Raw genomic sequence first — 70889 nt, forward strand, 5'->3', positions numbered from 1 at the left:
AAATCTATCTATTTATTTATTTATTTTTGGCTGCGTTGGGTCATTGTTGCTGCGCGCAGGCTTTCTCTAGTTGCAGTGAGCAGGGGTTACTCTTCATTGTGGTGCGTGGGCTTCTCATTGTGGTAGCTTCTCTTGTTGCCGGGTGTGGACCCTAGGTGTGCAGACTTCAGTAGTTGTGGCACGTGGGCTCAGTAGCTGTGGCTCGCGGGCTCTAGAGCGCAGGCTCAGTAGTTGTGGTGCACGGGCTTAGTTGCTCCTTGGCATGTGGGATCTTCCTGGACCAGGGATCAAACCCATGTCCCCTGCATTGACAGGCAGATTCTTAACTACTGCGCCACCAAGGGAGTCCCTTAAACTAACTTTAATACCAGATAATAATTTAATACTGAATATTTTGCAGGTCACATGAACCTGAAATTAATTTGGGTTAGTTTCTTTTCTATTTCTTTATTTCTTTCTTTCTTTTTTTGATTTTTTTCATATTAGTTTTTAATTGAATCATATTAATGACAAAATAAATATGTGCTTGTTCTTTTTATTAGTTTATTTTATATCTTTTCTATTTCTGAGAATTTAAATAAGTGCTTAATTTCCTTTCAGCCAATTAAACAGAGTTCACTTACAAATTAATTTTGATAATACCATCCAAAGGAAAAGACATATATTTGTAATGCACACATAGACATACAGACAGACACAATCTCATAGCTTCACTTTAAAGCTTAGGCATGAATCAGGTATTATAATATAAAACTCACTAGTTTATAAATAACAGTTGTAATAAGTTAAGTTTAAAACCATCTCTTTTCTCTTTTTTTCCCTCAGTCTGAGGAATTGGAAATGGTCTAGATAAGAGGAAGATAAAATTTCCTGAGAGCCGTGGTAGAATATTTACATCTCAAAGGCACAGGTAGAGAAAAGCAAGTTTTTCCTAGAAGCACTTGTTCCCTTAGGGTCAGAATTCTGAAAAGATGTTTTATCAAGTCGACAACCAGTTTTGGGGAACTATAACTAAAGGTGGTCTAATTTTGTAGTATCCTAAAAGGCTATTTTTAGGAACTGAACTTTTGTTTGTCATGTCTGCCAATTAAAATACTGCATCTTCTTTGACAGAAATATACTCTCTCTCTCTCTCTCTCTCTCTCACACACACACACACACACACACACACACACACACACACGACAGATGTCAAACCAATTCCAAAAGGTTTAAAGCCAAACCAATTCCAAAAGCAACCTTTGGCTCATACTTTTATCAAACCTAATCCCTCCCCCAATACCCAGCAATGGGCCTAGGAGGGCATCAATATACAAACCTAAAAGTTTTTGGCCTACACCATTGTGCTGGTTGTTTACCGGTAGATGTCTTCTAATCCAAAAACCATTCCTTCACCGCAAGCCTGGAATATTGCCTAGGGTTGTTGATGCTTGGTCAAAAAAGGAATTCCCCAGTTGGAGCTCCTGGCCAAAAGAGCCTCAGCTTCTGGATCTGCTAAGGGAAGACTGCACTGGCAGAGGGCCACAGACCACAGGCACTAACTTAAGAGGAATCTGAGAGGTCCCTTCATGGTCGCCAAATTATAACCTAGCAAAAGGGCTCATGAGCCTACCACGTAGAAAGCCAAACTCTGAAAGCAGGTGTTGCAGCAAAATAAGAGTTTATTGCAGGGCACCAAGCAAGGGAGTGGGAGACAAGCCTCAGATCCACTCCCACTTGGTCTTTGAGTTAGGGGTTATTAAAGGGGAAGGAAAAGAAGCTGGGATTAGTCATCTTATGACATTTCTTAATCATAATTTTGGGAGTCAGGATGCCAAAGGTTTATGTGTCTCTGGTCTGGTGGTCCATGACCCAGGGGTCTGTTACCTCATCTTGCCTTGGAGAAACAACCTGAGTCTGTACATTAATGATGTTATCGACAACAGCAATTTTAGTCGTCTGACTCTGGGTGATAAGTGTTTAGTTTGCACAGGATAGAGGCCAGAGGGGATAAGATGGGGAATAGTTTTGGATAGAGAGGTTAATCATAAACTCAGAAGGGGGACTCAGTTTTAGGGGGATTCAGTTTCATTAGCTACTGTTCTAGCGTACAAGACCAGGAGATCAGTTTGAGTTATTGTTGATGATAATAAATATAATAATAATAATATTAACAATAATTTATTGAGAACCTAGTGTACTAGCTCCTGTGTTATACACTCTGTCTACATTTTCTCTCAGTAAGGGAGGAATTATTCTCCCCATTTTATTTATTTATTTATTTAAAATAAATTTATTTATTTATTTATTTATTTATTTTTGGCTGCGTTGGGTCTTAGTTTCTGTGCAAGGGCTTTCTCTAGTTGCGGCGAGCGGGGGCCACTCTTCATCGCGGTGCGCGGGCCTCTCACTATCGCGGCCTCTCTTGTTGCGGAGCACAGGCTCCAGACGCGCAGGCTCAGTAGTTGTGGCTCACGGGCCCAGTTGCTCTGCAGCATGTGGGATCTTCCCAGACCAGGGCTCGAACCTGTGTCCCCTGCATTGGCAGGTGGATTCTCAACCACTGCACCACCAGGGAAGCGCCCTCCCCATTTTAGAGAGGAGAAAACTGAGGTTCAGTTTTTCACAGGTCTTATAGCTTACACTAGATTCTTCTGACTTCAAGCCTGAGCATGCTGAAGCTGTGGCTACCTGCCGAGATGCTGTAAATGGAATTCCGTTTCTGAGTGGGAGGTTGCACTAGATAATTTCAGAGAGTCCTTCTAACTCTCAAATTTAGACTGGCTTCAACTAGCACTTTTAAGCACCAACTAAATGCCAGGTGCTATGCAACATTCTCTCCAGGATGCGTGTGGCCACTGGTCTAACTCTTAAGATGCTTCTGCGCCATTTCACCTGCTCCTATCCCTCTTGGCATCTGCAGCGACCACCCCCCTCACCCTCCATGCAGATGAGAACTCAGTTCATCTGGATATTTGTACACACACCCATCTCCACTGTTTGAGTTCATGTGGGGTAGGGTGGCTGGGTCATCTGGGTGCAGTCCTTGGCACCAAGCTGTCTGCAACCTACTCCATGCCACCCCCAGACAGAGCCTGCCAATTCACTCTCCACAGTCTGGCCAGCCAGGCAATGATACGGAGGAGAACACAAAATCCGGAAGTAGGGGAGGGGCAGCCTCATGCCCTAGAGAGGCCAGAGGAACTGCAGGATATGCTTAATGATCTTGAACTGGAGACTTCACTCTACTGCTCCTGCCTGGCCTCCTGAGAGTCTGGGAAGCAGAGATCAGAGGGCCCTGGGGACGAGGGCAGGTCCATGGTCACTTAGAGGATCCTGCCAAGCATGAAATCAGGCCCTAGTCCAAGTGACTCCCCTGTAAGCTGCTATAATCAGATCTTTTCTCTTTGTACATTTTCTTAACATTTAAGGTTTTCAATCCTAACAGAAACAGTAACAAAAACAAAATGCACATCATGTGCATTTCTACACTAAGGAATCTGGGCCGCCGTGATGAATGTAAAAGAATCACGGTGAGGGTACCTACTTCTTATTTCACTTTGTGTTACATTATCTTGTTTGCTTTCTCCTTGAGTATTTCCAGGATGTCCATCACCTATCCATAGTCCAAGACATGCAGTTGATTTATTGCTTGTAAACTTCCAGGTGTTAGCAGGAGTCAGTGTAGTGCAAACATCTCTCACCAAGGAGTCAATCCCCACACCCAGTGAAGAACAAACCCCATAGCCCCTGCCTTGAAAAAGCAGCAGTAAACAGGTCATTAGCAATGGTTTACGTTGGGAGCCCCAAGGAGGGACTCTAGGAAGGTCAGGGAAAGCTTCCTGGAGGAGATGATGCTTGAAGCAAAAGAACAGATTTCAGGCAAGAGCTTGAGAACACTTCACTCCTTCAGATTCTTTCTGTCAGTCTATTCAGTCTTCCATATTTTGGGGTCTCAAACTGCTTTCCAGAGCTTGTGAGAGGGAAGGGTAATTTCCTTCCAATTTAGAAGGAGGTAAATTAGAGAATGGCTAAGGAACTACCCAAGGTTTTCTTTCAAATTTAAGAATGACCAAAGGGTGCCCAGCTAGGGCTAGACATTTGAATACACAGCACAAAGGCAATATAGGATAGACTCTGCCCTTGGGAAACTTGTTATTACTGGGAGATATGGTATGTAAATGAAAATCAAAAATAATTGTAAAGGTGTTATGCAAATAATTCAGTTCCCAGCTACTTATCCAGGACTTGCTATCTGCAAGGTGTTCTGTGAGGCATTGGGTAAAGGAGAGGAGTTAGAAATATAGGTAAATATAGTCCCAGCCTTTAAGAACCCACAGTTTAATTGGCTGCAGGAGAGACAGGGTGGCAGGAACAGGAAGCTAACACTTGGTTAAATGTAATAGCTGACACTATGAAGACTGCAGGGTGAAAGGAGTGGAGGGGGCTTGCTGGAATTTGGGGGCTGGATAGAACTTTGCTGAGAAAGCTTCCTGGAGGAGGTGGACAATGTGATTCTGGAAAACAGAGGAGATAGAGAAAGAGAAGAAGAAAGAGCACATAAGCAAAACCTTTTCACATACTTGCCTTTCAGATTCATTACAGTAATCACCTCTTCCATGAAGCCTTCCCAGGCATAATTAGACACTGCCCCCGCCCCCCAGACTCTCAAACATGCCTATTACAAAATGTACCTTATTGCTTTTTTCCTTACCTGTTTTTCTCCGATCAAGGGCCCCACACCACCAAAGGAAGGAAGGAAGGAAGGAAGGAAGGAAGGAAGGAAAGAAGGAAGGAATGAAGGAAGGAAGGGAGGGAGGGAGGGAGGAAGGGAAGAAGGGAAGGCCTTTCACTATAAGGTGACTGGGTACTGCATTCACAGTGGGGTGTCTCACTTTGTTTTTGTTTACTTATTTTTACTTTTTACTATTTTATTGAAGTATAACTCACATACGGTGAAAGGCACAAATCATAAGCATACAGCCCAATGAATATTTACATGTTTACAGCTGTGTAACCACCACCCAGATCAAGTTATAGAATGCTTTTAGCATTCCAGACATGGTGGGCTTCCTCACTGACCTGAGTCACTGCTACTGTGGCCCGAGGATCTGAACCAGTAGGGTGATGTAACCGGGAAGCACCATCCAAGAAAATTATGAAAGAATTTCAGGAATTTGGGCTGGAAAAGCCAAGTGTGCAGGGGGGAGTGGTGGGGGGTGAGATCACTATGTGTGTGAAGGGCTAACACGCACAAAGCAATAGTCTTGTCCTGTGGGTGGCAGTGGGGAGCCACAGGGAGAAGCATTTCAGTTCCACATAAAACCTTTCCTACAACCAGAGCTGAACCACATTGGAGGCAGCCCCCCAGGAAATGATAAGTAAGGTCCCCATCAGTAAGAGGTATCAGTCAAGAACAATACTGACAAGCACTTATCAGCAGTGATGGGGTGGGGATACGGGACTCAAGTGGAGATGGCTCCTTCCAGCTCTGAAGCTTCTATGGTTCTGGAATTCTTTGAGAGTGGCAGAGAGGACTCAAACATTTGCAGTTATTATTTAGTTTTGCTTTTTCCCTGCAGAGGATAACTTTTTACTTAATTGCAAGTACTGTGCAGGCCCATCATTATCACCACTGAATAAGTAACTGTCATCACTTATAGGCCAACTGAGCCAGAGGGACCCTGGGGCTCCCCTCCCTGGTGCTCACAGCCTAGGGGAATGGAGCAGATGCTAGGGTGCCACTGTGAGGGGGGAGGGTACCTGCAAGAGAAGCTGGTTGCCCCGCCACATGCCAAGCTGTCATGGGGACACCCACCTACCTATCTCCTCAGCCCTTTCAGCCCTGGTCCCCTTGGTGGGCAAGTGGTCATGATGTCATGGCTCCTGCCACTACTAGGACACTTGGGCAGAGTGACCCTGAAGGACCTTTCTGCTCTGCTTCCAGGTGTCAGCACAGGAAAGGTGTCTGGCAGCCTCATGAGCAGGACCACACGGGACCCAACAGCCCCGTGGCCACTTGGGGGGAGTAACAGCCTGTGTCAGCTGCAGGATCCTGGAAGGACTCCCAGTCTGGAGTCTAACATCCTCCTACTCCACCCTCCATCCAGCTTTTTCCCGCAACAAAAAAAAACAAAAAACAAAAAAAGCAATTTTCCTCAGAACTCTTTTTTTTTTCTTTTCCTAGAGGATTATTTCAGAATTCCTTCAAGTCACTGCCCTGCTCCTCCCGCCCTCTCCTCACCCCTCCCCCAACTAGGAAGAAGGGAGAGAGATGGAGTCTGGAAGAACGTCTACATCTTCCTCCATCCGGCACCTGTACAGGGCGCCAATGTCATGTGGCAGGTGAAGACCGGCTCTCAGGCCCTTCTGTGGAGCTTAGAGTGATTACCTTCCTGGTGAAAGCCATGAATACTCTACCAAGAAAAAAACGTATGTATGAAATTTTGCCTTCTATTCCAGGGTAAGATGGGATGCTATCAGACCCCCGAAGTCCATCAGTGACGCCCCTAGGTTTAAGGGGGGAGGGCTTGGTGTTTCCTTCACCGCCAAAGCACAGGCCAGATGGGTGTCTGGGGAGGGTTTGCAGCTGCCCCGAGGGAGGAGCGCTGGAAGATCCTGCTCCCCAGCCTCTCGGTGTACTTCCAGGACGTCGCAGGTTCTCAGTTTGCCCAGCTCTAAAATGGGCGTCCAGGCCCTCCAACCTTGGGGGGCTGGATAAGAAGCCTGGAGAGACGCGGAGCTGGGTGGGAGCGGGGGTGGCGGTGAAGAGCGGCTCCCGGTTGGTCTCCCGAAGCCGGGGGAGGGTGGAAACGTGAGTTCAGGAAGGAGGGGAGGCCGGCGCCTGGCACCGCACGAGGAAGGCGCTGGCCCGGACGCGGTGCCCACGGGCGGCCCAGGCGCCCCCGGTGCTCCCTGGGCCCGAGGGCGGGGCCCCTCGCCGGGCGGCCCCTCCCCGCCCCTCCCGCCCCTCCCCCGGCCCCGGCCTCCCCAGCCCTGCTGGCCCTCCCGCGGGCGAAGCGGCACTCGGCACCGCGCGCGCCCGGACCAGCAGCCGCGAGCCGGCACCATGGGCTGCGACGTCCGCGTGTCAGGGCTGCTCCGCCGCAACCTGCAGCCCACGCTCACCTACTGGAGCGTCTTCTTCAGCTTCGGCCTGTGCATCGCCTTCCTGGGGCCCACGCTGCTGGACCTGCGCTGCCAGACGCACAGCTCGCTGCCCCAGATCTCCTGGGTCTTCTTCTCGCAGCAGCTCTGCCTCCTGCTGGGCAGCGCCCTCGGGGGCGTCTTCAAGAGAACGTGAGTGCCCGGTCCGCGCGCCCGAGCGCCGCAGCCCCCCGACCCTTCCGACCCTTCCCGCCACCCTCGTCTCTGCCCCCGCGGGGCTCGGGCCGCCGGTTGTACCTGCCTTCTGGAAGGCAGCGACCACCCCTCCCCGCTCCGCTAGCCATGCCCAGCCTTAGCTGGAGGGCTGCGTCCCTCCCCCCCCCCCCAGCTCTCCCCGCAAAACTCTCTCTGGAGACTGAAGGTGACTTCTGGATTGTTTATTTGCCTTCGCTCACCCCGGTGAGGGCATAGACTCAACTCTCACCCCTCTCTCCCACCCACACCCCGAGGGAGAGGGGTGAGGGAGTTTGCAGAGGTGGGAGGGTCGCCCTCTTGCACAGCAGACCTGAGGTTTGTCTGCAGCCCCTGCTGCCGGGGGTGGGGGCCGGAATTGGAAGTGAGGTGGAAGGAGAGGGAGTGTCACCTCAGGGGCCGTGCCCAGTGCCAGAGCTGGCTGCGGCTGGACAGAGTGCCCTGGGGCCTGCTCCACTCAGATCCTCAGCTCCAGATCAGCTGACACGGGGTGTCCCTTCCCCTGGGCGGCCACGGGGCAGGTGGGTCCTGTGTGGTCCTGCTCCTGAGGGAGCCAGGGTTCCTGCATTGGCCCCTGGAGGTGGCACCCTTCTGCCTCTGAGACAAACAGGACCTTAGCACTTGGGTCCACGTAGGGGAGGCACAGGGTGACTCACCCATAGCTTAGTGAGGTGACACTCCAGCTCTGGTGCCAGGATCCCCCTCCGCTTTCCCCCACCCCATGTTACTCCTCCCTTGCCTCTGCCTGGCATGGCCCCCAGAGATGCCCCTTTGGATACCATTGCAGAGCCTCAATCCCCCGGCTCAAATTCGACAGGGCCACCTCCACGGAGCCCTTTGGAAAGGCAGTAGGATTCACTCTCTTAGTGCAACTGGGAGAGCAGACCCAAAGCAGGGGCTAGATGACTTGCAAGTCAGAGGCTGCTGGAGGTTTCCCTAGTCCTGGCTTCTGGCTGGGTGGTTTCCTGGACTGCATGGACTCAGGCAAGCAGATGCCTGGGAACAAAACCACAGCTGACGCCTCTGGGGAGACATTCTGCGCCAAGGGCGCTGCCCTTTGGCTCTCTGCTAGAGGTATCTGTGACGTGGGTTTCCCCCTCCACCTCACTTCTAGAGCTGATGGAGAGGAGCACAGGTGTCTATACATACAGACCCCACATTAAGCCACCCAACTGACAAAGCATCAATTAGGGAGTGATTATCCCCACTACCAAAATCCTCTTGTAAACCAAAGTGTCCTCTTGAGAAGCAAGTCTCCTTGTGTACAATAGTGTTTCTGTGGGTTTTGTACAGGATTGCATGCATGGGGGACTCCGAAAATCTTAAGAAAAAGCTCCAGATCCTTTCTAATTCTGCCTAGAGGTTTAATTAGAAATCAGTCAGGGTATTTTTCTGGTTTTGTTTTTAAGTATTTTGACTTACAAAAGCTCCCTTACCTGGAACTTTTTAGGAACCCGTGTAGTGCAAAGAACAGGAAAGGGAATGAGGATCATTCTAAATGGCAGGTTGGCATGCCAGGCTTTGTGAAAACAGCAGAGGTACACAACAAGCTGGGCCAGCTCTTCCTTACTTGCTTTGTGCCTCCCTCAGGGCTCCTTACTCAACGAGGGGCTCTGAACAGGCAGTGGAAAGGGTCTTGCCTCAGGAAACTGGCTCACAGAAAAGAATGATCATGGTGGCAATAATAACTAGCTTTATTGAGTGTTTAGGCAATGCCAGGCACAGTTCTTACTTACTGATACTCACTGTATCAATTCATTTAACCTTCACAACAACCCTGTAGAGTAGTGCTATTATCTCCATTTTGTGCATAAGGAAGCTGAAGCACAAGGAGGTTAAGAAACTTGCCCCAGGTCACACAGCTATTAAGCTAGTGAGGATATGAACCCGCACATTTGTGTCTAGAACAAGATACTTTGGAAATCCCTCTTGCTTTTTCATAAAAAAAGCAAGCTGACTCATAGTAGTCAGCTTCAGCTCTGAAGGGTACAAGTTATACCCTATACTCACCAGGCAAAGGCATGGCGTGAGTATCCCTGTGTATACTCATGGGCTGAGTACTCCTGAGCTGACACTCCTGGGAAGGAACCTATGGGCCACTGGGGCTTCCTGCTGGGATCTGAGGGGTGGGGGTAGGGTGGAGTAGGGGGAGTAGTTCCATCAGTGGTTCAGGTTTAAATTCTGAACCTCAGTCCTCCCACCCCAAGACAGAATGTCTTAAAGAACCTTTTCCCTTGGTTAGGAGCAAAGTAGACTTCAGTGGAAATAGAGGGCCATCACAGGGGTGGCCTGTGTGTAGACAGGAGTCATCACCCAGCTAGGGCTGGACAGCTGAGCGCAATCCTCCATCTCCCAAAACAAACAGAACCTCCACCAGCCCTGAAACCAGCCTCTAAAGCTTGATTCCTTGGGGCTTCACCACAAGTTAAAACGCTAATACCACTGCTAGTGCTTTCAGCTTACGTGATTACTGCTGGTGCAGCTCGTCTGGTACTGCGAGAGGAGGGTTGGTTTAACAAATTGGGACGGGAGGGCCAGCTGTTGTGCGAGAGTGGGGAAAATTGCAGGATGACACACACCAGGGAGAGGAGAGTCAGGGCAGCACTCTTTCTCTAGGGTTCCTGCTCAAGTCCTGCCTACTCCTTGGCCCAGACTGAGTTCCAAGGCTGAATAGAGTTTCTGGATGCCTCCAAAGGGACATGCATTGGAGGGACTGGGTGTGGAGAGCCTCGATGTTAGAGTGGGTGCAGAGGAGGGCAGGAGCCCTCCGCTCAGGATGGGACCAGCTCTCTCTCTCTCTTCTGACATTGACAGAGATCTTGAAAGAGGCCACCACATGCAGGCCAAGAGGGAGAAGGGTGCAATTCGGGCCAGAAAAACCTGGACTCGACCTTCCTTAGAAAAATCTTGCTTATCAAGAGCAGGAAGCCTTTCAGAGAAGAGAAAAACCCAAAGCCACCTGGTTGGCAGGGTATATAGATATGTGCTTTGTCAGATAGGAAAGAGGAGGGGTATTTAGACAAAAGGTTAGGGTTTTGTTCCTGGTTCCATGGGGACCTGTTTAACCACCCTGGGCAGTTTGGGAGACCCCTTTATCTCAAAGGCATCAGGGCAGATAAATGGCTTTCAGAGTTTCCCCAACCTTTTCCCAGCCTCACCTGGGCCTCTCTTCTGCACACATGCTCTTAAAGGAAGGCTTGAGTTCTTCTCTTTGCTATATTAACTATCTCTTTCTCTACCTTTCTTTTTTCCTCAATTTCCTGCAGCCCTGCCTTCCCAATACCCACCTCTGACTCTCTCCTGCGCACTGCATGAAACCCAATCTCCATGCAATGTTCCCCAGGCCACTATCTGACCTACTTCCCCAGGATGCTGGCCCCCTGTGGTTCTGGGATCACAATACAAAAGCCAGTTCCCTTCTCTGAGCCAGACCCTGGTTAGTCTCCCATCTAGAAAGCCTCTGCCTCTCCCTCCAGCAGCTTGTCCACCTTTCAGCATGTAGCAAACGTGGGCTGAAGGTCTCCTAGGGGTCTGGCACCAGACATGGTTCTTGCTTAAAAATCCATCTCTACATGGGAGGTAGCATCTGAGCCAGCAATTTCACTCCTAGGTATACTCCTCAAAGAACTGAAAACATGTCCACACAAAAACTTATACATAAATGTTCATAGCAGCATTATTCATAATAGCCAAAAAGTGGAAACAAACCAAATGTTCATCAACGGATGGATGGGCAAACAAAATGTGGTCTCTCCACACAATGGAATATTATTCAGCCATAAAAACGAATGAAGTACTGACTCATGCTATAACATGGGTAAACCTTGACAATGTTATGCTAAGTGAAAGAAGCCAGTCACAAAATACCACATACTGTTATGGTGTCATTTATGTGAAAGTTCAGAGTAGGAAAATCTATAGAGGTAGAAAGTAGATGAGTAGTTTCCTAGGGCTGAGGGTGGGATGCAGAGAGGAATGGGGAGTGACTGCTAATGGGGAAGGGATTTCTTTTGGGGGTGATGTAAATGCTCTAAACTTAGATTGTGGTGATGAGTTCATAACTCTGAATATACTAAAAAAAAAACCATTGAATTGTACACTTTGAATAGATTAATTTTTTGGTATATAAATTATATTTCATTTTTTTAATTAAAAAAATCTCAAAACTCATCCCACCCTTTAATTCACTCATTTAACAAATATCTCTTGAGCCAGACCCTGTTTTGGGGGTGAATATGACACAGGTCCCTACTCTAATGGAGCTTACATTCTGGAGGATCATTTTAGTGAAATGAAGGAAATAAGGCAGGGTAAGGATGGAGAGCTACAGAGTTGGGGGTTACTTTAGCTCAGTGGTCAGGGAAGGCCTCTCTGAGCTGACACCTGAATGACAGGAGAGAGCCATGCAAGCAAAGAACGTGGGGAGAGGTGTTCCAGGCAGACAGAGCTGCAAGTTTAACCAGTGTGTAAGGAGCACTCCCTGTGGGTCCAGCACCCATTGAGCCAGGGAACGTCGTCATGCAAGGGTGCTCCCCTGATCTGAGTCTAACAGGGATCCCCCCAAAGACAGGCTTCCTGGCTCCTCCTTCTGGGTCCCCCAAGCCTTAACAAAGGGTGTCAAACAAGCTGGGGTGTCAGTGTGGGGGGACCCAGTTAGAGGGGGACCTTTCCCCCCGCCCCTGCCTCAGTCTGTCACCCCTTCCCTCTCGCCCTGGCTTGCACTGCAGTCTCCAGCCTGCCCTCACTCCCAGGGGTGTCCTGTCCCCTGGTTCCTGTCCCAGGCCCCGCTCCTCTCTTGGGAGACTGCCGGCCCCTTTTGGGGTGGAGGGGAGCTGGGGATGCCTCTGACCCCTCCTGGTTCTGCATTCTGCCCCTTTCCCTGGTCCTTCAGGGAAGGAGATTATCCAGGGTGGACAGGGGGAATCCCTTGAGGTAAAAATGTGAGGAGAATGTGAGTGCCGCCCTGGGGTCGCTCACCCGGTGGCACGGGGCTGGCCCTCAGCAGCATTCTTCCCCACCCCTGGGCAGTGGAGGGCTAGACAGCTGGCTGACATCTTACTGTTTTGCTCAAGCCCTTCCCCTGCTTTGGAGGCTAGCAGCCCCTCCTCTTATGACAGAACCAGGAAGGCCAGAGCAGGCACCCATGGCAGGACAAGGTGATCACATGTGCCCTCTGGGTAAGGCAGAGCACCGGGGCTGACAGGCCCGCAGTGTGCTCAAGGTCACACAGCCAGCTGGCGGGGCAGGCACCTGGCTCCCTGCTCTCCCTTGCCCGTTTGCACCTTCCGTGTGGAGCCGTTAATAAGTAACCTGGACGTTTCTCAGGCTTCTTGAGGAAGGGTTCCCTAGACTGTCTTGGGGGAGTGGGGCCCTTCCTCTCATTGGCCTGAATAAACATCAGAGCCCAGGGCCAGGGGAGGGACGTTCCACGACACCACGCTGGCCTTTTCCTGGATGGGAGTCAGAAACCAGGTCCCCACTCAGCATTACTCGCTCTCTTCCCTGTCTGGGCCGGCTTCCTGATCTGTAAAATGGGGGGTAGGACTCTTTGGTCCTCAGTGCCACTCTGGCAGTCAGAGGGCCTGGCAGCAGAAATGGGCGGGGCGGGGGTGTCGGGCAGGAGCTGGCTCCAGTTCTCTGACCCTTTCTGTCCAGCGAGCCTGCTTCTCTGGGCCTGATGGTGCTCTTTGGGGGCGGCCCAGGGCCTGCAGGGAGGGGGTGAGCTGCAGGTGGCCGGGAGGCAGCTTCCAGTGAGTGAGCACAGGAGGACCGACTGTAACGTCTCACTCCCTCTGCGCGGCAGTGCTTCATATCCCTGATTTATAGCGGAGCACCTGAGGCTCAGAAGGGCTAAGTGTGAGTGGCTTGCCGTGAGCCGCCCGCTGGGAAGTGGCAGAGGTGGGCCTAGGACCAGTCTTCTGATTACAAATCCCACCACATCCGTGCTGCCAAAGCTGCGATGACATTATTATTCTATAATTTTCAATTACCCACTTTCCTGGAAGGGGCCATTGACCAAACCATTAAGTGACCAAGACAATTAGTGTATTTCAGTCTGGCTCTGAGATGTGTCTAGGACTCCTTTTTTCTTGGCAACAACATACCATTCTAAAGAAACTTGTTCAGGCTGATTTTTGGAAGGACCAGGCACAGCCCTGCTGAAACAACTGGGGAGGGTGGGCAGCCTGGGCTCCAAACCCAGGGTTCGTTGTGGTGCGGCTGTCCCCATTTATTGGGAACAGGTCTCCATCTCTCCCGCCCCCCCCCGCCCGCTCACCCCGCCCGATACCCCAGGAACGCATCTGGCAGGCTGCAAGGTCAAACCATGGCCCTGGGGTTGGCAGGAGTCACAGGGAGGGGACTTCCCAAGCCAGCCTCCCTCCAGCCTCTCCTTCCTCCTGTTCTCTTTTTATCCCTCCCTCCTGCCTGTCACTGGGCCTGGGAACGAAAGAGCCCCCTTTGGGCACCGAGTGTCCTTCTCTGGAATAACAAGGTGAGAGGGTACCAGTTGGAGAGAGGAGAGGCCTGGACAGGGCTGCCCACTGGCCACCAGCCCTTCCCAAACCCCATCCCCGCCTCCTGGGCCTCCTGCTGTTCCAGTCAGCACCTTCCTGGCAACTTGGCCCACTAGATTCTTTATCTCGTTACCTCTGTCTCTGGCTCTGGCTCTCTCTCTCTGTCACCCCCATACTATCCCACATCAGCCTCCTAACGGTCTCTAGTCCCTTTCTCCAGGCCATGCTGCGTGGGGTGATGACACAAGCCTTTCTCAAGCATTCCCATTTCACTAGCAACATCCAGCAACCCTGGATCAAACACCTCAGGGGCAAACACAGTCCAGACATGGGGGTCCCACAATGAACAGGATACAGCAGATGCCTTGGGAAGCTTGCGACGGAGCCAGCAGTTATCCGGAAGCAGTTGGAGTTTCCATAACACCAGCAGAGGGTCCACTGGGGGCTCGTGTTCTAGTGGCTACAGCTGTTTGCCATTGCTTCCTAAGACCAAGACTCTGAAGAATCTGGCCTCACACTCCCTGGCTGCTCCCCTCTGCAGCTTGGCTGCGTCCGTGGCCCAGCATCAGCCTTTTTACACACGCACGCACGTGCACACTCCTCCGTGGGAAAGCAGCATGGCATAGGGAACAGCAAGTCAGAAGCCCTGGGTTTGGGTCAAGGATCTGTCTGCTACTTTCTTAGCCCTTCTCAGCCTCAGTTTCCTCGTGGGTCACACGAGGCACAATTGCAAGGTCTACCTCACAGCGTTGTCACGTACACCAAATGTCTTGGACCCTGTAAACAAGCGTTCGTTGTTTTCATGTACCCTGTAATGTTAGTTCTCCTTTCTTTTCCCACACCTTCCCACAGCTCCTGCCTATCTCAGTTCACTGATCCCAGGTCCCGTACCCGCAGGACGGTGCTACAGGACTGGTTAACCACTCTCATCCAGGGTTTTCAGGGCAATAAGGATAATGTATTAATTCTTCAAGAGAGCATTTTTGTACTTGGAGTGTCAGTGCTTTACCGCGAAGTGGTGAGTGAGGTTGTGGCAGTGTCAGGCCCACGTAGCAGCTCAGTGGGGGAAACACTTGAGGGGGAGATGGGGACCCTCTTGCTATCCCTGAAGTCAGGCCACCCAGGAAGCTGCCTAGTCGATCTTGTGCGGGGAAAGGAAGGGGAAAGAGAGAGCTATTCTGAGAGGCCTGTGGATTGTATCAGCCTGCAGAGGTGTGGGCATCGCCTCTGTGCCAGTACCAATGAGACAGGCCACCAGGCAGCAGGAAGCAGAAACGCATGAAGCTTGGTGAGTGGCCCAGGCTGTCAGTGCTGGAGGCCGGCAGAGCAGGGATGCTTGGGGAGCGGGAAGGGGGTGCTGGGAGGGACCTGAACAGGCCTCTCCACAACACGACCCTCTTGTTCTCCTTCTAGTGGCCGGGGTGAAGTGAGTCTCCCCTGCCCCCTCACACACAGCTCTGAGCTGGGAACAGACAGGGGTCATGATTGGTAATCTCCAATCAGCAGATCAGCCTGGAAATAAGAAAATGAGAAAATAAAGAACTGCTGCTACCAGCAGAGCCCTTCTGATAAAGGATTTCATCAAAGATGGGGCGAGATGAAAAGCTGAGAGCCAACAGGGTCAGAGGCAAGAACCTCTGGGAAAAGACAGTCTGAGGGGTCTCTTGGGGCCTCCCCCTTTTCCTCGGTGAGCTGGAAACTCAGGTCTTCTTGTCACAGAAATACCAACACTCCCACCTCCACCCCTCCAGGTCCGGCAGCCAGACGAAGGCACCTGGGGCCCTCCACCTTCTCATAATCTGAGACACTTTCCTCTACAACCTCCCCCTTCCAGAACCTGCTTGCTGCCCATTCTCCTTCCCCCCACGTTAGCCTTTCAGACTGGCCCCAGAAAATACGAGGCTTCCTTCCTTTCTCCGAGAGTCTGCTTACTGGGCGGAGTGTACCCGAAAGACCGGACAGAGCCTCAGGCCTCCACCCATGTGTTCACTCATCCTTTCACTCACTCAGCCTGCTGCTGTGGGCTCCTCTGGGGGAAGGTCACCACTCAGACACCTCTCAGTGGGGCCTCCCTTCTGGACACTTGCCAGGCACAGAGTCCAACAGCTCTGCCCATAGAGGGGTCACCAATTTCCCCAAATACCTCGGCTGTGGGCTTTGGTTCAGGCAGCTCAGGCCTGGTGCCTGCAGAGGGCCTGGCGTGTTCCGTTCCTGTGCGGGGAGGGCACTGCAGCCCGGCTCAGCAGCCGTCCCCGGCCCCCCTCCAGGCTCACGCATGTGGCACGGCTCCCTGGAGGCCCTCAAAGCCATTCCCCTCACACCTTCCGTGAGAGACATGGAAATATCTTTGCATATAATTGTTTATAAGCAAACAATTTAAAGTTTAAGCAAATGATACAAAATCACTTCTAAGTCCAATAATAGCAGTTACGCTTTGTGAAGTGTCCATTACATAGCTCTCACAACCTCCCTGCGTGGTAGGGATTGTTATCTGGGCAGACCCAGTCATCTTGCCCATGACCCATAGCTAACACGTGACAGAGCTTCTGCCACAGCTCCCTTTGCTCTTGGACCAGAGGCGGGGGGAAGCGTCTCGGCTTCCCCGGGGGGCCACCCAGTGAGTGGAGGACGGGGTGGGGGGTCTTCCTTCGAAGGGCTCCGGCCCCCCTCCACTGACCGCACCCTCCGCTACTGCAGCCTGGCCCAGTCGTTATGGGCCCTCTTCACCTCTTCTCTGGCCATCTCCCTGGTGTTCGCCGCCATCCCCTTCTGCCGAGACGTGAAGGTGCTGGCCTCAGTCATGGCGCTGGCGGGCCTGGCCATGGGCTGCATCGACACCGTGGCCAACATGCAGCTGGTGAGGATCTACCAGAAGGACTCGGCGGTCTTCCTCCAGGTGAGCCCCCAGCAGGCGTGGGGCTGGGGGCAGGCAGGGCACAGGGGAGCTCCCTCAGCCCTCTCCCCCCAGCCAGGCATCTCCTCCCCGAGACCAGGACGGTGACCCAGAAAGAGGAGCAGGGTCAAGTTCAGTGTGACCGTTTCCAGCTGGACTATACTGGGCCGTTATCTCTGGGCTCAGGTCTCTTCATCTCTAAAATGGAGTGATGATCCTGGCCTGCAGGTGGTCAGAGGAATCTAAGTGCTAATGAGCAAAGGTTCTTTGTAAGTTGGAAAGGGCGTGATGGAAGGGCTTGGTGTTTTCTCTCATCTCCTCCTCTCTCTGTGTTTCTTCTTCCTTCCTTCTCCTCCCAGTTACCCAGGATTCCAGTCCAGCCCTTCCCTTTACTAAGCCCCCTTCCTTTTGGGGTGTTAACTGGTGGATGCTAACCTGGGAACAGCCCCCAGCTGGTGGTTAAGCTTTGGGAAAGAAGAGAGAGGGAGGGGTTGGCCACTGTCACCAAGTTATCCCGGGCAGGAAGGTGGTGACAGGAGCTTCGCTCCTCACCTCTCTTGCCTCCCACCCTGCTGCTCCCAGGCAGGGGCTCCCCAGATGGGACACAAGGTGGGGGGCAGGCAAAGCCTGAGGCATGCCTCCACCCACCCCGATTCTCTTCTCTTCCCAGGTTCTCCATTTCTTTGTGGGCTTTGGTGCACTGCTGAGCCCCCTTATCGCTGACCCCTTTCTGTCTGAGGCCAGCTGCTTGCCCACCAACAGAACAGCCAACGCCACCTCCGGTGGCCACCTGCTCCATGCCTCCAGGGTCCTGGCCCACCACCATACTGGGGCCCAGCGTTGGTCCAACCAGACGCTCCCTGGGCTGACCCCACAGGACGGGGCAGGGGCCCGTGTGTCCTACGCCTTCTGGATCATGGCCCTGATCAATGTGAGTGCCACTGGGGCAGGGCTGGGTGGGCACCAGTGGACAGTCACCCATACCAGTCCATACCAGCTCCCAGTACAGATTCTTCTGTTTCTGAGAAACGTACTGGGGCTGAGATATGCCTTCAGGAAGGCAAGAAGAGGGGAGAACTGACCCCCGGGGATTCATCTGAACACAGGGGGCTGCAGGAGATCACCTCTAAGGTCCTTCAGTTGTGACATCCTGGGATTGCGATTGTCAAGGGAGGTGAAACAGTGAGCAGGTTTAGTGCAATGAGATCAGGGTCAACTTCCAAGTCATCAGAGGTTCCCTGGGGAACCAGCTCTTTTCCTCCAAGGCCAGATGATGTAGACCCCGGGACAGAGCACTGCAGGACATACCAGGCTCTTCTCCAGGGTCCTCAATCACTAGTGGGATTCTCCTGTGCCTGCTGTGAGGTGGGCCCCTGTGGAGGCTGGAGGATAGACAAGATGACCTCCAAGGGACCCTGCCTGCCAAGGCTGCCCTGGTGGGAGCAGAACAGGGAGACCACGTCACTGTGTCTGGGTCAGATACCAAGGCCCTCTGCACCCCAGCTCTCATCCTCCCCTGCTAAGTCAGGACTGACTCTGGTCTCTGGCTGGAAACCTCCTCTGGTGCCCTGCAGCCCGAGTTAGCCCAGGCTGGGGCCAGAGGGAGAGGTGGGACACCCTCGCCGCCAGCTCCTCTCCAGCTTGGGAAGAATGGTCGTGAACACCAGGAGCACGCACTGGTGGGGGGGAGTATTCCAGGTGGCCATCCACCTGGCTATGGGATGGAGGTGCCACATGGTTTGTCACCCCAACTTGGAGTCTGTCTTTGCTCTAGGCAGACTTGTTACCTACCCCTCCTGAGGCAGGCAGGCTGGGCCTCAGAGTGATGCTATACACGTAGCATTGAAAGAGGCCTTTGCGGGCACCCAGTCCCACTTAAACAGCAGGGCAGGGGTGTTATACCATCACTGGCTCAAGGGCCTGATAAGGGGCTAGGAAGAGGCTTGGCCAGGCTGGAACCCTGACCCCCAGCACAAGCCCCTACCAGCTGCCCTATAGTCGCTGCTCATTTTCCCTTCCCTTTTGTAACTTTCCCTGTACCAGATTCTTCACTGGGGCCTCTGAAAAACATACCCCTCTCCCTCTGCTCCTTTTCCTTTCTGCCCATGCCCATCATTGTTTTGGAAACAATGCAGCTTTGGGCCTGTGCCCTCCACAGGGGACCTACGAAGGCACAGAGCACTGTCAGTACAATGTCAAGGCTGAGACTCTGGGACCAGGAAGCCGGAAGGTCCAGCCAGCTTAAGCCTGAGGTCTGTTTTCTCTTGCCCCATGAGGTGCAGACTGGAGGCACTTTGTTTGCTGCAGGATTTCCGGACTTTTTCCATTGGTTTGTGTCTGAAGATAAACAGCCCACCCCAGAAGAGAATGGGCTGTGCATGCATGTGGGCAAACACATTCACACAGGCCAGCCCACCTGGCATTCTCTGACTTTTAAGGCAGAGCCTACCTTCCCTGAATGGGCTTCTTATAGTGTTCCTGCCAGCACCGTCAGCCAGTCCTCTGTGAAGTCCTTCCCACCACCCACCTCCCTGGAGAGCCCAACCTGCGTGAGCACACCTCTTTTACAGCTGTTTCCCCTTGGCCTTCCCCCAGGCATTCTGCTACCACAGGCCTCTGTGTGTGGGTTTCCTGTTTCTCCCATCAGACTGGACGGAGGGCTTCACCTCCCCCATTAGACCCAGGACTCCTGAGGGCAGGGGCTGTCTCACCCATTCAGGCCAGATTTATGGCTCTAATGCTGCTGGGGTGTGTCTGACTTATTTATAAGTGGAGGGAGGCTCCCAAGGTGCCCACAGGGAGGTGTCAGCACAGGGGTGGCATTCAGGTGACTTGGGAAAATGTCTATGTGAGCCAGCCTGCCTCCAGGCGACGGGGAGGCTTCCCCAGAGCAGCACTAGGCAGGGGCTGGCAGCCCCCTGACGTCCGTCTACCCGGCCAGCTTCGCCGGCGAGCCCAGAGGAGCCCATTAGCCCCTGGGACACTTCCGCGGTTCCCTGGCCTTCCTCTCTTTCTGAAGCAAAAGGAGCTGGGATGAAGTTGCAGAGGTTAGACTTGATGAAGAGCTTCCTGGCAGCAAGGGTGGTTAAACACAGGCAAGGCACCTGCGGGAGGCGGTGAAGGCTTCTCCAGGCAACCTCAGGAGCAGGAGACGTTTCCCAGTACTCTGGGGAGTTCATAAAACTGAAGCGGCTTAACATAAATATCAGTGAACGTGACACTGGGCTCTGCATGTGTGTTGCTCACAGCATGCATTTTTCAATCCAAAGGAGTCCCTGTCTCTCCCTGTTTTCCCTGAGGATAGCCTCTGTACCTTCATAAGGTATAACATCACCCAGAACAGCCCCTGACATGGAGATGGCACTGGTCAGAATCAGGTTGCCCGGGCGCCAGTCTAGCGCTGTGCCTCAAGTCAGCTGTGTGACCGGCACTAACGCTCTCAGGTCTCTTCCAGTTGTAACAGGTTTTGACTAAGTAATAACTTTGAGCGTCAGTTGCCCCACCTGGAAAATGGGGTTAATGATTTCCCCCCAGCACGTTTTACAGAACTGTGATGAACAAAAGCCAAACTTCTTTGTAAAGCATCACATGCTCTACCAGCATGAATGAGTGTGAGGGGCCTTGCTCCAGCCCTGCTCAGGACAAGGATGTTAGAAAGGAGTTTATCTCTAGCACCTCCTGTGCCAGCAGAGGCCCGGTGTGAGTCCAAGCTTTGCATGTGACAAGTACCTGTCTTTTCAGGGAAATGACTGTGGTTAAAGTCGGGCAGCAATTACACCAAGCCTGCCCAGGGGTCAAGGCACCTGGCTGCATTCCCCAGGTGGGCACCCTGGGAAAAGAGCTGTCTTCTCCCAGGACTGTGCAGACATTTGCCACACAGCCACGTGGAGGTGTATGCGGCAGGCCAGGCATGGGAAATGGGGACCCCAATGGGAACAGGGCTCTCCTGACCCTCTGCCCACCCCCAGCTCCCGGTGCCCATGGCTGTGCTGTATCTGCTGTCCAAAGAGCGGCTGCTGACCTGCTGCCCTCAGAGGAGGCCCCTACTCCTGTCTGCAGATGAGCTCACCCTGGAGACGCAGCCTCCTGAGAAGGAAGACACTTCCTCGCTGCCCCCTAAGTTTCACCCAGGTGGGGGCTCTAATGAACTCTCAGGCTCATGGCCCCATACCGAGGCTTCCCTGGTAAGCCCTCCCACCCAGAGGGAGAACGTAGATCACAGGTGAGAATGGTTGGGGAAGAACCCTTGGCACTGCTGGTCTCGGGAGGCAGGAGATGGAACAAACTGGCCAAGAGAATGAGGAAGGCAGACTTCTGGCTCCAGCCTGCATTCTGCCTAACCCCTCCTGTGTGACCCTGGGCGAGTTACCTGACCTCTCTGAGCCTTGCTTCCAACAACACTGTGAGATGGACAGGGGCTGTTCCTAATAGACAGTTGGAAGCTGGAGAAGGTGGGAGGCAGTAAGTGGTCTCCCCTCTGCCAGGGCTCTCCTGACTGCCGGCCACTGTCCCTGGGTGTGCAGAGGAAGGGAGCAGGAGCTGAGACCTGTCCCTGCTCTTCTCGTGTCTCATCCAGGGCATGAGGACCTGTTCAGCTGCTGCCAGAGGAAGAACTTCAAAGGAGTCCCTTCTTCTTTCTTCGCCATCCACATCACAGCCGCCCTGGTCCTGTTCATGACCGACGGCTTGACGGTGAGCCTGCCCTTGGACGGTGTCCCTTATTGGGCACCCCCCTGGGCTCCCTGAGCCTCAAATCTGGGGATGGTAAGAGAAAGGAGGAACGTCAAGGTTTCCTAGAGACCTCACCTATACTACAGTGGGCCCAAAAATTTAAACCAAGCACAAGTCCCAGGGGAGAGCCTCTCCAGAATTGAATACAGCCCCTTGGAGCTGTGGTTTCCTGTCTCATTCAGTTGTTTTTATTTTCATGAACTCTGTGGTTAGGGGCCTCTGGTTTGTTACTGAGTGTAGGCTCCCCACATTTCTTAAAGGGGCAGTGCCCTATTCCCCCAGGTAGAGGTCATGCCATATAAACTCTAGGGCACTCTGCTTCCTGGAATACATTCGAAGCCTGGGCTTCTCAAGCCACGTGGTAAACAAACTACAGGCAGGATCTGGGCCCAGCTATTCAGTCCACTAGTGACCTCTGTTACTCTGTTTAGTGCCTTTTTCCAGAAATCTCTAAGGATTAGGACATTTTTGAATGGCTGATTGATTAACTGGTTGCCATATGAGGGACTCTCCAAAGAAAAGGCCCTAAAAACCTACATGACCTGGTGGAAAGTACTCGTGACAGTACTGGTTGACTTCCAACTCTCAGTGTGACCTTGGGCAAGTCACTTCCCTCTGCCCTCTCATCTGTAAAATGAGATGCCTATACACACCTTTTTTTCAGCTGCAGCACCCTTCCTTCAACAAAAAACCTTCTGTGGAATGCTCATAAATAAGGCATGTAGTGGAACTCTGCTCTGGTTGAAGGGGGGAGCAGAGCCTGCATGACCAGACCCTTCGGGACTCCCGTGGGGACCCAGAGACACCTTCCTGGATCCCCTAGCTCCTGCAGGCACCGTCCGGAAGCTGTGGTGCCCAGGTTCCACTCTCAGCTCAGGCCTGTGTATGCCACGTGGTCTCGGCTCCAAGCCCACCCCTAAGCCTCTAGCAGCAGGACCAGTCCCTGCCAGCCCACACCACACCTGCCCCAGCTAGGCCTCCTCTGCGAGGGGACGCTGCAGGTGTGCTCAGCAGGACCTGTCTCCCCACAGGGGGCATACTCCGCCTTTGTGTACAGCTATGCAGTAGAGAAACCGCTGTCTGTGGGACACAAGGTGGCCGGTTACCTCCCCAGCCTCTTCTGGGGCTTCATCACTCTGGGTCGGCTCATCTCCATTCCCATCTCCTCAAGAGTGAAGCCAGCTACCATGGTTTTCGTCAATGTGGTAAGTGGCCTCCTTTCACTTTTTGGAGACCCAGAAGAACCATTCACTCCTGGCCCTAGCACTGCCCCAGGACACTTGCTCGGAACTGGACTCTGCCAGCAGGTGAGGAATGTAGAAGTAGAGGGAGGAGAGGAGAGGAGAGAGAAGCTGGTGGGGAAGGGATGGAAATCCAAGGGGTGGAGCCTATTCATGTGATCTTGGAAAAGTCCTTTCCCCTCTGTGGGCCTCTGATTTTGTACCCATTGAAGAAAGGGGCTGTAGGAGACGATTAGTGCTGCGTCTGGAGCAGATCCCAGCTGACAGCCTGCAAGGAGTAGAGAGAAGCAGGTGCTGGCCTTGATCCTCCCTTGTTCACCTTGGTGCCCAGCTGGTCAGAGCCCTATGGCCAGTGGAGGCCAGGGATCCCTTGGCCTTCAGAATCACCATCTCTGGGCTGGGGCCTGGGAATTTACATCTTGCAGCTCTCCCAGATGATTCTTAAGTAACCAGACTGGCATGTAGGATGGCCTTCAAGGAACTGGTCTGCTCCGGAGGCAGGAGGTCTGGGCCCGAGAAGTGGGTTAAGACTTTTGCCCTCATGTGTGTCCATGCCACCATCTATGACAAAGAGGTCCAGATTACAGATTCCTGTAAGGTTGTCTAGCCCAACCTCCGACCAGGGATTGAATCACCTCTATAATATCCCTTCCAAGGGGTCCACAGTCTGTCTAAACACCCCCGAGTGACTGGAAACTCACTACCTTTCCAGGAAGTCCAATCCACTGTTGGAAAGTACTTCCTTGAGTTGAGTTTCTAGTGGAGAGAAGGTTGGGAAATAATGTAGAGGCTACAGAGGTCAAAGATCATGAGCCCCAAGAAAGGCCCTTGGATTTGGCCTTGTGCTGGTTGATGACTTTCAAGAAAGAAATTTCTGTTCAATGTAGATTGGAGGTGGGGGGAGGGGGGTAGAAGCCAAACTCAAGAGGTTGAGGGTGGGAATTCCCTGGCAGTGCAGTGGTTAGGACTCCGTGATTCTACTGCAGGGGGCACAGGTTTGATCCCTGGTGGCCTGGGAACTAGGATCCCGCAAGCCGCACAGTGCAAGCCAAAAAAAAAAAAAAAAAAGAGGTTGAGGATAAGAAGGAAGTGGAGGTGTGAGAATTGCAAATATGTCTGTGAAGGGAGTCTTGTTTGACAGGAGTCAGGTGGTACGAGCGTGTTTGTAGGCAGAGGAGAAAGGCAGGAAGCCCTAAGGAGGAGGCCTGTGAGGATAGCACGTCAGAGAGTAAGTGAATGAAGAAGGCCAGGGGAGAAGGGATGGGGTCGAAGGACAGAGGCGAAGGAAGTGCTAAGCTTAGTAAGAAGACGGGCCCTGTTCTGTGGAGCTGGGGCGATGGTGACGTGATGCAAGCAGAAAGACTCCTCAGGTCCGTGAGGTGGACAAGAGTGAGGGTACAGGGGCTGCTGGTGGCCAGACCCTCTAGCACACGAGGCCAGCTGCCTAGAAGACAGTGGGTATAACTCTGGGTTGGTGAGAAAAGGAAGTCTGAAGCCTCCACATGAGTTAGGCACTGATGATAAACTCACCCGGGGTGCTGGTTTTTAAAAAGGAAAATCAGATTTCTGGGTCCAGCTCAGACTTAGTGAATCAGAATGTCCAGGGGAGGGGGCTAGCAATCTGTGTATTCAACAAACACTCTAGGGGGTTCGTGTCATCGAGCAAGTTTAGGAAAACACTATCCTAGAGCAAGTGATTCCCAAATACACTAGACCCACTGGAGGTGCTTTTGGAATATACAGATTCCTGGGCCCCTACCCCAGAGATTCTGATTCGGGGAGCAGGGGGAAGTGTGGAGGGGAACCTGGGTGTCTGAATTGTTTTAAAGCTTTTCAGGTACTTTTCGTGGGCAGCCTGTTGGGACTACACCTGAACAACCCTGAGCAAGCTCCCAGATGCGGCAGCTGCCATGTCTCGAATTCACTGCAACTTCTTCCCAGATTCCGCTCATTTTAAAATTAAGGGTCACTCTGCTCTTGATGTTCTCCTGGATCTCAACAACCACTTACTGGTTAATGAGTACACACGTCGGGGGGGCCCTGCGGGGAACTGCCGGGGTGCTGAGTTCTATAAGATGACGTCTCTGCCTTTAAGGAGCTTACAGTTGGCTAGGGAAGAAGATGGGCGGGGGAGAGGGAGCGTGTGTGTCCCGGTACAGAGGTGAGGATGAGGGGCTGGTAGGGAGGTGGGAAGCAGGCAGACAGCCAGTCTGCGCCACCGACTGAGGAGGGGGCCGCGCCGAGTGGGAGCAGAGTTTGTCGGCAGAGTTGCTAATTCGCCCTTGGCATCCTCAGTCTTCTGTCATGCAGGCTAACTTAAGAGAGTTAGGTGTTTTTAAAACTTCCCAAGTCTAGAGATTTTCCGGGTGACTCTTCAAGGCTTTGTTTGTAAGGTCGGAGCGGAGAAGGAGCTAAGCGTTTCTAAGGCATGCGCGGTAGGCTGTTTGCGAGATGTCCGGCTGGGCTCCCCTCCCCCCTTGCTCCTATTCTCAGGGTTTCCTTGGCCGACACCAACTGGGGACGGTGCAGTTCCCACATATTCCACAGGGTAGCGCACGGGTCACACAGCGCTGCCCCTGCGGTCGGAGAGGAACTTTTCAAGTCTGGAGACGGACTGCTGGTTTTCCTTTCTCCATGACCACCCAGCTTTTCCCCAATTTCTCATCGCCTCCGTCTCCGCCATGACAGGTCGGCGTGGTGGTGACGTTCCTGGTGCTTCTTGTTTTCTCCTACAACGTCGTCTTCCTGTTCGTGGGGACAGCCAGTCTGGGCCTGTTTCTCAGCAGCACCTTTCCCAGCATGCTGGCCTACACTGAGGACATCCTGCAGTACAGAGGTGAGCCCGCCCGCCCAAGAGCGAAGAGGCACTCCCTCGGGCGGGGCGCTGCTTCCCCCGCGCAAGCCCCTCTTCCTGGGGTCTTCCAGCTACAAGGTCCCTGCCCCACCTCCTCACAGAAGTGAAGGCTCCCCTCCTGACTCTGGGGGCAACAGGCTTGTTCTGGCCCACGTGCCCCCCCCCCCCCCATTCAACGTTATACCGGATCATGTGATTTCAGACCACAGAGAAACAGTAAGCATCTCTTTCCCATTTTTTTTTTTTCCGTAGCGGTGTCTGCAGACCCACAGCTGGCATCTTGTGTAACACCCATGTGCTGGAAATAACAAGTTCAAAGAAAAGCAAAGTTGCACAGGAAAAATTATAGCATAGGAAAGGGGTTTTATAACTTATCAGTAAAAGGACCTCTGTGTTTTGTTGTTCTTGTGGCTGTTGTTCGAAACAGAGGAGTAGAACAATGACTCCACACCTGATTCAGGGTTGTGCCCAGCTTCCTTGATGTCGGAAACCTCTGATTCCCTCAACTAGTCTCCTTCCCTTTCCGTAGCCTCCCAAGGGCGTATAGCAAAGATCTTTTTTTAAAAAAATAAGTTAATTAAAAATAATTTATGTTTTGAACATTTAACGTTACCCTCAGAAGTAATCAGAGGTGCCCTAGAGTGTTGGAAAACCAGCACTAAAGATGAGTGATTTCTCTAGAGCAGGAGTGGGGGCCGTTGGTGTGGGGGGTTGCGGGGGGCGCCAGGCAGGGTCAGAGCAAGGAGAGCTACATTCCGCTCATCCTGAGACCTGGGTCCTTGAAATCAAAGGATAATCCCCAAACTTCAAACGAGTAAAGGAAGTAATGAAGTAATGTTGGTATCACCTGTCACATAGTATATCCCACAGAGGTTGAAGTGATTAACAAATGTTAGAGTTTAATAAAAAGAAGAATGTGATGTTGGTTGGTTCTGCTGCAAGTGGTCACTCAAATCCGTCCTCTTCTTTTCTCACCATCCCCGCCTTAGTTCAAGCACTTAACCTGTTTGGAATAGTTAAGGGTGCCCAGCTTTTCGTAATTTCTAATCACTCCCATCCCTGCCTTGGCAGGTCTTGGCTTGTCTCCTGGCCTTCAGATTTGCCTCCATCAGTGGTTCTCACTGCTGGTTCCACATTAAAATCACCTGGAGCCTTTGTAACAAAGCCCAATGCCTGGGCTTCATCTCCACGAAGTCTGATGTAACTGGTCCAGAGCTGCTGAGTGATGGTAACGTGTAGCCAGGGTGAGGAACATTTACTGGGCCGTCCTCTACACGGCTGCAGAGGGATTGCTTGGAAACACAGAGCTGCTCACAGCCTTCACATCTTCTGTGGAGCGCTTTTCCCTTCTCCAGCCTTCTCCTTCCCTGCTTCCCCTCAGAGCCCGCATTCTAGCCATGTTGAATTACTTGCTATTCCCTGATGGCACAAAACCCATTCTGTATCGCCACACTTTGGCACAAAGTGAACCCTCTGCCTGGAATGCCCTTTCTCTTCTGTCCCACCCTCTCATCTGCCTGCTCAAGTCCCTCCCCTTCCACCCCCTCTGGGAAGCTTCTCTGACCCCACTGGGAAGGTGTGCCCCCCTCCTTCGTACCTGCCTCTCGTGTTTGTCCCACCTCAAGGCTTTTCTACCTATGTTATCTGCGTCCTCTCCTTGACAACACGCTCCCTGAATGCACCAGCAAGGGACAAGGGCAAGAGCATGGGCTTTGAGGTCATCAGCAGATCTGAAGGTCAGTCCTGTCTCCACACCTTCTGGCTTTGTGACCTTGTGCAGTTCAATTTCCTTCCCCTTTCTGAGCCTCAGTTTTCTTATGTGCGAAATTGGGATGCAAATACCTTCCTGTGAGGACTGTTTTGTGCACTAGAGGAAATGTAAAGCTCTTGACTTAGCAGCATAACTGGCTCACAGGTGCTCAGTATATATGTTAACTCTAATTATTCATCTGAGTACTCTCAGTGTTTAGCACAGTACCTGATGCACAGCAGGTACTGAAAGGTTTTTGAACGTATGAGTGGAATAGACAGTGGATACTGCTGACCAGTGTTGAATCTAGAGATAGCTTCATGGAGAGGAGGGAACATGAACTGCCCCAGGGTTTGGAAAGTCGGAGGAAAAAGGAAAGGCATTCCGGGGAAGGATGGGGTGGGGGGCAGTGAACAGGGTGAGAGCAAAGGCACAGAGACAGGTATAAATGTAAGTGAGGAACTTGAAGGACAGAGGAGACAATGGCGATCTCTGATTCAAAAAACACTAAGTGTCTACCGTACGTTGGCCACTGTGCTAATATTAAGCAGTGGTATATGCCACTGAACTAAAATTCAAGGCACATCCTCTCTCATGGGCTTCCAGCCTGTAGAGGGAGGCTGCCTGGTAAACAGGTGGGAGGCGGGTGAGGCACATGAGAGTAGAGTGCAGGGGGCTGAGGGAGCACAGAGGAGGAGGAGCTAATCCAGGTTCAAGGATGGGGGCTGGGGGGAGAAGATTATGATGGTAATCTCAAAAGGTGAACAGGAGTTTTCCAGACAAAGAGGAAGAGGAGGAATGTTCAGGAGGGGGTGAAGGCATGTATGAGAAGCTGGCAGTGAGACTGTGTGCAGGGTCAGGAAACGGAAGAGAGTTTCTCATGACTGGAGGGTAGGTTGTGAGCAGATACTGTGACAGTCTGAGCTCTCAACCTGGGCAGATTATAGAGGGCCCTGCAAACCACATTAAAGCATTTGGACCTGATCCTGATGGCAGCGTTGAAGGGTTTAAGCGGAGAACTGGCCAGCGCTCTGCTGAGCACTCACGTGTCTTGCGTCAGAGTTATCCACACAGCAGCCCTGCGAAAGAGGTGTTGTCATGCCCATTTTACCGAAGGAAACCAGGGCCTAGAGAAAGGGAAGGACTTGCCTAAGGTCCCATGGCTAGTAGGTGACGTAGCGGGCTTGGAACCCAAGTCTGACTCTGAAGCTTGGGCTCTGAAGGTCTGTGCCATGTTGCCGGATTGACCAGAGGTGTGGCTGGTCAGCACGATGCCAGGGCAGTGAGGACACTAGCCTGCCTGGCAGAGGAGATCAGGAAATCTTTCTGGAAAGGTAGTTGGCGTTCAGATTGGGAAGGGCCCTGAATGCCAGGCTAAGCAACTTGGAATTTATGCTGGAGACAATCGTGAGCAATTGAAGGTTTCAGAACAAGGAAGGGATATAATGACAAGCAGGACCTAAGCAAAGTTAAGAGCTAAAGTCTGAGAAATCTCAGGGATCCAAAGTAGTACTCTTAGGCAGCTGTACCACTTTCCAGAGGCTTCCCGGAAACAACCTGGATTATGCCAGCAGACTTCTGTCTCCTTAACTTGCTATTACTAAGCCAGATCCTTCTCTTTTGGTTAGGCTGTGCGACCACAGTGCTGGTAACAGGGGCAGGCGTTGGTGAGATGGCCCTCCAGATGCTGGTTGGTTCGGTATGTGGGGAAACTCGGGGTGGGGGGAGTAATCAGGGAGTGCTCCTCCAGGCAGGTGAGAAGATGTGGCCAGCCCCCGTCTGAACCTAGGCTGTCCCTTCCCTGAGCCTCCCACACAGCAAGCGGGAGCCCCACTCTGTCTCTGTCACCTGTTTCCGTTTCCGAGCCACCCTTGAAAGCTGAGCCTCCAAATGTGGGACCTGGAGATGTAAAGGGATGCTAGGTATTGTCCAAAGCAAACACAAGCCATGTCTGGGAGCAGGGCCAGAGGGCCCCGTGGGAATGTTTAGCTCTCAGAGCCTGGGATGGGTTTGGGCTGCAGGCGGAGTTCCTTTCCATCCCTCTCAATCCACCACTCCCTGCCCCACCTCTCCTCGCCTTTGGCCACCCTACAAAGGGCCCAGCTTTCCTGCCCGACTCCTGCCCTGATCAAGGGCCAACTCACCCAGTTCTCTTCAAACATACCCACGTTTCATTTGTTCATCAGGAAAAAAAAAAATCCACCTACTTTTTATGGAAGACTGTAATGAAGATATTGTTATGCTTCTTTTTACAAAGGAGGATACTGAAACTCAGAGAAATTAAGCAACTTGCCTTCAGTCACACCTGTAATAACCAACAGAGATGATGTCCATGCTTATGTCTTTCAGTCTCCAAAATCCCTCTAATCACTACTCAATTATCCTTCCCTTTTCTTTTGTCCTGCTGGACGGGAGGAAGAGCTATATCTTACGCTACCCTTTGCATTGAAATGACGTGATGTCATTCGCTTCAGTGTAATCTAGTGCAGGGAAGAAGGGGTACAGAGGGGTACAGAGGAAACATACTAATTGCTAAAGTTGGTGATGGGTCCATGGGAATTCCATATGCCACTTGAGTATATGTTTTAAATTTTCCATAATAAAAGGAGATATATATATATCATAATAAAAGGATATGTATATATATCTTTCTCCTCTGCAGAGTTCTGGTCAGGGATTGAGCGTATAGAAACACCTAATATGATTGGAGTTCTAAGGAAGATATGGAGATTTTCAAAGGTTCCAGGACACAGAGCTGAAAGGGACTGCAGGGGTCACTGGGTCCAACCTCTGCCGTACAGCAGGATTTCTGCCACCTCCAGAAACATAACCTTGAAACAAGGCCAAGATGTCCCTCCTACCAGTGTTTCTGTCTATTGGCATGATGGGCCAGAACTTGACTGAAAAACCTGCTGAGGCCCGAGAAGGCTGCTTCCTCCAATACATCTTTATGTGAAGTTTTGATGGCCTGTTTCTCTGTGTTTTCCCCTTTGGCAGATATTCCAGGCTCAGGGCAGCTATAGTTTCCTGGTCTGTGGCGTGATCTTTGGTGGCTTGGCTTTTACCTTCTATATCTTGCTCCTGTTTTTCCACAGGATGCACCCTGGACTCTCATCAGGTAAGGAAAGAATCTGTTTCTACACAAGAGGAGGAAAACAGAGCAGGGGGGCACGTGGGAGATGCTGTGGATCTTAGCACGCTACAAATGATGTTCTGTTCCAAGTAAAATGCAAGGAAATGTTTATTTTTCTACAGCTTCCTTTTCCCCTCTTCCTGCTTTGCCCTGCGATTGTCTGTGCTGGGCTCTCAGGGCAAGAGGGAACGGGATAGGCTGACTCATGGTTTCTCCATCAGGAGAGGGGCATGGTCTGTGAACTGGCTTCCTGCATCCCACCAGACCAGGGGACCATGGGCCAAGAATTGCATTCCAGCCTGTGCTGAGCACTGAAAGGCAGAGCCTGCCTCCTTGGCTGGAACTCGGCCCAGCAGCCTAATTGGCCATTTCTTTTCAGTTTGGGACTTGACTCGAGTCCAAATCTCTTTTTCAAAAAGAAGTCCTTCAGGCCAAGTGGCAAAGAAAAGCTCCTTCAGGGCAGAGACACCTCCTAAGAATAGTCTCGCTCCTGGAGACCCCAAGCAGGGGGGGAGTCCCAAAGCTGTTTTCATAACCCTGAGCCCTCACCTGCCTTTCCGCCCAGAGCTCTCAAAGTCCCAGCAACTGAACCAGCTGTGCACATAGCCAGTTCTTAAGAGAAGGTGCCCAGGCAGAACCCTTATCCTCTTCACAGAAAGTAAAATACCAATCACAAAAAGACTGAAGGGTCAGGCATCCATGGTCCTGTCTCTCAGTAGGTGGACATACACTCCCTTTAAACATCAGCATGGGCCCCCCCAGTCAGCACACACTACAGCCTTGTGCCTGAGGTGGCAGGTACCAGAGTTGTTCAGTCCAGCGCTCGGCATAGGGCCTTCAGTTAGGCCACCGTTCAAGAAAGCTCTGATGAATATCCAATGAGTAAGACTTAATGAGTTCCCTGTTCACGGGGGACAAAAAAAAAAAAAAAAAAAAAATATTCCCCAAGCCCTAGACACTAGTCTCAGCAAACTGCCTCCACCGACTAGTCTGCCAGAACTAGCAGGTCTGACTTTCCACTCGGCTCCCTAATGTGAGCCATTGAATGGCAGAGAAACAAAAAGTAAGCTCTCGGGATGAATAAGGGCTAATCAGAACTGCTGAAACGTGCTACCTGTTTTTTCTCTTGTAGTTCCTACCCAGGACAAAGCACTTGGAATGGAAAGCCTGGAGTGCTACCAGAGGTAAAACTAGACGAAGGAGGCTGGCGAAGACTTCTGGCCTCTTGAGCACCAGCTCAGGTCAAAGGGCTGAAGAAAGCTGGGGTGGCAGCGGAGGCAACCTCTCGACGCCTTGGTTCCGATCTTCACTAATACTTGGTTGGGTAGAAGAAATTAAATTGAGTTCTGGTACCTGGGTCCTCCCTGGGCAAATCATTAGATGTTTACCTGGCTATTCAAGTTACTCTCCTCTTCCCTGGCTCAGACTTTTGGTAAGAGCGGGCTAGGATACCCAGCTGGGAAGGAAGAAGACAGCTAGATGCTTCACTCCACTGGCCGCCTCCTTCATGGACCACACCCTGGGTTTGAAGATCACTCTTGGTTGAAGTTTGAAAAAATAAGTTGAAATTATAAAGAGCGATGATCATTGCTACATGTAGATAGACTTTAAATTAATCAAAACAAACCCCAAGTTATTCCCTGGCATGCTCAAAGTATTTATGTGCTTTTACTTATTATAGTCCAAAGGCCCTCCAACTCCTGCTGCTGCTGTCAGTAGTTCGTCTGTAATCTAAAACATCGAAAGGAAAAGTTGAATCTTGCTACTTTTGGGGCACTTCAGTGGTATGCTGGGCTAGCTCATACCAGCTTATAAAAGCCAATTGTTAAGTTTTCATTTTGAGAGCTGGTTGTTAAACCCAGCCATTATTTAAAATTAAATTAGAGAAACTTATTACCTTTGTTTTTAATGTAATTTAACTATAACTACTCAAAACTCATCACTTCCTAACTTTTTTATACCATGCTCTTGAAGTTATTTATTGTGCCTGCAGGGTAGAAATATCATATAAAGGTATGCTTCCGTGTATGTCTTTCCAACTCCACTTTCAGTGATAACATGTTAGTGGCTTGAGATCAGCCATGGTGGGAGTATTTACACCACAGAAATTGGCAAAAGCTACAAATCATGGCTTTATTGTCCCCTTGGAGAGCCATCTGATAAACATTTACCAGCATACCACTGCTAATCATCAATGCTAATTGGTCCAGAAGTTGTCTGGGAGAATGGGATAGAGTTTCTGCGTTTCTTACTGACATTGAATGGCTTATAAAAGGTATAGAAAGAGCATTAAGAATTTCTCAAAAATATCTAATTTAAACTTTACATCTTCTATAGGGAAAAAAACTTTTTATATCACGTCAGAATTTTCTTTTAACATAAAGCCGGACGACTGACCAATTCGAGCTGTGCAGTATACTGAAAGCAGTGTCTGTCAAGGAGTATCAGCTCCTGTCCAGATAAAATCCTGTAGTAATACAGAGACAGAATGCAAACTCAGCAACTTGGAGCGGGTAAGAGTGCTGAGACTTCTGTAAGTAGTGAAATGGCTATTACAGTGGCTGTTTGTGTGTTAGTTTACCAGCACTTTCTCTGTGTAAATACAAATGTACATGTATAAATATAAAATAAGTGGATCATGGTTCTCAATAACCTGTCCAAGTGGAGCAGTTCACATGCCCCACACCAAAGGCTTATCCTGGAACCGTCGGCATTGTCATGTTAGCCAGCTCCATCTGCCATCAACATGGTGTCACAGTGAGAATCTGGCTATAGAGAGAGACCTGGTTCAAGCCCTGGCCTCACCTTGTAGCTGTGTGGCCCTGGGCAGATCACTGAGGCTCTTCCCAGGCTTGCTTTTTTGTATCTGTAAAGTGACATTTCTAAAAGAACCTCACCCTACCTCAAAGGAATTCTGAAAGAATTAAGTGAATTTGTGTAAAGCAGTTATCATATGCCTGACATAGAAATTTGCTTAATAACTGTTAGCAATTTTTATTTTTAAAACCTCCTCGTTAGCAGCTTAGAAACTGTTCATATGTTTGGTACATATTTATTGTAAGTCAAACAGATCTAAATTCTTTTGAAAGCTGGTGGTCTAGGGGTATAGTTTTAACTATGTCTGTAAATACTTAAAAGTATTAGATGGCAGCCAGACTTACTTGTGCAATCTAACCAGAGTGAGTGACTGACCTGGGGAAAAAGAAAGCAGTTATATTTTTCTTGTGGTTTTTTTCAAGAAAACATCCTTTTTATACAGATTCAGAAAGAAGAATCAATAGCTATATCTAAGGTGATCATGATTAATTTGTGAATATAGAAAACAAGATTGAAACAAATCTAAGAGTACCTTTCCTAAAATAAAATATTTTAAATTTAATAAGCGTGTTGTCCATTATGAAGGACAATTGATCCTTTTATAAAAGCTCAGAAACAAATGACCAAATGTTGCCCAAAGACAGGTTTCTCTCATACTGTAGGTTCCCATGGCTGATATTTTAGAAGAAACAAAACTCTCAGAGGGAGGACTGAGAACCACTGTTCCCTCTTACATATGATCAGAATAAGGGGAAGCAGGTAGGTTTTATACCACACTTCAATATCAGTTACAGAGAAAGTAGGCTTTTTTCCTGATCTTCTTTGAAGGGTGTTGACATTTCAGAGTGCTGTGGAATCACCGTGTTCCCAGATTTCCTTCTGCCACTTGGATGTGGGAATCTAACCCATCAGTATACCAGAATCTGGAAGTATACCAGATTCACAGTGACATAAAAAGTCTTTTAGAGAATTCATTTATTCATTTAAAAAAGATTTATTGATCACCTTCTAGGTTTAAAGCACTGATCTAGGTGCAGATACAGCAGAGAATGGGACAGAAGTCCCTGCCTCACAAAGACAGTAAACAAGTAACATGCCACAGGGTGAGTGATCATTGAGTGCGTAAAGAAAAATAAAGCAGGGAAGGTGGATGGGAAGAGGGAATATCAAGAGATGCTCCAGTGGCCTTTCTAAAGAGGTGCCATTTATGCAGAAACCGAAATGAGAGGCAGGAGCAACCATCCAAAGACCTGAGGTATTCCCGTCAGGCAGGGGACACAGCAAGTGCGAGGGCCTTAGACTGAATATGCTTATAGCGTCTGAGGAACAGCAAGCAGGCCGGTGTGGCTAAGTGCAGTGAGGAAGCGGGAACAGTGGCAAATAAGTTGGGGTGGTAGCTGGGGGGGTCAGATCATATAAGCCATGGTAGGAATGTGGATTATTATTATTTTTTAGTTAGGTGAGGTTATTGGGAGAGTTGTGGGCAGCAAAGGACATGATCTGATTTACATGTTTAAAAGTAATACTCTGGTTGTCGTGTGAAAAAGAGAGAGACTGTGGAACAAGGATGAAACTGGGGACACCAGAAAGGGTATAATTGCAGTGAACTATGTAAGAGATGGTGGTGGCTTGGACAATGTTGGTAGCATCAGTAGTCAGAGTGATTGGGTTAAAGTATATTTTGAAAGTCAAACTGACAATTTGCTGATAAATCAGGTGTGGGGCATGAGAGCAAGATGGGAATCAAGGATAACCCCAAAGGCATTTGACTTGTGTTATGGGCATGGGATAAGGCCATTTAACACTGGAAGACAACGGGAGCGCTCAAGAGTTGTTTCAGGACATGTTCATTTTATGATGCTATCTTGGATGTCAAGAAGGCTGATAGATATAAAATCTAGAGGTTAAAAGTCAAGCCTGAAGATACAAACTTCGTGGTCACCTACATATAAAGAATGTTTAAAGCCACGGGACTGAATGAGGTCATCTAGGGAGTAAATGTAGAGAGAGATCGAAGATTGAGCCTTGGGATTCTGCAACACCGAGAGGTTTGAAAAGAACAGGATCCAGCAGAGTAAATGAGAGAAGCAACCAGAGAAGTAGGAGGAAGTTCAGGAGAGAATGTGGTTTCCTGGAAGGCATGTGAAGAATATCTTAAGAAGGAGGAAGTAATCAGTGCTGCTACAAGGTCCCATGTGGACTGAACATCAGCCACTGGATTTGGCAGTACGGAAGGTGACCTTGACTAGAGAGGGGTTTCTATCAAATGATGTGTACTCAAAACATACGAGAACCATAAAATCAACTCTGTTCCAGCAACCTCCTTGCCACCAATGCTTGCCACCTAACTTGCACAGCTATTAGAAATTATTGTCCCTGTTTCATTTTTCATTATATAATGCCCTCTTCTTGGAAATTATTCCAAATGAAGTCAACTTCATGGACTCCCTTCAGTTACAGGGTGTATTCCAGTAATTGCAGTGCTTTGTAGTGACAATCAATGTGAACTCTTACAACTGTTAATGATTATCTCTTACCTAATAATGCCAGCCCTGGAAAATTACCCAATATTAGGATATTCGTTTTATCATTAGATGCATCTATGAAACACAAAGTATTGATAATTGCAAAATAGACATTATGCCTCTCAAAAGAGGACGTGTCAGCAGTCAGAAAGGTTAGAAAATGGTGGATTAAACAGGTTATTTTTACTAAAAGATTTCTTAGAGCTTTTAATATTCTAATATGCACTTCGACTCTCCAAGAGGTGAAGACCCCATTTCCCAAACTTATTCGCCCTCGTGGGACTACTGTTCTAGGCAATGCATTTTGAGAACATCATTGGTTTAGGGGAATCCAGCAGTCCTCACAAGTGGTTACCACCCACTGTGCTGAGTGAACATTGCCCCATCATCTGAAGGGACATCTCACCAGGGCTAGTGAACTGTCGTCCCCTGCGGGACAGTTAGTTTGTTACTCTTATTTTCATCTAGAGATATGAAACAGAGCTCTGATGTGATTTTGCCACCTATTAACCCCACTTGCCCCCATGTATATTTTATCAGACCAGTTCTAAAAAGAAGGCCTAACTAACTAACTTCATTTGCTGAACGAACTGAAGTCTCTAGTTTCTAATCTCAAAAACTACGTGAAAAAACAGTGCCTAGAGCAGAAATAAGCAAGAGCTGCTTCTTACAAAGGACTAAAACAAAAGAACCTGATTGATTGATTAAAATTTAAATACTTTTTAAAAATGTAAATAAATTTTAAAAGTAAAATAAAAAGATTTCACAAGGCAAATAATTTTTCTAGCCAGTCAGTACTCTTTTAATTCCTTTTTATATCAACAGTCATTTTACAGTTTCCCCTTTTCACTACCTATCATCTATCTCAACACAGGCTTTAAATATTTTAATGTAGATACACATCAAATAGTTGAAGGCCAGGTTTTAATGATTGATAACCTTTGGGAAAGCTGAACTTTCCTTACCCACATTTAGCATAGATGGGAATATAATACACAAAGACTACCTCAATAGATGTGAGAGGAGGGAAATAATTCAGAAAGTCATTTTGTTAAAAATATTTATTTAAAAAAATACAATTGTCCATATCAAGTTGCACATACATCTATTAACATATCTATATAATTTTGGACTTCAGTAAATTTGATACAGTGCTTTCTTAAAGCCAGCTTGCCATTATACAAAGCAGATTCCTCTGACAGTTCTTATATAAAATAGTTTTTAAAAACGTATCATCTTTCTAAAAAGATGCATATCATCATTACAGAATTTAACAATATTTTTGCATAAAACTTGAAGCCATAGAAAAAAAAGATCACCTGATTGGTTATTCAGAGCAACCCCTTACTATGTCTGGAGGTGCACTGAGTATCAACTACACTTTTCCCTCCTAAAAGCAGCATATTATAAAGCCCTCAAAGTGCCAGCGCATATTCTTCCTCACCAACCTAAACTCTGTAAAGTTTTTTTGCCACACACATGTAGAGCTGAAGGCTCTGGCTACAGCCATACTAACTACTCTAAAACAACATCCCTTAGTTTCCCAACACGTTAAGTCAGACTGCTTAGCTAGAAAATGTGGCAGTTTCTCTCCAGCTGCATCAACGATTAATGTGATTTTAATAAATGTTAGCAGTTACCATCATTTGAATTGCTTTTTTAGGAAAAAGAAAAGAAAGTGATTTTAATACTTCGAAGGTCTCCCACATGTAAATTACACTGAGATTAATCAAGACAAGTTATTAATGACAATTTAACAGTAATGCAGTCTTTTGGGTAGGTGTGCACTGGCATTATATGTAAGTATTCTGTTTATACAAAAGTAGTGGATACTAGATATTATGAGAGATAAATTTCAATAAAATAAACAAGGGGAAAAATAAACAATGAAGTAACTGTCTTCTCAGCTGAATGAATCGGAGTTTAAGAAAAGCACCCTGACAAGTTCTTATTACAGAGGCCAAACTAAGACGCTGAGGTAAAAGAATACATCTCTCTGTGTTAACACCACAGCAGACACATGCTCTTTTTCTGACATAGATGGGGTGGACGAAAATCAAAAGTTTAACAGTATTTAATTTTCAAGTGATGTCCATACTTGAAGATCCAGTAGGGCTCACAGAAAACTATTAGTTTGTTCTTCAAAGGACAAAATTGTACACTTTTTTTTAAAGCCAACTTGATTATCTAGTGAAAAGGGCAGAATTCTAAAAAACTAAGTCAAAAATTTTATTTGCCTCAAACCAAAGCCAACCAGTAGCAAAATGACTGGACTGAGTTTCATATTTAATCTTCCCTACCCACAAAGATAAATGAAACTGCTAGAAGGTAAAAGTGAAGAAATACATATGATTGTCACTAGAAAAGGTCAAATGGCCAAACCAAATAAATAGGCCTCAAGTAATCAAAAATTAATTGCATTCATTTCTATCTTTACATATATGCATCTTAGTTCATTTCACTAATACTGAACAGGGAAGTTCATACAATATGCTACTTTATCACATAAGCAATGAATGTAATGTACACTTAAAGGCCCTTGGTAATACTGCCATCAAAAACAAAAAGTATGAAATGTCTTAGGAGGGACTGTGTCCCCTACCTGACAGACAATAAGCAACAATGATTAAACAGAAAAGAAACTTAAAGTTGGCGAATTCACAAAGTTGAGTATAATCCACCAACTGCAAACCATTAAAAGTCATACATTTCTACAAAGCAGAATATTAAAAGCTTGTAAATTATTTTAAAGCATCCTAGCCAAAACAGCATACCTTACAGAGCCTAGAATGGCTCATTGGGTAATCCATTTATCCCTTCTCCAAACAGTCTTAAGTTCCAGAAAACATAAGCAAGCAGTAAACCTTAACTTCCCTGACCCTCAATATCCTCAAGATGAAATTAAACAAAATAATCATTAAGTGCTTCCAGTTATTAAAAACAGAACAGTGCTAATAATGGTGTCCCAAAAAGTGCCAAGTGATTTCATACCAGTATATGGTATTCCCACCCCTGAACTCTAGGCAAGCTTGAATGATGGACTGGCTAGAACTCAGGCCCAGCCACAGGGCACCTCCCCACCCCCAACCCGTCCAGAAGATCCCAGGCCTGTCCTCGCAGGGCTCATAATCCTTGGAGGGGACAAGAACAAGAACGGGCCCTTATGAGATGGGAAACAAGGCAAAGTTGAGAAGACCATTCAGCCCAAGATACTCTGAGTTTTCTGCTAATGCTTTTTATGTACAGTTCAAAAGGATGAATAGGCTACAATGCCAGAATTCCTCCACCACTATATCAATCATGGTTAAATCTGTATTTTAGAAATACTACGTCTAGTATAAACCTCCTCTCTGAGAAACTTAGAACCCAACGTAACAAGGATTTAACACAAAAATGTAGAAATTTTTAGAAAGAACATTCTTACTTGCTCAATAATACATGAACATAAGAAAACAGTTTAAGATGACTTTGCTTAGAGTATGTCACATGTAGCACTGTACAGTATTTCTAAAGAGTAGACAAGCAATTAGTCTTTAAGGCCTATGATTCTATGCATTTAAAAAAACTGAAATGTGCAAGGCATTAATTTTTAAAAAGTGACAACTGCAAAGTGCAGCCAATTTTTGTGTTTAAGTTTTAGTATAAAATAGCCTAGGAACCATCCTAGACTAGGATGACCATATGTTCCCTCTGAAAAATAGATTTATTTATACACATACACACAAAGATATACTCAGTCAATACATCAGTATACATACACACACATATATGCACTCAGCCAATCACAATGACTTGGAAAGAAGTGCTCTAGTTTCCAAAAATATTTTAAAATAAAAACTTAAGCCTCATAAAACTTCTTGATGTATATTATACTCAAAAGATTAGAGTTCAAGAGACTTACTATGTTTGATTGTATCCCTCATAAATTTTCTTGTTAAAGGTTTCATTTAAAACGTTAACAACAGCCTGAATTTCCTGGTTTCTATAGAAAGCTTAGAGCCAACCTTTCCCCTCTTACACAAACCACTCTGATTTCCATTTTCAGAACAGCTAAGTGTGGATGGCAGCACCCTAGAAATTGCTATTTTCTGGCAGGCTGTCAATCTATCACAATTTTTTCTTTTTTCAGAAAAGTAGCTTAAAGAAACTGGCAGCTTCAAATGGAACATTTATACTACATCAATAACTCACCTTTTCAGATCTGCTCTGTTTACAGGTAAAAACATGACTTTCATCCAACAGGTTCCACCAAGTACGAGAAATGAAATCAAACCGCCTTCTTTTCTTGCTTAATACACCACCACCCACAAGAATTCTAGATTCTAAGATTAAAACTTCAACTTCAGTAAGCAGAGTTCTGATGACACAGAGAAATAACAGGGCACCTTGTTTCAGGCAATGCCAGCAGCATTAAAAACAGTAACAACCCATTTAATTGTTGACCCAAAACCAAGAAGATAATTAACCAAACACTTTCCATCGAACTAATTCTCTGGTCAGAGTACCTGCTCAAGATAATTATGGCTGGCCTCCACTTCACTACTATGAATTGAACAATTAACTTCTCAATTCCATCCTGTCACACCCTCAGATCACAGACTACGTACTTCATGAAGAGTCTAGTTTTCCTGTTGCTGTGGTCCTTCACTCAGAGCTCCAGGCTTCTGCACAGAGACCTGCACTTGTCGCCATACTTGTTTACACACCTAAGAATGGCACCTCAGCACAATGCTAGATTTCTGGCATGGGTAAATAAAATATATACAATAAATGAAGTGATAGATAGAACAGACCCATCAAGAAAGTATTTATTTCTTCAGATGCCAAAATGTTACCAAAAAAATAATAATAATTAAAAAAAACTTACCAACGCAGCAAGAAAATGGAGGTTGTTATGTATTTTAACATAAAGCAACTTGAAATAAGTCTGAAATTGTTGGTAAAATGTAACATTAATAAGGCCAAAAGAAGTTTGAGAGCAGCTAGTAAAATAAAAGTAAATTATAAAGTCACACCTAACATGAAAAGGAAAGAGACAACAGGCTGTCAAAAATAATAAGCCTGAAGCTCTGGAAAACATTTGGTAATGGGCTATTTGGCAACATATGAAAAAGAAATTTCTTATGAAAAAGAAATAGGAAATTTCAGAAAGTTGACGACAAACTCTGCTGAAACATTCCTAATCTCTACTGGAGATTTTACATAAAAATCAAATATGTAAAGGATTTCCCCATACATCAAAACCAAAGCTTCCACATTGTATTTTTCAAGATTAGACTGACAAACAATACCCTGAGTCAGGGGGCTTTAAAGTAGAGTACATGCCTCCAGGGGGGTGCACAAGACAATCTACTGGGTGCAGGAAAAAAATATTAGAATTTCTACTCAAGATTTATTTTTATGCCATCCTTAATTTCTGTTTTGTGTTATGTCTTATAGTGTACATAGGACTTTAGTATAGCAGTATATAACTTAACATATATACATATAAATTTGCAATAGGATCTTTGTGTTCAAAGCCTTTTATTGATCAAGGTGTGTGTTCAAAAAGGTTGGAGACTGCTTTTCTGAAATGCCAGTGAGTGGCTCTAATGTGCATAAATTCACTAGAAACATACAAAACTGCCCTTGAGAACTTCAGAATCATAACACAAGTTCTGAGATCAGGATGAAACAATGTCATTAGACTAGACATCACACAATGCCAAGTGTGAATGGAACTGAAGTGATAATATCAACAGCCTGCAGTTACAGCTCCAGAATTCCAAGCCTCTGATTTACTGTCTCCTCCAAGCCTAAGTGACGCATTGTATGGAGAAAACTAAAAATTGTGCCATGTAAATAGATTCAACAGTCAGTGCTGCCTTTTTTGATCTCTAATATAGTATGTAAATCTTCAAGGAATTGTAAAAAAAATCCAGTGTAAAAAAAAATCCAGTCCCCTTTTACTATAGGCTCATGGGCTTATTTTCCCCATCAAAATGTAAAGAAAAAAATTACTCTAACCTGTATTTTAACCACCAAGATGTAGAAAAATTAAACCTATATTTTAACTCGAAGAAGCATAAGGTTGACCTTTTGAGGGTTTCTGGATTCTTCCATCATGTATAAATTTTTAAAAAAATCAATGGAAGTTTCCACCTTTGTTTGAACACATAAAATATGCCATGAGGAATATTATATCACAAAAGCACTGTGACAAACCAAAAAGAAAAAATTATTTTAGAAATTATGTGAAAATCCACCCTAGGGTGAAATAAATGCAGTGGTTCGCTGGCTGAGTGTGTGGCTCTGAGCCAACTGTGCACCCCCCCTTCTCAACTCCAAGGTGGTGGCTTAAATTCAGCCACAGAGGGAGTAACTTACATCATGGGAATCAGCAAATGCTACAATGTAAGGGCCTTTTTTTCCCTTCAGAGAGCCTGGTGGTTAAACATCTCACAGCATACAACTGACTAGATATCGGCCAGAGCAAATGAAAAGTTAAGCTAATCACAGCAGAAGTCGCAAAAACTCACTAAACCTGCTCCCCTATCTTAACTTGGGCTACTTTTGCCCACCAGCATTCATCCTGGCAGAGTGACTAGTGATGGATACCAGCTACCGCTACCAAATATAAGTCTCTCCAGTGAATACTGATCTTAAGTGGTATGTCACCTTTTGATGCTAAGAAGAACTCTGTGGATGTTCAAAAAAATACAAAACAGAGACTTTTCCAGGAAGGAGGTAGTTTACAAATAGAACGATCTGCCTCATACACTTGCACTATGGTTGCAGTTTCATTTCACTTAAAAAAGTGAACACATACATACACACGAACACACACACCAACTTCCCCAGAATAGTTGATCTCAAAGAGAAAGCAGATCATCATCAACCTCCTAAGGCCCACACCTCTCAGAGACTTCTGGGAGAGGTTTATAGGCAGAGGACTCACTCAAACTGGTTCCTAGGAAGTTGCTTTGACTGAGTTTTAATGGTGCCCTTGGTTCCAGGCACCCCTGTGCTGAGACAGTTAATTATCAAAGATACTATCTATGAAAACAAACCAATGGCTTTTCTCCTTTGACTCAAAATAAGATACTTTTGTGCTTTCAAAATTTAAAATATCTAGTTAAATCAAGCCATCAATATTTACTTATCTAATGTACAAAATGTGAATTAACCTAATAAAAACTAGTCCAAAGTGCTGCTGAGCAGTCTAATTTCAAAGAGGCATGCAAACGAAATGATTCAATGTGGAAAGAAAATCCAGTATGTCTGTTCCCCATCACTACTGAACACTACCTTTCAACACTGCTATTGCACATCTCAGGAACAGAACTTTTCAGCTGATAACCACAAATGAACCAGTAACAGGTCTCCAACACTACAAATATAAAGGCAGCTCCCTGAATACTGTCCTTCTGCTACTAATGAACTAGCATAGACATCTTATGCTAGAGTTTCTCCATACTGTATAAAACAAAGTGGACTTTATATATCTGGAAGATGCTGGTTTATAGCAGTGTCGCTTTGAGCCCTCAAGTCCTTACGACTCCCTTATTCCATTTACTTCAGGTGGTTAATTATAGGAACTATTTCTAGGGTTAAAAGACTAGTTTAATGGGCAGGGTGGTGGTGGTGGTAGCAGCATATCATCTGATCCTGGACTTTAAAGCCAAGTTTTTCAAAAGACTCAACTGTGATGTTGGTATCAAATCAGTTTAGGGGATCAACAAATCTGTCTGCACCTGGCACTGGTTACTATATGGTAATATTTTATAAATTTGGTAGAGATGAAGGCCTAAGTTTTTCATTACTAATATGAATAATCCAATCCCTGTGTATGAGCATTGCCAAATGAACTCTGCTCCTTCCTTATTAAAAAAAAAAAAAAACCTCAAAGAAATAAGCATATCTTTACTTCACTACAGATTTGGAGGCCTCACTTTGCTTTTCATCTTCCTAATTACATTGTTAAAACTATCACAACCTCTAACAACCTTAAATTTAAAAGACAAATATACAGTAGAAAATCGGATAAAATGAACAAAGAAAAGGGTCCTTCATGCCGGTACCTTCCAACTGAGAAAAGCCTTACATGTTGTTTCAAGTTATTCAATTGAATCTTTGACTCAGAGATGCCTCAAAATTTCAAACCCCAGGTTCATCTCCCTAAAAGCCATCATTTACCATACTGTATTCCGTGGGTGTGTAATCATACCACCTAGAGAGCAGATGACATTTCTGTGCCAGATATGGGGTCCCATATTCTCACTGGTTGTTCCAAATACTGTTTTAAGTCCCCGGTTTAAAAATCTCCCTATGTGGGAATAAACTAGCTCCATGCTCTGTTGACAGGTTCAGACAAGATCACACATATGGCTAAGAGATCCACCCTGAATAAATGTAAATAAGATGCCTTTTTGTGGAGTTGCTTACATATGTTATAGTTCATAGCAAAACAGAATCTACCCAACAGTCCTGCTCCAATCTTACTTTGTGTGAATAGGAATGATTCTTTTTCCTCCACTGCTTATGCACAACTCAATATTCAACAGAGCACATTAAGTCCTAAAGATATGGCCCATTTCATTTAACTAATATTTCTTTATATAACATGCTCAAAGCATAATTTTTTTCCTGGCCAAAGGGTCCCAATAAGGCAGGAGGAGTAACTTTGTTCTTAATTCTCTTGCAAAGCATAGCTAGCTGCTAAACCCCACCAAAAATTTCTTTAACACAAAGTTCAAAATATTTTTTAAAAAGAAAGAAAAAGAGGGAGGTGGAGTCTGGACTCCAATTAAGGCATTTTTATACACAGTCTAACTTGGGTCCTATTCAAAGGGAATCCTAAAAAAGCATTTTTAATGGGGAATGGCAGAAATCACAATAGTCTATTATCAGCATTGTGACATATCAATTGCTCACTTTAAATGTAATCATGTTGGGTGTCTTTCTGTTTCTTTATTCCTTGGTTCTCTCATCCCACAAGTGCATAGGTTATGTTTTCTGTAGATCTGGGGAAAATGGGCCAGGGGTGGAAGGTCCATCCAGGCCAGACAGAGTGAACGGCCCATGACTGTTCAGCACAGAAGGAAACTGAGAAAGAAAATAAAACACATTATCATCCTATTATGCAACCCTAAATTTCACTTTCTGTCCCTATTATTCCCTGAGGCAGAACATGACATCCACCTGCAGTGGCTCACAAGACAAAGGCAGTAATTGTTTATCATGGAAGAATATGATGTCACAAACACTTTAAAAAAATTGTTTGTCGTACATGTTAAATATTAACACCCTCCAGCGTACCTTGATGGAATGGAAAGAGCAAACCTATACTTTCCCTCAGATGCTAGGGTACACAGGTTCACACTTGACTTCAAATGAAGGTTTTAGAAAGTTCAGTAAATGACAGCATGCACTACAGAGTATAATTCAATTGTATAGCAAATCACAGACTGTCAAAAAGAGGTCCAGAAGGAGATGCCCATCTCTTAACTGCTGCAAATAGTTGTAGGGTGCTCATCCTAGAAAAGGGCTCCCCATCATATATTCTGAGACCAAATTTATATGGAGATTCCAAGCTGAAGCTACATGAGCACTATGACTCTCTCTATATAATTCAATTATCTGTTTGTGAGAGGCAAAGAAAAATGTAAAATGAAATATGGAAAATTCTCAACACTCTATTCAATAATTTATAAGTTTTTGCAAAAAATTGCAGAAGTAGTAAGATTTTTAATTTTCTTTCTTTTTTTCCCCCTCACCATTCCATTTCCAAAAGAACAAATGAAAATTTAAATTACAAAATCTAAGAAAATCTCCCAGGGAGTCACCCTTCAATAAGTGAATGAATCAACTACAAGAAAGCCTACAAGTTATAAAGTCTAGATGTTCTGGGCAAAATAATGGTTTAAAGCTGTGAGACCAGGACTTCCCTGGTGGTCCAGTGGTTAAGAATCCACCTTCCAGTGCAGGGCACGACGGTTTGATCCCTGGTCGGGGAACTAAGATCCCACATGCCGCGGAGCAACTAAGCCCGTGTGCCACAGCTAGAGAGCCCAACTCGAGAGAAGCCCATGTGCTGCAACTACTAAGCCCGTGCGCTCTAGAGACCGCGCGCCACAACCAGAGAAGCCCGCACGCCACAACAAAGAGCCCACGTACTGTAACGAAGACCCAGCGCAGACAAAATAAAATAAAAATAAATAAATAAATACCTTAAAAAAAAAAGATTAATAATACCTGCCTTGCAGGGTTTAAATAAATAAATAAATAAAGCAAGCTGTGAGACCTTTCCTAAGATCTTGGTTAAGAGGTAATACAATATTCTTTTTGAAAAATATATGTATTTAAAATGCTGATGAATATCAATTCTGAATGAGGGGGGAAATGGGAGTATTTGATATACTATTCTCAAGAGTTTTCTCTATTTTTTTAAAATCCTCAGTTAAAAGGGGAAACCCCTCTTAAAAAAAAAAAATATATATATATACACATTTTCTTTTTTTAGAAAAGAGGATTTCTAGCATTTAAAATGACCAAAAAAAAAATTGGATGGGCTCAAAATCTACTACAGTTTTAAACAATTCTTGGTCTAATTCAAATGTATGGGATAGTAAACAATGAAAAGGAAACTCTGCCATGAATATTTATCTGAGTTGTTTGCTGACCAGATAATTAACACTTAGAAATTCAAAAATAAATCTAAGCAATACTTATTAAGTAGAAGTTTTACAATGATTAACTGAAGAGTGGATACTGCCTTCTTGCCTCTTTCTTCATTTACCACACCCCAATTACAGAAGACAAGCTTTTATGTAATTTACCTGGAAAAGTGTGTTAGCACCTTGTAGCCTGGCTGGACTTAGGGGAGCAACAGGGCTGAGAGTACTCCAAAAGTGGATACTGGAGAGCAAGGGGCTCGGAGTCAGTAAGATGGGCGTCTGCAATACACAAACCAAAAATATAACTGAATGGCTTATCAGAATTATGTTTACCCTTGTAATACACAAATAGCTCTGAATCCAAATATTGTCCTATTCTCCACTCCAAGTATCTCCAAGTCGGAAATCTTATCAGGAGGAAAAATTCAGAAATTACTTTTACAACCCAGGTAAGATAAAGGTCAAAATATTTTCTAACCCGTTTTTGGTAGAATCTTTTTCAAATAGAAAAACGAAACCAATCTGAATTTTGGTATGGAGAAATTATGGGTAACTGAGTCACAAACATATTTTCCCCTTAATAATGCGTAGGTCTGGGAGTAATCTAACTATTTAAATGTTATATGAGATGAGCAAGTTAAGAAATAGCTAATGAAAATAACTGCACAAACTTGTAAGGACCTCAGGATCTGTTGTCTTCTAACTTGAGATTATCACTGTTGTTTTATAAGACCCCCCCCCCAAAAAAAAAGAGAGAGAGAGAGAGGGAATATACTTATTTTCTTTAGGAGAAAGTGGAAAAACCAAATACTTATTTACTTGTAGAACAATGAATTTTTTAACACAATACTCCAAACCTTTTATTTTGACAATCCTAATTGAGGTGAGGAATTGGGTTACTTTCACAGGGTCATATAACCTTCTGTAAGGCAAGCCTACGTAGCCAAATGAGAACTTGAGGTTATAAATTCTGGATTTGTTTTAAAAGGTGAGTAAAAACAAACAAAACAAAAAAAATGCGGCACTAATAAGAAAGAAAGTGTTACCTGTGAAAAAAGTGCTGGCGTAAGAGAAGCTGTAGGGAGAGATGGGCTTAATATTCCCAGTGGGCTTGGATCACTGCCCGTGATCACCAGGGTTGGTGCCAGTTCTAACCCCTTGGGTTTCTTGGACCTTGATGAATTATTTGTTTTGTCCTTTTCTGGCAAAGCCAAATCCTGGTCTTTAGGCTCCAGGGACAAGTCCTCTGGAAGTTCCATTGGCTGAGAAGCCACTGATTCCATGTCTGTGTCCATATCTGGGTTGGAACTCAGCGGTGGTGAAGGTGTTCTAGAAGGCTCCTGCAGAGGGGACACGGACGAAATAGGTGGTGTGGTGGTAAAAGCGGCAGTTACACTAGATGCAGAAGTTGGTGCTTCCAGAGAAGGCAGTCTGGGGGAAGCCAAATTCTCCAACGCTTGCATAGTTTCTTCTGAAGATGGAGAAATACTTGGCCCAGTTGAAATGGCAGCAGCAAGAGGTTCAACTGGTGGCTTTTTGGCAGGTGTGGTTACAAATTTGATAACAGATGGTGTTGGCTCCTGAGGAGATTTTTTCTCTGCCAATTTCTCAGCTGGATTCTCAACCTTTATAGATTTGAAAAGCTTCCTGTTGGAGGAGTTCAAAGAGTTGAGAGTAAATGAAGAATATAAGCCAGAGTGTATGTAGTCATTGCGGCTAGAGGTCTTGGCACCAGGCTGTGGTGGCTTCTCTTTCCCGCCATTCTCCACATCTTTGGAACTGTTGCTGCTGAGGTCACTGAAGCTTAAAGCTTCACAGTCTCCCTCAGCCCTGCCCACTGTCATCGGATCCATGTTCAAAATCTCTGGGTACGAGACAAACTTGTACACAAACTTCTGACCATTCACTTTTTTAATGATATTCTGTAGATAAATAAAATAAGCACTCTTAGACTTTCTTAAACTTTTCTTAAGCATTTCTTAAACTTTACCCACCCCCATGAAAAAGCTGACCTAATGGGGTTCTCTATTTGATAGGTAGTTTACTTGAAAACTTCAAAATCATCTAAATTTATCTAGCCATACCAAACACAGTTCCTACTATTATGGAGTACAAGTTAAAAACATTTAAATGTCTTATTAACAACTGAACTAATATGTTACATAAAAGCTGAAAGATTTTAATTGCTTAACACTGTCAGCCAAGTATCTGTATGAAGTCAAAAATTGCTGAACTGCAATCTCAAATAACTCCAAAGGTACAAGCCATTCACATCCTGAGGAAGCAAAAAGGAATTCAGAATATTACTTCTGCTAAGGTTCCTACTTCCTTCAGAAACTCCAGCTGTTTCTTACCTCATCTCTCCATACAGGAAAGCTGATAACATCAACCACTCAAAGGTGAAAGAAATTAAGATCCCAGCTTCTCACTTTAATTCTACCCATTTGAGCCATTTATTTTACTTCAGTGCCCAAGAATGTATTCAAAATAATAAGAAATTAAACAACAAAATTTTAACTAAGAAATCACATCTAGGTATTAACAGCTATTCTTTAAGGTATTAATTTGTGTTCCAGGTTAAACTAAAAAGTAAAAATTAAGTAGAGCTAAAAAAATGAGTAAATATGAGACAATTTTTAAAGTAAATTATGATATAAACAAGAGTATTTATTGATCCTCAAGAATCTCAAATTTCCTTTTCCTTATTCCAACTCTATAATCATTTTTTCTTTAAAGACAACTGTAATTAGGAATAAAATATGAGCAGTGGGAGTTGGGTACTGAATAAGAATTTGCAGAAATACACCTGGAACATTTACATCTGTCAGCCTAATTCCAAACTGCTGAAGCTGTAAAATAAATTGAATTAAAATAAACCAGAACAGTGATCATTTCACAATGTCTACGAATATCGCATCATTATGTTGTACACCCAAAACCAATGTAACTTTATGTCAATTATACCTCAGTTAAAAAAAATTACTTTTAATAAATAAATAAACCAGGACATTAGTACCTCTAACCTCACCAGAAGAGAAGGATCAATTCTTGTTTTGAGGTGGATGTGTATTACCTTCACATAATAGTATCTGAGGGCTCGGCTGAGTTTGTCGTAATTCATATTAGGCTTGTTCTTTCGAATCCCCCAGAGACGAGCCACCTCTTCTGCCTGCAAAAGCTTGAACTCTCCATTATTAGAGGTCCAGCAGATCATGTGATCGTTCTGAGGCTCCTTTAGGAGCTGAAGGAGGAACTGCCACAGGGTGATAGCACTGTCCATAGCAATGAGCTGAAAGAGGCATCGAATAAGACACACAGTTAATAGCCAACCGTACATGTCAGACGCTGTTTTAAGTACTCTGACTGTATTAGACTAATTCCTCACTGTATCCCAACAATCCTGTAAGACAGATACTACTGCAGCCTCAGTTTACATGTGAAAAAACCGATTCATTAAAGAGTTAAGTAACTTGTCTAAGGTCACACACGTAAATGGTGGAGCTGAGATTTAAACGCAGGCAATCTGGATCCAGAGTCCAAACTCTTAAGCATGCCACGCTGCTTAAGAAAAGTCTTGCTGTGAGATAAAGCTAGTTTCATAAATTGCAGGAGCAGACTGACGAATGCCAACCAGTAGAGTATCACTGTTATTAAATTTTATCTTAAAAACTCATTGTCATATTCTCCGAGGAGACCACCATTTCAGCATCTATCTAAATTAGCCCAGCTGGTTTATTTGCCAGGATATGTTGTGTGTCTCAGGGTGGCCCAGAGGTATAGGGAATAATCTACTTTTGCTCCACTGGTATTTCTCCTCCAAATAGTTTCCATTATCATAAATGTAATTTACACATAAATTGGCAACACTGAAAATTCAGCAAAATGTTCCCTAAGTTACAAGTCCTGTCACCATTCTGTCCACAGGGATTCCACCTGCATAGATCCTCCTTTTATTTGATTAGCAACCTTTATTTGATTATCAGGACTGTAACTGAAATATCTTTCAGTATCTCAAGTTTTAGGATCTTCCTATTTAGGCCAGAGTTTCCTAAATTCAGCACTACTGATATTTTGGGCCAGATTATTTTTTGTTCCTGGACGCTGTCCTGTGCATTGTAGTTTAACAACATCCCTGGCCTCTACCCACTAGATGCCAGTAGCACCTCCTGCCCAATTTGGCAATCAAAATGTCTGCAGGCATTGCCAAATGTTCTCCTGGGGGGACCATATCATCTCAGTTAACAACCATTGGTTTAGGCAATGGAGCAGCAAGGAAACGTTCTCACAAAGTTATTTTCCTCACAAAAACTTCAAAACACCTTGTTTATAAGGAAGAATTTTTTTTAATATTTTTTAAACATCTTTATTGGAGTATAATTGCTTCACAATTGTGTGTTAGTTTCTGCTTTATAACAAAGTGAATCAGCTATACATATACATATATCCCGATATCTCCTCCCTCTTGCGTCTCCCTCCCACCCTCCCAGGAAGAATTCTTTAGGGCAGAAACTCTGGCCATATATAAGCACATTCTAAAAAGTCTATAATTGAACTTAACACACACACACACACACACACACACACACACAACAAAAAACCTTCCTTTTTAAATCTATGAATTAGATCTCACTGGATCAGAACAGGACTTAAATGAAATCAATTCTGTTAAAATACTGTAAAAACAGGTAAATTGACTACATCAAAATTTAAAACTTTGTGCTGCAAACAATACCATCAAGTGAGAAGACAATCCTTGGAATGGGTGAAAGTATTTTCAAATAATAAGGGACTTTCATCAAAAAAGTATAATGAATCCTTACAATTAAAAAACAAACTGAAAATAGGCCAAGGATTTGAAAAGACGTTTCTCCAAAAAGTAATACAAATGTCCAATAAGCGCATGAAAAGATGCTCCGTGTCATTAGTTATTAGGGAAATTAAAATCAAAACCACACAAGATACCACTTCACACCTACTAGAATGGCTATAATCAAAAAGACAGATGATAAGTGTTGGCTAGAATGTGGAGAAAAGTGAAACCCTCATACATTGCTGATGGGAGTGTAAAATGGTGCAGCCACTTTGGAAAACCGTTTGGCAGTTCCTCAAAATACTAAACATAGAATTACCATATGACCCAGTAATTCCACTCATAGGTATATGCCCAAGAGAAATGAAAATATATGTCCACACAGACACTTACACAGGAATGTTCACAGTGGTATTCATAATACCCAAAAAAGTAGAAACCACCCAAATGTCCAACAACTGACGAGTGGACAAGCAAAATGTAGTCTAACCACAGAGTGAAATATTAGCCAGAAAAAAGAATGAAGTACTGATATGGGCTACTTCAGTGGATGAACCTTGAAAACATTACCCTAAGTGAAAGAAGCCAGCCATTTACATGAAACGTCCAGAATAGGCAGAAAGTAAATCAGTGGTTGCTTAGGGCTGGGAATGGGGAATGGGTGGGGAGAAGAAAAGGGGAGTGACTGTTAATGGGGTGATGAAAATATTCTAAATTTAGATCGTGGTGGTGATTATACAACTCTGAATATACGAAAACCACTGAACTGTACTAAGTAGGTGAATTTTATGGTATGTGAATTATATCTCAATAAAGATGTTAAAAACAAACAATACAAAAGTTAGGCCTGAGAAACCTAACTCTAACTATGTCCAACTCACAAAGGGTCAACAATGTCTGCTTCCAAAAAGGGCAAAGATGAGGAACTATACTAGAAAATACCTGAGTTTCTGTAACTTTTCTGAGACTTTCAAAAAGTCCTCCAATTATCCTCAGTTATCACTTCGAAGCTGGTTATACAGAGATACTGTCATCCAAAAGTAGAGTTGGGAAAATAATAAAGAATAGAATAGGGGAGATGCCTCCCACATTTACAGAGTTAATGGAGAAACTGAGGCCATGAATCTAAGTCTCTTTCATCACAGTCATATACTCTGTTCATTAGGGAAACCACTTCCCTAGATGGATAAAAGCATTCACATCACCAGTGGGTTGTAAAGAAGTATTACATTATTAGATACTAAGTGATAATAATGTACAAATATGAAATGCTACTTTAATGCTAAATAACTATGCTCACTAGAAATCATAGTTTCCCATAGCCTCACTTAAGCTGGGTTAAAATAGAGGTTTTATATTATATCCATCAAGTATTGGGTGGGGAGGTGGGGGGTGGGGGGTCCCTGCCATTTCTCTGACTTTACTGCAGAGGCTTTTCTTCTGATAATGCCTGTTCATGGCAAGTTACTTTTTAACTACATGTTTCCCATTTAAACAATTATTTGTTAGTCTAAATCTGTTACAACTACTTCCCAGTAAATTTCAGCTTAACCAGAGAACCCAGTCTCCACATTTCCAGACATCATCTTCATTATCAACAATGCTTACAGCAGTGTGTGAATATGTGTGAGAGAATGATAATGGTGGTGATGTTGAAGCTAGAAAGGAGGGGAAGAGGAGAGAGGAGGAAAGAAGAAAGTGAACGGGGCAGAGAACTGGAATCTCAAGACTATTACAAATTTGGTGCCTGTAATTCCATTTATTTTTGGAAAAATTCCCCAAACCAAATCCTAGAGTCTTAATGCCTATCATGCAGATAGTGCTTGAGCCCTACAGGTTTATAATGGCTAAGCAATACATGCAAAAAGAAAGAAAGAACCATCAACATCTCCACAATGAGTACACAAGTGCCATCCTGTGCAAATGGGAGGTGTTCCCAAGGTGGTGTGGGTTTACCTTCCACCTCTCCCTTTGGTTATTAGGAGAGAGTGTGTACCGAGCCAAACGCTGGTGGGGCTGTTGCATACTGCAGGGCAGAACCCAACTGTGTGGAAAACGCTGCAGCTTCTTTAGTGTACTTCACAGTGCGTCGCGGATGGGAAATGGTTGTGAAAGAAAATGGGCACTGTGGTTTTGGACTTAAATACTGGAAAAAAAATTTCTTTTGCGAAAAACTAACAAAGATGTAAAATGGACATCCTCAGTGGGTACTTTAAAGGAATATTTTACTCATTCAATTTTGATATCAGTTTATTCTTTGACTGAAAAGGTGGTGAACCACTGGGCATATAGTAAAGCTGAACCTTTCATTTTAGTTCCTAAAAGTGTGCTTTAATATGAAATTCAACAATTTCTTCAGCCATAAAAGAGAATTAAAGGAAAAGAAGTTACAGAAGACAGTTATTTAAAATTACAGAGTGAAATAAAGTCAAAAATATTAAATACTTTTATTCTTATTATCTATCAGTCAAAAAACCCCAAAACCCTTTCTTTTTCTTCTCACGAAAATCTCAATGTTTCTACAATTACAGTTTTTTCCAAAAGTTACAGTTTTAAAAGAGATTTTTAGTAGAAGTATAATGAGGGAGGGAAATACTTAACTGATCCAAGTGAAGGAATCTGATTTTTGAGGGATTAAATGTGGAAAACATAACTGATTCTAACTTAACACTTCAAAGATAGTAGATTAGTCCCTGTGCTAAAATGAAAGAAGGAGCATGTTGAAGTAACTCATTAGGGAAAGGAAACCTCTATTAAGTGAAACCTTTCCCACCCTAAACATGTTTACAATACACATAGTCCAGCTGCTGTGGTGACCCATGGCCCAACTATTTTTCAGAAACAGTAGCTAAGACCCCAAAAATAAATGTCTCCAAATTCAGAGTGCTGCTTAAGTAAAACAAAAGCAAATTATGAAATGTATCAAGACTAGTTTCGACTTAAAGTCATCGTAGTTGTCAAAAAGTAATCTGGTGTATCTAACTGTACAGTATCCTATACTAACAGAATATTAAAAGTGTACTGTTACATTACCATAAAACTTAAAAACAACATTTCCCTAAATGTATTCCACTTACGCAGTTTTAACATTTAAACAAAATTAAAGAGGGGAGAGTTCCTGAGGGGGAAAACTGAATCACAATACATTTTAATGAAAACACCACTGACAGTCTTAAATACTGAAGCACCAAGTTTTCCACGCAGTGGGGCGGTGAGTGGGAGATGGCAAAGAGGGAGGGAGGCTCTGATCCAACAACCAAAGAGATGGGTGAACCGTTCTGATGAGGAATAAAATTCCAGAGTCTTTCTTTAAATGCCCTAAACTTCAAATAGCAATAGCTTGGGAAAAAGCCAACTGTGTATCGTTTGACTACTTCAGTCAACAATGCCCTTTATTTCCTGCCAAACCCAGTTAATAGTCAGCCCCCAAAAGATGTTTCCAATTGATCTTCTTAGCAATGAAGAAGCCACCAGCCTCGCGGCAGCTGTACATTAAGCGGAAAGTAAAGAGGGGAGGGGGTTTGCGGGAGAGAAATAGAAAAAGAAATGAAACTTGACACCGGATGAATAGCGAGCTTGGGGAGAGGAAGAGACACGGATGACCGTGTGCCCCCGAGGAGATCAAAGTCCGGGGGAAGAGCCGCAACCTCACCGGGCCTGGGTAAGCACTGAATTACTGTACTTTCACTTTCCAACTTCCTGTCACTACATAAAGTCAGAATTGCTCCCCTCTTGCCCCCCCCAAAAAATACATCACTGCCACCTTTTGCCCCAGGGACCTCGCGGCACCAAATAAGGGGCGAAGAGAGTGGAGCGCGGCGCGCCGCATCTACCTGCGCGCCTCGGGGCTAGGGCCGCCTGAGCGGGCGGGGCGGGGCAGGGGCGGATCCCTAGGGGAGCGCGCGCCGCAGCCCCCGCGCCCGCCCCCGCGCGCTCGTTTCCTGTTGTGCAGCGAGCCCCTCGCCCCCGCCCGTGTTCCCCGCCGTTGGCGGGCCTCAAGACCCCGACGGGGCGCGGGGTGGACGGGGCGTGCGGGGCTGGCCGCTCACCGAGGCCACGCGCGGGGCTCCCTCTGGGTCTCCGCCTCGAACACGATGCTCCTCTCCGCCCGCCGCCTTCTCAAGCTGGGAACTCGAGGATGGCGCGGCAGCCGCTGCGACCCCCGCGGCGGAGCCGGAGAAGGCGCCGGCGGCCGAGCCAAGCCCGCGGGGTGCCCGCAGCCGCCCGCATCTCCCGCCGCCGCCGCACCCGCCGCGGCTCCTCGCGCCCCGCCCTCCCCGCCCTCCCCGCCCCCACACGCGGCGGCGGCGGCGGCGGCGGCGCGGGTCTTCGGGGCCGCTACCCGCCGGGCGCGCGCTCGGGGCGTTCCTCGCCGCGGCCGAGCTTGCCAATCGCTCCGCGGCCGCCGCCACTCTCAAACCCCCCGGCTGCGTTGGAACCCCTCCCCGACGCCGGAGCCGATGCGCGTCACTTCCGGGGGCGGGAAGGGAGGGGCCAGCAGCCGAGGCGCCCTGCCAGCTGCCGCCGTAGCATCCTTCGCCGCTGTCCCCTTCCCCGTCCCAGTTTTGGGGGGCCAGGGGTGCGGGCGCGGCGAGGGTGCCGCTTGGGTTTCTCCGCTTTGCACTCTCCGCTGGACTACTAGCCAGTTGCTGTTTACTGAGGCCCACGACCCGAAACCGCACACCAAAGCTGCCACATGGCTCGGGACCTCGGAGGGGCCTGGGGCCCCTCCGTGTCTCCCCCGCCCGAGGGAAGAGGTGGCGCTCGCCAAGCAGCCTCCAGGGGACCACTTCTGTTGTTGCGAAACTTAAATGTGAGGGCTTCTCCCTCCAGGCCTCCCGTCCTGCCTTCTTGGCTGGGTGGACACAGAGGTCGGTATTGCCACAGCTTTCTCATCAAAGTGCCAGATCCCAGGGCACTATGAACACTTGATAAACATTAAATCAGCACTATGGTTCTCTAGTGCCGGGACTGACAAATAGAAACACTGGTGTCCTGGGGAAAGCTCGTTCTGGCGTTGGAGTCGGAGACCTGGAATCCTTCCGTGGCTCTGCCTCTCACTAACTCGTCAGTCTTAAGCAATTTTCTTTACCTCCCAAAACAGTTTCAATATACGAAAAATGGAGAGAACCCAATCTCTTAGAGCTGTAATGATTAAAGGAGATAAGGTGCATAATCACCTCGCAGTGTCTAGCCCATAGGTTCTCATTAAATAATTCTTAAGGAACCAGGTCACACTTGGTACAAGAAACTACTTGAACAATTTAGCAGCAGAAGGTATAACCTTATGCTGAACAAAACCTCCAAGAAGGGCTTCCCTGGTGGCGCAGTGGTTGAGAATCTGCCTGCTAATGCAGGGGACACGGGTTCGAGCCCTGGTCTGGGAAGATCCCACATGCCACGGAGTAGCTGGGCCCGTGAGCCACAACTGCTGAGCCTGCGCGTCTGGAGCCTGTGCCCCGCAACGGGAGGGGCCGCGATAGTGAAAGGCCCGCGCACCGCGATGAAGAGCGGTCCCCGCACCGCGATGAAGAGTGGCCCCCGCTTGCCGCAACTGGAGAAAGCCCTCGCACGAACCGAAGACCCAACACAGCCAAAAATAAATAAATAAATAAATAAAGTAGCTATAAAAAAAAAAAAAGTAAGAATTTATTTAAAAAAAAAAAAAAAAAAAAAAAAAAACCTCCAAGAAATATACTGTGTATCCCATTTAACAGGAAACCAAGGACAGGCCAGTGTCTCACTAGCTGTGTATCCTGCAATGAGTTGCTTCACCACTATGAACCTCAGTCCCCTCATGTAAAATGAAGATAATAATGTGCAGCATTGCTGCGAAGATAAAATGTGATAAAGGCTGTAATGTGCTTAGTGCATTACCTGCAGGGCACATAGTAGACACCCAGTAAATGGTGATGTCATTTATTTTTGCCTCCTCCTCGTCCCCACAGTTGAATTCATGGTTTTAAAAAAAAAATTTTTTTTTTTGGCCGTGCTAAGTAGCTTTCAGGATCTTAGTTCCCCGACCAGGGATTGAACACTGGCCACAGCAGTGAAAGAGCGAGTCCTAACCACTGGACCTCCAGGGAGTTCCCCATGGCAAAATTAATTGAACTCACTGAGTGAAATGGGATCATCTCAGGGAGCTCTACTCAATACTCTGTAATGACCTATATGGGAAAAGGATAAAAAAGAGTGGATATATGTATATATATAACTGATTCACTTTGCTGTACAGCAGAAACTAACACAATATTTAAATCAACTATACTCCAATAAAAATTAATTTTAAAAAATAACCGATACCATAAATGAAAAAGGAGACATCACCATCCATCCTATAGATATTTAAACAGATGATAACAAAATACTATGAATAATTTTATGAAGATACATATGAAAACTTAGTTGAAGGGAAAATTCCTAGAAAAATAATTTAATAAAATGGACAAAAAAAAAAGAAATGTGATCCTATCATCCCTTTGAAGGCTTTTGGAAAAGAATCATCACTTAAATTTCCAACCTCCTCCATCATAATACAGAGTAATTATAACACATAGAGGTATTCGTGGAAAAACAATGCCAGCTAAAGATGTTAGCTTTTCGAAAATAATTTTATGACATATTTTCATTAAGAAATATGTGTTTTATGAGACTGACACGCTGCCTACTGCGCTGAGGAGGCAACTAAGAAATAGGTGTTTTATTTTTTTTTTTTTTAATTTTATTTATTTTATTTATTTATGGCTGTGTTGGGTCTTCGTTTCTGTGCGAGGGCTTTCTCTAGTTGTGGCAAGTGGGGGCCACTCTTCATCGCGGTGCACGGGCCTCTCACTGTCGCGGCCTCTCTTGTTGCGGAGCACAGGCTCCAGATGCGCAGGTTCAGTAATTGTGGCTCACGGGCCCAGCTGCTCCGCGGCATGTGGGATCTTCCCAGACCAGGGCTCGAACCCGTGTCCCCTGCATTGGCAGGCAGATTCTCAACCACTGCGCCACCAGGGAAGCCCGAAATAGGTGTTTTAAAAGGAACATGCAACATCTGAAAAGCAATAGTGCTCTTGGACGCTACTACAAGTTTTTTCCTTGAAAAACTTCCATTTTAGAAACCAAGAGGGGGACTTCCCTGGTGGCGCAGTGGTTAAGAATCCGCCTGCAAGGGACACGAGTTCGAGCCCTGGTCCGGGAAGATCCCACGTGCCGCGGAGCAACTAAGCCCGTGCGCCACAACTACTGAGCCCGCGTGCCTAGAGCCCGTGCTCCGCAACAAAGAGAAGCCACCGCAATGAGAAGCCTGCACATCGCAACAAAGAGTAGCCCTCGCTCCCTGCAACTAGAGAAAGCCCGCACACAGCAACGAAGACCCAACACAGCCAAAAAATTAATTAATTAATTAAAAAAAAAAAAAGAAATCAAGAGGAAAAATAAGAATTATTAAGGTAGGCTGCTTAAGGTACACGCATTGGAAACATTTGTTTATGGGAAGATTTCATTTTAAAGCCCCATACCAGGAACAGTTAAGGGTTGTAGAGTTCCTCTGCAAACTACCCTGCTGTGCCCCAACTAGCAGTAAACATCTGATTCAGCCTCAGGGTCTGTAGTTGTATCACAACCCCGAAGACTGAGCTGCCAGTATTGTCAATTGCAATGTATTTTTGGAAAAGAACCTACTTTGGGAGTTCTTAAATTAGTCATAGCAAGTCTGTCTGCTTTTAAATTGACTGGGTTTTTTGTTTGTTTGTTTTTAAACACGGTATATGTTGACAGCAGAGAAACAAGAAGAAAAGTGGATTTCAGATTAGTGAATTAAAAAAAAAGTTTATTAATGTGCCTGTTTTTCCCATTCAGGATTCTATAAATACAGAATCTCTCTCCATGGTTCCTTACACAACAGATGGTTCTGTTTTTGCAAACTCCATGGTGGTTATATTGGTCAACCAAAAAGATTGTGCTTTTTTGTTATCTTGTTTGTCATTTTCCCACCAGATAGATGGATTCTCATGCTTAGCCTAACTACTCAGGGCTATATCACATATAATTTGCAGATTTTTTCAGTGTTTAAACACATGTTTTCTGCCTGATCTGCCCTAGGTTGTATGTTTTAACCTTTACAGTTATCCCAGCCCTGCCACCCCAGTTCCCCCAATTTAATTACATTTCTAAGAAACAATAACAATAAGTTATGATCATTTCTTCTTAAGGCAACTTCCCCTTCCCTCGCTTCTATTTCACTGCCTCATCATTACACCAAGTTAGCACAGTCAGTCCTCTGTATCCAGGGGTTCCACATTCACGGATTCAACTAGCCTTCTGAAAAAAAATTCCAGAAGGTTCCAGAAAGCAAAACTTGAATTTGCTGCATGCCAACTATTTACATAGAGTTTACATTTCATTAGTATTACAAGTAATCTAGAGATGATTTAAAATATATGGGAGGATGTGCTTTATATTCAAATACTACTCCACTTTATATATGGGACTTGAGCATCCTCAGATTTTGGTATCCTTGGGGGTCCTGGAACCAGCCCTCCACAGATACTGAGGGATGACTGTATCCCTTTTTTCCTAAAGAAATATTTCATGGACTCTGACTCATTGAGCAAGCATGGAGCCATCCAGTTGCCTGGTGTGTCTTTCAGGCATGTCTCGCAGCACACGAAATAAAGAAGAGATAACCTTTAAGTCAAAAGGAGCACCAACAACCCCTAGGGATAGATGTGAGACAAAATTCACCACGTCTGAGATGAAAGAAGAAAAATCAGGGATCTCTGAGTTCTAGCCTTTCAGTCTCCCAAAGCTTGATCCTCCTGAGGAAATCCTAAGGAAATAATATCTTTCCTGGGCCTCACTTTCAACATCTTTGAAGATAAAAGAAAGTCATACCTTTCGCTTCTAGTCTGTGGTGCATAGAGTAAAAGAAAAAGATGGTTGATCAAACTATGCCTGAACTCTTGTTAAATGATCCTATAGTTACTATATTTGTGAGAATTGAGATCTTGATAGAGGAAAAGTTATTTGAAAATAAGATACACGCTAGTTGTCTATAGAATTTGGCAGCATTTGCTAAGCCGCAATACCTATCAAGGGCCTAAAATTCACCAAAGACAAACAGTGAAATGATGGTTAGAAATGTCTTTTCACCAAGACTGTTATTCTGGGCAAATACATTTCATCCCCAATAATCAGAGAATATTCAAGGTCCAGAGAAAAATCCCTGAAAAGGTCCTTGAACAAGGTACTCGTGGCCTCTAGACTATGAGGCAAGCTCATAGCAACATCTTTCAGCCCCAGCTGTAATCTTCACACAACACATTGTTTTCCCAGAGAGGGAAACATGACGAGACATGAGTTATTGCAGTTACGTGCCTGGGGCATAGCAACTATCTAATACATTTAATGACCTGTCACAAACACACCTTCATATAATTTTCATCTTTAGAATCTACACCTGGGCTACTTCTTTCCTCCTCCACTAATATTTTCAACCTAAAATAATTTTATTGGTTTTGGGGGAATTCCCTGGTGCTCCAGTGATTAAGAATCTGCCTTCCAATACAGGGGACGCGGGTCCAATCCCTGGTCAGGGAACTAAGATCCCACATGCCATGGGGCAACTAAGCCCATGTGCTGTATAGCGCGCACGCCACAACTAGAGAGCCCGCATGTGGCAACTACTGAGCCTGTGCACTCTGGAGCCCTTGTGCCACAAAAAGAGAGAAGACTGTGTGCTTCAACGAAGACCCGACACAGCCAAATAAATAAATAATAAAAAATAAAATAAAATTTAAAAAATAATAATTTTATTGGTCTTTGATAAATGTGTTTTCTCTAGGCTTATGAAAATTGATATGGAGTATGTTCTAGAGAAAGAGGAGGGAACTTCATTCCTAACTGCCCTTTAGAAAAGATATAACTTAATTGACAAAAGCTCATGAAATCCACCTTGTGTGTAACTGTATGATTCTAGGTGGCTTATCCAGCTCCTTGTAGGATACATATTGCTCTGAATTTTAAATTAGAAGTTTTGTTTCCTCTCTTGTATATATTGTGATAACTGGCTGGAAATTTTTTTTTCAATTACAATTAATTCAGGAACCACCAATACTATTATTCAGCATAATACTAAGCTGTTTACTGTAGAGGAAACTCAAAGAGGCTTTGTTCTTTTTCCTAGGAACTTTCAGTCTTGGACCAGTGACACTGACACCCTCAGAGACCATCGTTACTATCTACGACTTCCATTGTTTTTAGAGTTCTTTCACATTATCTATGTTGATCCTATTGACATAGACAAAGAATTCAGCAAAGGATCCAGAGATGATGGGAAAAGCAAAGTCAGGCTGACAAATGAAGGGGTAAGTGCAGCTCTCAACAGGGTTTCTTGTGGTGAGGAGGGATTGGGAGAGGGAGTGAAATTACCACCTCCCACTGCATTAAGGAACATTTCCTGAAAGAGGTGGAGTTTGAAAGACATGGTGCCAATTCAAAAATCTGTAATGACAGCTTTTTTCTTCCTTACTTTATCCAGCTGCAAAACAAAATTAGTTTTGCTGTGCTACAGAACTTAGCTTGTGAGTTGTGTACCCAATTTGGAAGTGTGACACAGCCACCAGCTCCCCTCTCTCAAGGGAAGGAAATTTGAATTCTGTCTGGGCTCACCCTGTGAAGTGGGAAAATTGTTGGGTCTGGAGGGCTTTTTTTTTTTTAATTCTTTTTTTTTTTTTAATTTTTATTTATTTTTATTTTTATTTTATTTATGGCTGTGTTGGGTCTTCGTTTCTGTGCGAGGGCTCTCTCCAGTTGTGGCAAGTGGGGGCCACTCTTCATCGCGGTGCGCGGGCCTCTCACTATCACGGCCCCTCTTGTTGCGGAGCACAGGCTCCAGACGCGCAGGCTCAGCAATTGTGGCTCACTGGCCCAGTTGCTCCGCGGCATGTGGGATCTTCCCAGACCAGGGCTCAAACCCGTGTCCCCTGCATTGGCAGGCAGATTCTCAACCACTGTGCCACCAGGGAAGCCCCTGGAGGGCTTTTTTTCCTCCCCTCTTACTCTCAGCTTCTCCCCATTCCTGAGAAAATGCAGCTGTGTTGCATATAACTGATCAAATATGTCTAGAAGTCAGATTCCAATGGGAGAGCCCTAAAGTAGAGGGAGAATAGGGGGTTCTGCCCGTGACAGAAAAGAATCCAAAGGCAAGGTTCCGTGGAGCAGAGAGTTCTGGTTAGATTTTGTTTGGAATTATATCCCTCGCCACCCTATGTACACTTGATCTTCGTTTCTTTGCTTTCTTCCCACCTCCCACCCCAGCCTTCTCTCTCAGCCTTATTCTTCTTCCTATGTCTACTTTTCCTTTCCCTTTATACCTCTGTTTATTAACCTTGCCAGGGGCCCCTTGAAAATATATTAACCATGATAGTGGTCCTGGGGCTTGAGAAGATTTCATGTAAAATTTTTTTTTAAGCATTAGCCATGTGCTGAACACTGCACTAGATGCTTCAGGAGACACACAGATGAGGGGGTAAAAACCACTATGACACAGGAAAGCACGTTAAATAGGGGTAAAAACGGCAGGAGGCTCCTCATGTTCTCCACGGGCATCCAGGGTGTCTAGGATTTATAGAAAATTGGGGACAGGATTTGCAGGAAAAACATTCTGCTTGGAATGCCTTTTCCCCTGCCCTGCCCCACCTGGCTATCTTCTACTTTAGGTCTCAGCTCAGATGTCACCTGCTCCAGGGAGTCCCCCCAAACCCCAGGCTGGGTTTGTGACCTCCAGTGTCTCCCATCGTGTCCCATACTGACCCTGTCTGTGGCACTCACCGCACCGATCTGAAATTTCTTATTTGTCTCTTTAACCCTTTGGACCGGGTCCTTGAGAGGTCTTGTTCCCCATTGCAGCCCAGCACCCAACACAGTCCCTACCCTGAGAGCTGCTCAATATACTCACGGAATGACTAGACCATCTAGGCGAAGGGCATGAACATACCTGACGCGGAGAAGTGCACTGGGGTTCAAGCCACCCATCCTAAGGGAACTTCCCCCTTCAACTCTCAGCCTATTTTTTCCTCTCTTTTCTTCCCTTTAGTATCAAGCTTCAAAATATAATGGTTTATATTTGCCACCTATGCTTTCTCACCTTGCACTCACTCTTCAATCCACTGAATATGTCTATTGGCCCCACCATTGACTCTTCCCTAGTGGAGGCTACAGGCATCCTAATTGCCAGATCTGACCTCCCCTTTCCAGGCATCATCCTGTTCTCCATCTTTAAGACTAATTCAGACATCACCTCCTTAGGTAAACATCCCCTGACTTCCAAAGCAGGCTTAGATGTCTCTTCCTGGCACCTTCCCTGAAACACAGTTCTCTCTTGGCTTGCATGATTCTCCTTCTATCTCTCTGGCCAGTTTTTGTCTCTTTGGGGGCTTCTGTTCCACCAGCTCTGAAGAATGGGCTGTATCCTTGCCTTAGAGTTCTGTCTTTGGGCTATTGTGCCTCAACACACTCCCCACAAGGGACCTCATTCTCTCCAACACTTTGTTCACCACCCAAATGCTAATGACCCCTAAACTTTGTCTCTGACCCTTACTTCTGCCCTGAACTCTGGATCCATGTTTCCAATTTCCTACAGGATTTTTTCACCTGATGTCCTCATGACCTGCCCTCCATCTCAGAATATACAACTTGAATTCATTACCTGCACCTGCCACACCTCCCCAAATCCTCCTTCCCAATTTCAGTTGAAAGCATTACCCAGACATTTCAGTCATCTCTAATGATTCCTTCTTCTTCACCCTCCACAACTGTTCACCATGGTCTATTGTATCTAATCTTTGGAATATCTCACATCTGTCCCCTCCTCATGCCTGTCCCAAAGGCTCTCACCATCTCTTGCTAGGACTATTGCAGTAGCCTTCTAACTTCTCTCCTGGTGTCCAGGCATTCCAGCCCATCCTCCACATTACCACAAGGAAATTTACTGAAACCCACATTCAATTATGTCACTCATCCATTTTAGAGTGTCCAGTGATTGATTTCTCTGCTGCTTCCAGGATAAAGTCCAAACTCTGGCCTGACAGGCCTGTGAAGAGCAAGGTTTAAAAAGGCCATATCATCCTTCAATGTTTCCTATTTCGATTAGTGACCCTTTACAGTCTAGCCCTTTTTCAACCTAATCTCCAGCCTCACACACTAAAGCCCCTCAAACACATCAGGCACTTCCAGGACTTTGTGTATGTAGCTCCTCAGCCTGGAATGTCTCCTCCATCGCATGGAATTCCTTGAAAGCAAGTACTGTGTCAATCATCTCTATATACCCAGTGTCTCCTAGCCTAGTGCCTGGTACATAATAGGGACTTTAGTAAGTACTGAATGAGGAACTCGCACTTCAAGGAAGGCCCAGCTCTCAAATGTTACTTCTCTATTTCTCCTGACCACTGCCCACTTCCACCCCAATTAGATGTGATTGTTCCCTCCAGCCTTCATCACTTAACAAAAATTTCATGAATTCCTGCTAAGTACCAGGCCCTGGGCTAAGAGAGAGAGCCACAAGGAACCTCAGTCTAGGTAACAGACGGACCAGCAAAGGATTAAAACACTGAGATAAGTGCTGTGACAGGGTCCTTCTGTCATACACCTTTCCTGTAGAGAAATTAACATGAAAAGCCAAATCATGACCATCATGCTAATTGGTGAGCATGGTGTTTGGGCAGAGGGAGGTGGGCTAAATGAGTCAAATGTTCCATGATGTCTTAGTCCATTCAGGCTGCTATAACAAAATACCACAGACCACATGGTTTATGAACAACAGAAATTTATTTCTCACAGTTCTGAAGGCTGGGAAGCCCAAGAACAAGGCACAAGCGTGGTTGCATCCTGGTGAGAGCCTGCTTCCTGGGTCAGAACCAACACCTCTCTGTGTCCTCACAAGGTGGAAGGGGCGAGGGAGCTCTGTGAACTTTCTCTTGTAAGAGCACTAATCCCACTCACAAAGGCCCCACCCTCATGACTTAAGTACATCCCAAAGCCCCCACCTCCTAATACCATCATCTTTGGGGATTAGGATTCTCATATATGAATTTTGGGAGGACACCAACATTCAGACCATAGCACATGGTAACTAGATATGCCAGCTGCACAGCAGGGTACTGGCAAGGGAGCCCCTTCTGAACAGCATGGGACCGATCACCCCCAACCCCTTCCTCATCTGGTCCCGCCTTTCAGCCTCCACCTGGCCATCTCCCTTCTGCTGACACGTTCCCCTTAGCCATCTTAAAACAATCTCCTAGGTGCTAGCCTAACTCTGCCTGCTCATCCAGATTCAGATATCTAACAGAAGAGAAAGAGAAGTGTGTACCTCTTTATGGCCTATACAGCATTCCACTTTGTATTACAGCCATTTGTGCCCTTGGGACGGGGACTTTAGTTTCTCATGCTGAATAGAGTGCTTCATACACAACAGACCAATATGTTTGGTTGGATGAATGCTCATAACAAACTTCTTCAGACTCCTCTATCCGTGACAACTGACCATCATCCATAGCTTCATATCAGAATCTCAGGGTTAGAAAGTGCTTAAAAATAATGTAGACCAACCAACCCTTAATGCTTACCCTGCACCAAGCACTCGTCCAGCCCATGCTTCAGTGCCTCCAGTGCCGGGAGCTCCCTACCTCCTGAAGCAGCCCATTTACTCTTGACTATCAAAATCTGTATTCCTGTAACCTTCCTCCAGCCCCCTGGCCTCAGGAGAACACAGAACAACTCCATTCCTTCCTCCACAGAACAGCTCTTTAAATAGCTGAAGACTGCTCTCAAGTCCCCTGAGGAGTCTCTTCCCCAAACTAAACACATCCGCATTTCCTTCACCTTCATCGTGTAATGGGATTTCAAGTATCCTCACCATCTTGCCCGCTGCACTTGCTCTAAACAGGAAGGACAATTATGATACTGGCCAGATTGGCATAACACAGCTTTCTTTTTCAAGCTGTTGACCCAAAGAGAAAACTCAATCAGAAACTTTATACAAGCAAAAAGCAGAAAAGTTACACATAAGGTTTGAAAATAGGCTTCTGGTCACCTCATGACTCCAAACAGCCTCTGCCCACTCTACCCACGACACATCCTAACATAGCCAGGAAGGCAGACGCATGCACACAAAATGTTATTTTTTTAAAAATTAATTTATTTAATTTATTTATTTTTGGCTGTGTTGGGTCTTTGCTGCTGCGCGGGCTTTCTCTAGCTGCAGTGAGTTGGGGCCACTCCTCACCGCGGTGCATGGGCCTCCCACCACGGCGGCCTCTCCTGTTGCAGAGCATGGGCTCAAGGTGCACGGGCTTCAGCATTTGTGGTGCACGGGCTCAGTAGTTGTGGCTCCAAGGCTCAGTAGTTGTGGCATGCGGACTCAGTAGTTGTGGCTCATGGGCTCTAGGGCGCTGGCTCAGTAGTTGTGGCACACAGGCTTAGTTGCTCTGCGGCATGTGGGATCTTCCCGGACCAGGGCTTGAACCCGTGTCCCCTGCACTGGCAGGCAGACTCCCAGCCACTGCGCCACTAGGGAAGCCCCAAAATGTTACTTTTTTAAAAAGGCAAGCATTACTGCTAGAAGTCTGTATTTCCAGAAATTTCTTGCAAGCTCACTGAAATTAAGGATTGGGCCAGCTCCAGCCACTCATGCCCTCAGATGTGTAAAGTCTCAGCTTCCCAGCACAACATAGACGACAGTGGTCTGGACCAGCTCTCAAGGTCATAAGGAGGTGAAGTCTGTGGGCCTGCCCTGCCCTTCCCAGACCCCACCTCCCACTGTCCCAAATGCCTCCTCCTTTCACTTTTAAAAACCAAACTATGCCCATCGTGCATGGCTTGCTTCTGTCCACCTCTGAAACTCTCATTCATCAAGGACGCCCTTTCTAAGAGGGTTGGAACTATGTCTATCTTTTCACCTTGTACTCTTGCCTTCCCCCACCAAAAATTGCTCTTCAGAAAACATTTCATCAAGTCAGTTATATTCTCTTATGAATTCATATCAGTATATTATTCTCCCAGGGATATTTGCATTTTAAGTATTCTTTGTAAATATGGTTTCCAGTTAAGGAGATTCCAAGCATCAGCTAAGTAGTGAACATGGTCGGTGGAGTATGCCATGGGAAGACCCTTCCTTCTTGGGCTGCAGTTTCATCATCCATAAACTGAGGGAGGTGTTTGATGCCCAGCTCTGGCATCTGTGAGTTGATGATTTACCTGGTGTTAGTAAGACCTCATTCTGTTAGTCACATTTCTCCAGAGAAACAGAACCAGTAGGATTTATATACAGAGAAAGATTCATTATAAAAAATTGGCTCACACAATTATGGAGACTGACAAGTCCTAAGATCTGCAGGGTTAGTTGGCAAGCTGGAGACCCAGGAGAGCCAGTGGTGCAGTTCCAGCCCAAGTCTGAAGGCCTGAGAACCAGGAGAATGGTGGTATAGCTCCAATCTGAAGGCCAGCAGGCTCAAGTCCCAGGAAGAGCTGATGTTTCAGTTTGAGTCCAAAGGCAGGAAAAAAAGTTGATGTTTCAGTTTGAGTCCAAAGGCAGGAAAAAAAGTTGATGTCCCAGTTTGAGGGCAGTCAGGAAGAAGGAATTCCATTTAACTCAGAGGAAGCTCAGCCTTTTTTGTTCTATGCAGGCCTTCTACTGATTGGATGAGGCCCACCCACGTTTGCTTTACTCCACCTACCAATTTGTGTTAATCTCATCCCCAGACACCTTCACAAATACACCCATAATAATGTTTGACCAAATATCTGGCCACCCTGTGGCCAGCAAGTTGACACATAAAATTAACCATCACACTCGTAGAAGTAGAGTATGGTCACTCGAAAGGCCTGGCCCTGGTTGTGAACAAGAGAGACATCGGATGGGAAATGGCTTTGAAATCCCGTACATAAAGGCAAGGTCATCCTTGGTATTTAACTCCACCCCTTCCCCCTACCACCTGCCCACCACCCCTACAATTTCTTTCCACTCCCACTTCACAACTTTAATTTTTCTTTTTCTATGTTAAGAAAATTTTACAAGCATTTTAAGGAAAATATTATCCATAAAATTCACAGACATTAATAAATTAAATTAACTACTTCCTTCTATAGCATACTGAAACAAAAGTCACAAACTCTCTCCAAAAAAATGTGAAACCACTCACACAGCATTACTAAACTGAATCTAAAGGTCGAAAAGAAGTACTACAATAAACCACACAAAATGCAAGGCAAAACACAGCCTTCATCTTCAGACGAACCACCTGATATTTGAAGCAGAGGTGTTAAACTGAGGTTGTCCACTTGCTTAAAAGTAAGATGGCTTTCATTTGCCCATCGATTTTGTTTGCTCAACAATTCATTGAATCAAGCAAGCAAATTTACTGAGCACCCATTGAATACTATGTGTAGCTACAGACCTAGATATGGGGCAACACAACAAAGAATAAGATGCAGCTTTAGCCCTGGAAAAACTTGCTGGGGGAACAGATTGCAAATGCCTGCTTGGGCCCATCTCATTTACCATTGCTTCTCCTGGGAAGCCCTCTCTGACCTGCTACCACCAAGCCTTATCCCAGACCGGGCAAGGGCCCCTCTATGCACTCCCCTAGCCCTGTGCCCCTTGTCATAGCACTGTCACACATTCTGTAATTGCTTCTGTGTATCTCCAAACTCCTCACTGGTTGGGGACCTCCAAGAGGGCAGGGACTGTTCCTATCTTTCCACCCTGCCACAACTCTGGCACATGGTAGCTACTTAAAAATTGTTTGTGAAACGAATTTGTAGATGAATAAGCCAAGTTTCTTTTTTTAATTTTTATTGGAATATAGTTGATTTACAGTGTTCTGTTAGTTTCTGCTGTACAGCAAAGTGAATCAGCTATACATATACATATATCCACTCTTTTTTAGATTCTTTTCCCACATAGGTCATTACAGAGTATTGAGTAGAGTACCCTGTGCTATACAGTAGGTCCTTATTAGTTATCTATTTTATATATAGTAGTGTGTATATGTCAATCCCAATCTCCCAATTTATCCCTTCCCCCTTCCCCCCTGGTAACCATAACATTGTTTTCTACATCTGTGAGTCTATTTCTGTTTTGTAAATAGGTTTATTTGTACTATTTTTTTAGATCCCACATATAAGTGATATCATACAATATTTGTCCTTCTCTGTCTGACTTACTTCACTCAGTATGACAATCTCTAGGTCCATCCATGTTGCTGCAAATGGAATTATTTCGTTCTTTTTTATGGCTGAGTAATTTTCCATTGTATATATGTACCACATCTTCTTTATCCACTCCTCTGTCGATGGACATTTAGGTTGCTTCCATGTCCTGGTTATTGTAAAGAGTGCTGCATTGAACATTGGGGTGCATGAATCTTTTCAAATTATGGTTTTCTCCAGGTATACATGCCCAGGAGTGAGATTGCTAGATCATATGATGATAGCTCTATTTTTAGTTTTTTTAAGGAACCTCCATACTATTCTCCACAGTGGCTGTACCAATTTACATTCCCAGCAACAGTGTAGAAGGGTTCCCTTTTCTTCACACCCTCTCCAGCATTTATTATTTGTGGATTTTTTGATGATGGCCATTCTGACTGGTGTGAGGTGATACCTCATTGTAGTTTTGATTTGCATTTCTCTAATAATTAGTGATGTTGAGCAACTTTTCATGTGCCTCTTGGCCATCTGTATGTCTTCTTTGGAGAAATGTCTATTTAGGTCTTCTGCCCATTTTTGGATTGGGTTGCTGTTTTTTTAATATTGGGCTGCATGAGCTGTTTATATATTTTGGAGATTAATCCTTTGTCCGTTGATTTGTTGGCAAATATTTTCCCCCATTCTGAGGGTTGTCTTTTCGTCTTGTTTGTAGTTTCCTTTGGTTTGCAAAAGCTTTTAAATTTCATTAGGTCCCACTTGTTTATTTTTATCTCCATTACTCTAGGAGGTGGATCAAAAAAGATCTTGCTGTGATTTATGTGAAAGAGTGTTCTTCCTATGTTTTCCTATAAGAGTTTATAGTGTCCAGTCTTACATTTAGGTCTCTAATCCATTTTGAGTTTATTTTTGTGTATGGTGTTAGGGAGTGTTCTAATTTCATTCTTTTACATGTAGCTGTCCAGTTTTCCCAGCACCACTTATTGAAGAAACTGTCTTTTCTCCATTGTATATCCTTGCCTCCTTTGTCATAGATTAGCTGACCATAGGTGCGTGGGTTTATCTCTGGGCTTCCTATCCCGTTCCATTGATCTATATTTCTGTTTTTGTGCCAGTACCATATTGTCTTGATTGCTGTAGCTTTGTAGTATAGTCTGAAGTCAGGGAGTCTGATTCATCCAGCTCCATTTTTTTCCCTCAAGACTGCTTTGTCTGTTCGGGGTCTTCTGTGTCTCCATACAAATTTTAAGATTTTTTGTTCTAGTTCCGTAAAAAATGGCATTGGTAATTTGGTAGGGATTGCATTGAATCTGTAGATTGCTTTGGGTAGTATAGTCATTTTCACAATATTGATTCTTCCAATCCAAGAACATGGTATATCTCTCCATCTGTTGGTATAATCTTTAATTTCTTTCATCAGTGTCTTATAGTTTTCTGCATA

The 70889-nt window shown here is 45.8% G+C and overlaps 2 protein-coding genes across 5 annotated transcripts; one reads left to right on the forward strand and one right to left on the reverse strand.

Moving 5' to 3' along the window:
* The first annotated feature begins 6967 nt into the window (after positions 1-6967).
* Positions 6968-39976, forward strand: MFSD4A (major facilitator superfamily domain containing 4A). Of its 3 annotated transcripts, XM_036844463.1 has the most exons (10): positions 6968-7278; positions 16551-16749; positions 17417-17677; positions 20715-20877; positions 21323-21438; positions 22509-22682; positions 25407-25554; positions 28951-29021; positions 30320-30440; positions 31588-39976. In XM_036844463.1, exons 1-10 carry the CDS (start codon positions 7049-7051, stop codon positions 31641-31643), a joined length of 1539 nt encoding a protein of 512 aa, XP_036700358.1. In that variant the 5' UTR covers positions 6968-7048; the 3' UTR covers positions 31644-39976. The 3 variants fall into 3 exon arrangements, 2 of the variants coding, with proteins under 2 accessions (XP_036700358.1, XP_036700368.1); XR_005018872.1 differs by lacking the exons at positions 28951-29021; positions 30320-30440; positions 31588-39976 and adding exons at positions 26644-26816; positions 27258-28944; XM_036844473.1 differs by lacking the exons at positions 28951-29021; positions 30320-30440; positions 31588-39976 and adding an exon at positions 26644-28944.
* On the reverse strand, positions 39889-55493 carry ELK4 (ETS transcription factor ELK4). Of its 2 annotated transcripts, none has more exons than XM_036844491.1 (5): positions 55312-55493; positions 49469-49741; positions 47499-48374; positions 46615-46731; positions 39889-44881 (listed from the first exon to the last, which is right to left on the reverse strand). In XM_036844491.1, exons 2-5 carry the CDS (start codon positions 49730-49732, stop codon positions 44783-44785), a joined length of 1356 nt encoding a protein of 451 aa, XP_036700386.1. In that variant the 5' UTR covers positions 49733-49741; positions 55312-55493; the 3' UTR covers positions 39889-44782. The 2 variants fall into 2 exon arrangements, with proteins under 2 accessions (XP_036700386.1, XP_036700395.1); XM_036844500.1 differs by having other exon boundaries at positions 39918-44881; positions 49526-49741.
* Positions 55494-70889: the final 15396 nt, after the last annotated feature.

This window comes from Balaenoptera musculus, chromosome 1, assembly GCF_009873245.2.
Source record: "Balaenoptera musculus isolate JJ_BM4_2016_0621 chromosome 1, mBalMus1.pri.v3, whole genome shotgun sequence".
Classification (NCBI taxonomy): Eukaryota; Metazoa; Chordata; class Mammalia; order Artiodactyla; family Balaenopteridae; genus Balaenoptera; species Balaenoptera musculus.

Bases quoted from the DNA above. Each gene is read 5' to 3' on its own strand.
- MFSD4A (XM_036844463.1), top strand. From the start codon at position 7,049: ATGGGCTGCGACGTCCGCGTGTCAGGGCTGCTCCGCCGCAACCTGCAG. The intron at 7,279-16,550 runs GTGAGTGCCCGG...CCGCTACTGCAG, and splicing joins GGGGGCGTCTTCAAGAGAAC to CCTGGCCCAGTCGTTATGGG. The intron at 21,439-22,508 runs GTGAGCCTGCCC...GTCTCCCCACAG, and splicing joins TCATGACCGACGGCTTGACG to GGGGCATACTCCGCCTTTGT.
- ELK4 (XM_036844491.1), bottom strand. From the start codon at position 49,732: ATGGACAGTGCTATCACCCTGTGGCAGTTCCTCCTTCAGCTCCTAAAG. The intron at 46,732-47,498 runs GTAACACTTTCT...TGTGTATTGCAG, and splicing joins CGCCAGCACTTTTTTCACAG to ACGCCCATCTTACTGACTCC. The intron at 44,882-46,614 runs GTAAATTACATA...TTTCTTTCTCAG, and splicing joins GTGCTAACACACTTTTCCAG to TTTCCTTCTGTGCTGAACAG.